Genomic DNA, 63,300 nt, shown 5'->3' on the forward strand with positions numbered 1-63,300 from the left:
AGCTTAGTTTATTTGATCTATAATTATTCAGAATAAGTTTTACGTTTACAAAACAACGTCAACTGTAGGCAAAAATTGAAAAAGAATTTACGTTTTTTTTGCAAAAACCCGTGTCGAAGCCAGTACTGTCATAACGAATTCTTTAAATCTTTAGATTTTCTATTCTCGCCAATAATGGCATTGTTTTATTCTCGCCAATAATGGCATATTTGATCTTCAATTATTGAGAATAGGTACCAAAAAGACATAAAAAAGGAACAAAAAACGAAGTTAGAAAATTTTATTTAAACAATTGTTTTCTAAGTCATGGAAGCCGTCAGCTATCTACCCAAAGCAGCATATAGGCCCATCTAATCCCCCATAAAAAATTTTGAGACCAGTCATTTTCCAGGAAATTACATACGACTAAAAGACAAAGTGAAATCGGCAGGTTAAGACAAAAAACTTCAAATAAATTCTTCGAGAAAGTGGCGTCGAAGCTGTTAAAACCTTAATCTGTACTTTTAAAGGTTTTGAGTTGTTCAATTGTGCCTCATATTGAACTCCAATTATCTGTTATGTGAATTGTCAATATTGTCACAATGTGGGGAAAAAACGAGACAAATGCCTAAAACACAAAAAAAATGAGAAATCTTTTACTCTCAAGACCTGAAAATCATAACTTAATGCGTTTATTCGCAATAATGTTTAGTTTTTAATTCAAAAGGAAAAAAAATATTCTTTTTTGCTTACTAAGCTAACAATTGACCAAATTAAGAGAAAAATAGAGGCAAAGTTCAACAGACACTGTTTGTTAAGAAAAAAACAATTAATCTTTAAAAATCAAAACGACCGCAAGCTTTCGAGTAAAAAACAGATACAATAATTTGGAACAGTTAAAGATACCAATTGAGCCTACTATCTCAGTGAGTTTTGATTTGGATTGTTCTGTTCTTTAACTAACAAAATGTGTATGTAATTTTTGGGAAGAAGACCGACTGATTACAACCCTTTTTATTTTTAGGTTATATCAGTCCAAGATTGGGCTAAAACCAGCCATACTTTCGCTGTTTGTTCACTAAGAACACTTAATCGTTGAGAGTGTCAAAATATAGAACTATATGACACTAACTGTATGATACTAATTTGTTTGTGAAAAAATCAAAAGTAAATGCTACGTTTCTGGTAATTATCGAGATAAACTTGCAAAAAAACGGGGAAAGTTTAAATCCAGCAAACTCTCAATGATAGCGGAAGTAAAACTAGCCCCATTGGACTTTACAAAAATCGAGTTAGTGGTTTCTGGGTGTGCAACTCTTGCGAGTTTAATCAAAGTGGACCAACGAAGCTTATTTCGTGCAATTTTTGATGAAAAAGGCAGAATTTTTGAAATATTTACACAAAATTTTAGCTAAAAAATCAATCGAAATGGTCAACAATATTTGTTTATTTGTGAAAATAAAATCAACAACACTTTTGTTAACAATTTTAACACATTTTAACAAAATTGACTAACAATTTGATAAAACTTCCGGAAAATGTTGATAAAAATAATTTCAATATTCACAACAAATTTTCATGCCTTGATAAATTGCAGCAGAAAAAAAATCTTTTTAGTTCCGTATTCTAAGCTGGATGGGCTTTTTATTGATACTTCTCACAACTCTCTACGATGAGTATATCGATCGACCAAAATTGTCTGAACAAAAAAACCCAGTTGAGTATATAGTTCCTTCCTCCTCAATAGGGGTCGGAATAACAAGAAGGGAAGACTGGTCTAATTCCCATATTTGTATTTTCATACACTCCATGGAAACATGTGATCGGAAACGAAATTTTAATGTTGCCCGCTAGTACGGTAAACGATCGTTTTTCAATAGTTTTATGGATGCCTCACTCTTGTGATATATTGAGAATACTTTGACTTTGATTCCGTGCATGCTGTTCAATGACCCTGTTTGTTTACCGCTTTTCGATTGGATTCGCTTTATCTGTGTTCAATTATCAGAGAAACGCTAATTGCTATTTCTTGGTGGTCAAATAATCCACCATTTAAAATGCGCCCTGACTTCGCATTGCATATAGCGTTGGTGTTTTTCGCTAGTATCTTGTGGTTCATGTTAAATATTTTCTGAAGTCTGGAGGCAAGGAGATTGGTTTGGTTAAGATTTTAGTGGCGTACTAATTTATTTTGGAATTTTGGTTTCATAGAACTAGGCTTTGTGGTGTAAACAGGTAGAAAAAACAGAAGAACGAAAGAAGAGAAAGCAAGAAAGAGAAAGAAGTGTGCAAATTCAGTTCACCTCTCGCAACCAGACCGCTATTCCAGAGGAAAACCAGCCGCTTTTTGCCTGATGGAACAATAATATAATTATATGTTTGTAAACAATCAGTACGCATTCGAGTTGGAGCTTGTTCCTTATGTCGAGTTAGTTAACAAAATTGAAATTCTAACAAAATTGACTAACATTTCGATAAAACTTCCGGAAAATGTTAATTAAAATAATTTCAATTTTCACAACAAATATTCATGCCTTAATAAATTGCACCAGAAAAAGAAATTCAAAAAAATCATTTTAGTTCCGCATTCTACCTCTTGCAATAGCGGTTTGGTTAAGATTTTAGTAGCGTACTAAGTTATCTTCATGTTTTAGTGTCATAGGACTAGGCTTTGTGGTGTAAACAGGTAGAAAAAACAGAAGAACGAAAGAAGAGAAAGCAAGAAAGAGAAAGAAGTGTGCAAATTCAGTTCGCCTCCGGCAACCAGACCACTATTCCTGAGAAAATCCAGCCGGTTTTTGCGCTGATGGAACAATAATAAAATTATACGTTCTTAAACAATTAGTGCGCATTCGAGTTGGAGCTTGTTCCTCTTGTCGAAGGAGTTAACAAAATTGAAATTTTAACAAAATTGACTAATATTTTGATAAAATTTCCGGAAAATGTTAATAAAAATAATTTCAATATTCACAACAAATATTTATGCCTTGATAAATTGCACCAGAAAAAGAAATTCAAAAAAATCTGTTTAGTTCCGTATTCTACGCTGGATAAGCTTTTTAATGATACCACTCACAACTCTCTACGATGAGTATATCAATCGACCAAAATTTTCTTAACAAAAAAAACCCAGTTGAGTATGTAGTTCCTTCCCCCTCAATAGGGGTCGGAATAACAAGAAGGGAAGACTGGTCTAATTCCCATATTTGTATTTTCATACACTCCATTGAACATGAGATTGGAAACGATATATCGGCAAGGTTCTCATTCGTAAATTTTTTTCTTTTCAACATGATCCATAGAAAATTTTGAAAAAGAAAACTGACTGGAACAGACTTGATTTGACCGTTTACGCCAAATTTTAATTTTGCTCGCTGGTACGGTTAACGAGCGATTTTCAATAATTTGTTGGATGCCTCACTCTTGTGATGTATTGAGAATACTTTGACATTGATTTCTTGCATGCGGTTCATTGACCTTGTCTTTTTTACCACGTTTCGATTGGATTCGCTTTATCTGTGTTCAATTAGCAGTAAAATGCTAATTGTGATTTTTTGGTGGTCATATAGTCTACCACTTAAACCGCGCCTTCACTTCGGAATGCATATAGCGTTGGTGTTTTTTGTTACTATCTTGTAGTTCAAGTTAAATACTTTTCTGAAGGATGGAGGCAAGGAGGTTGGTTTGGTTGAGATTTTAGTGGCGTAATAATTTCTTTTCGGAGTTTGGTTTCATAGGACTAGGTTTTGCGGAGTAAGAAGATAGAAAAAACAGGAGAACGAAAGAAGAGCAAGCAAGAAAGAGAAAGAAGTATACACATTCAGTTCACCTCTTGCAACCAGACCGCAATTCCAGAGGAAAACCAGCCGGTTTTTGCGCTGATGGAACAATAATATAATCATATGTTTTTAAACACTCAGTGCGCATTCGAGTTGGAGCTTGTTCCTCTTGTCGAGGGAGTTGTTTTCACCTTTGAGTGTTGAAGTACTGCTCTCAAGCGGTTGTAGAGTGTGGAACAGTAAAAAGGTCCCAGCGTGATTCAAAAGATCGTACTTTCTTCTCAAACTGTTACCCTGGAGTTAGATCAACTTTGTGGTTTTTATATTTTCTTAGCTTGTCGAGTGCTAAAATAAATTTAAAAAAAGAGAGAATTGCTTTTAGAGTGCTTGTCAATCACCATCAAGTCTCTCCAAACAATTCTCTCACACTGATCACTTTGTTTGATATTTTGATTTTTTTAGTGTTTTGGTCTCTATATCATAACAATTCACTAATTAAATCTAAAAAATTTACTCCGGAAATGTATTTATTGATGGTTTTAGCGAACGTCTCCTGTCATACCCCAAGAGACCACATCCACATTCGTTTTGTTTTGTTCTCTCCTTTCTTTTTACTCTTTCCTTTACTTAGTTTGTTATTGTAGGTTTTTTGTGAGTAAACGTATTGACATACCTTAGACTGATTAGTTTTTGTTTTTACAGACTAAGTTTATTGCTGTTTTTAGGCATTTTTGAGCTAGTTTCAGTTTAGGCTGATTTCATTACTGATCTCGGGTAATACCAGATCTGGTCTCAAGTCATAGACAAAGATTCCCGCATTCGTGCATCCGCCATTGAAGGATTTAGTTCACTAGAATTTTTCACATAGTTTGTTCCGGTTTATACCTTTTTTTACTTGTATTCATTATCGGAACTAGTTTGTTAGTATTTTGTGTGGTCTCTTCTAAGGTGTCGAGTAGTACCCCAAGACGTTGCAACCAAAACGTTTTTTTGTTTTTATTTTTGATTTCTTGAAAAAATTTGTTAGAAATTTCAACTGTTTTCGGTTTATTTTGGGTATTTGGGCTTAGCTTCTTACTATTTATTGGTTTCATTCATGGTATGAGATAATTTGCAAAAAATTTTGACACAATCTAATCTGGCCCCGGGTAAAAGATCTATTTCATCAAGGTTTCCTATTTCAATATTTCGTTCCATGGTACTTGCGATGTATTTGGAGCCTATCTTTTGGATTGTGCTGCTTACTGCTTCTCTTTTTTCTGTTTGATTTAGTACATTTACATGTCAATATTCATAGGTTTTATGCAATTCTCATGGCTTCGTTTTGGTATTTTTAGATCTTATTGAGATCCGTTTTGCTACATTTGCCCATGCTGCATTTTCATATACGTATAGTAGTCTTACGATTGATTTATAAAGGTACATAAAAATATTCGATCATATGTCTTCGATTATAGGTGTCTTACATTTCAAAACGTTTTTACTTTCTTGTTACTAATTTTTTGAATTGATATGTCAAGTTCAACTTATAGTTGAGGTACCAAAAATGGATTTTATTCTTTTGTTGACATAATGTCCCCTAAATTTAATCTTAGCTTCAGTTTTTTTCAGTATTGTCTAGTGAAAGCTAATGTAAAGTTTCTCCGCATCAGTAAATGTTTTCCATTTATGTCATCATTTCTCGAAGCGTTTGATATCGATTTACGGATGTGAATATTTTCTTTCGTTTTATAGCAAAAGTTGATAGATATTTATTGAGTGTAGGAGATGGCGAGGTTTTCTGCATAATTTGAAAATGATGTGTCTTCTTTTTCAGTTTGCTTCCATACTTATTAAACGAAACGAGCCTTTTTATTGCTATTTTTTATAGCTTTACTTATCATGTCTAAGAAAGTTGGGCTGGTATGGGTCCTAAGTGCTTTAATTGTTGGATTGCTTGCGCTTGACTTTCTAGGTTCCTTTATTGTAATTGTTTTCTCATTTGATAGCGTATGTCGTCACGTCCTGGTGCAATTTTTTCACCAATTACAAATATGATTTTCGGAATTGCGAGTACTCTTTAATGTGGTTTTCTTTTTTGCCTAGTTTGGTTATTTTGATGTACTTTTTTCTTAGTTCTTAAGTGACAAAACCTCCGTTGTTTGTGTTGCCTTATCTGTTTTGGATTCCCTTCTTTTCATTGTTTTTTCCAATTTTTCTTCGATCGCATCTGTTGCTTCCTGATTATTCACTGATAGTATTTTCAACGCTTTTTTAAATTTCATTAATTAGTATTATTAATGCTTTCCAGAATTTGTTTTGTTTTTGCCTTGTTCAGTTGTCAAATGGCTTCATTTGTTGTCTTATTGTGTCTTATTGTGTTGTTTGTATTTTTTTTGTTTTGCCAGTAAATCAATTTTGGTCCAAATTGGTGGTGGGTAGTGTTTTGTTGTTCCCTCTTGGTTTATCCCAGTTTTTCTCTACCTTATGTTTTTCTGTTGTTACTTTTTTCATCTACTGTTCCCTCATCTATGTGTTTGGGCTTGTGATTTTTTGAGATTATGTAATTTTCCTCGCCAAGCCGGATTTTGTTTATTTAATTTTCCAATCTTTTGGTGCATCAAGCATTGGTTCCAATCCTTGGGTGCTTTACCTCCAGACAATATTTAGGTGTGCTTCTCTGTTTTTTTAAATGATTAGGTTTGTTTTTTTTTCCAGATGTTTATGGGTATATAGATGTATAATACTAACACTTCAACTGTTTTTTTATTGATGCATTCTTGACTGTTTTTGCTTTCTGATTCATGTCGTTTCGTTTTGAAGGGTTGTTAACTTAGTTTTCTATTAAAGTAGATTGCAGATCCTAATTGCTTCTGTTTATTGTTCCCTGCAATGTATGAGCTTCTAATTCTGGATATTTTCTCGTCCCCATCTTAGTTCGACAAGGCAGGTTATTTCGACTTGTAATTTTTCTAGTTTGTTTTTAGTATTTCTTAGTTGTGTTTGTTTAGTCCGCTTAAGTTTGGTTGCTTGACTATTACTGCTTTTTGAACAGCTCCTTCTTGATTTATTCGGTTCCTCATTTTATTTTGTATCTTTATTTTTCCGTCTTTATTTTTTATCCGAAATCTTTCTTCCGTATTGTTCAGTTTTCTTTGCTTTCGCTCTATTTTACCTAGTTTATTGGAGGTTTCCTGCCTAAATTATTGTTTTTTCAAAAACTCTCAATGTATCTAAAAATTATTTTACATAAACAGCAACCTCTGACATTTTTCATAAGATAGCGGTTTGTGATTTTACAATAATAATTGTTGTTTTCTAATTAAACTCACAGTTACATTGAGAACATTAGGCCTTATAAATCATTATATAATTTCAGAATAATTTGCTTCGTTAAAATGACTCATATACAAATTTCAACTGGCTGCAGTTAAGTAAATGAAACTGTCAGCGTCTCGAAAAATGTGAATAAAAATATCCTTTCTTAGAACCAACTTACCGTTATCCTACACATTTTTTTTTCTGAATTTGCACGTTTCACCGCCCTGGATAATATTGATATTTACATCGCGCCTTTACATTCGATTTATGTTTTTTGTCCGCTTTGAAACAATCAAGATTTTTTGTTTTAATATTAGTACACAGGTTGATTTATCTTAGCAATTCCGTAACTTAAAGTAAATGCCGTAAAAATCTTAAGTAAATGCCGTATATTGAACTCTGCTTTCAGATGGAGAAAACTGGGTTCAAACTTTTTGTTGATTCGACTCCAAGAAGATCATTTGGCTGCATGTTAGTCCTGCAATATTACAACAAACTCAAAAGATTGTTTGGTTTCATTTGTTAAGGGTGCGTTGATTTCATGGACTGTTTTGTAACATAGTTGAAATTAAATTTTACAAGCAGATTGTAATCTAAAAATTGTCTTTATTCAATTGATTCCGTGATAAGTGTGCAATATGAAACTTTGGGACAACTAATTCTTTGTTGATACTAAAGTGTGTTTAATTCTACAAATTCAAGTGACCAATCTGAATTTTTTTACGGAAAATATACCTGACTTGCTCCTCTTAATTCCAATGATCCGGAGCTTCGGAGTTTTATAAAATTTCTAGCCGAATGATGCTGAACTAAAAATTAAGAACCAATTCATTGTAAAAAATGTTTTAAATTTATTCTCGTACAGATATGATTCTCGTTCGTCAGCGCCTTTTTTAGATAAGTTTTTTTTTAATAGAAAAGGCGCCATTTGTTTGTCGAACACTAACTTCTAACTTACTCTTGCTCAAATTTCGTTTGAAACTTGTAATATGGAACTTAATATGAAAGTTATTGAAATATTGATAACAACATTGCTTGTTTGGCCTAATTAAGTTCTCATTTTTTGTTATGCAGATGCCCGAACCTAGTAGTCATAGGATTTCAGCGCTGAATAAGTGAAAAAAAAGCATTGTTGTTTTTGGTACATTCACCTTGGGTGTGAACGCGGGGATTGAGGAAGATCTGGATACGTTCCTTTTGTTACCTGTGTGTCAGAGATGCGCTTGAAAACGCACAGAAGTTTGTAAATATGAAAATCTGCCCCCTTTTGTCAAATTGAGTAGGAGTGAGGAGTGAATAAGGCAAAGAATACACAATGAACGCTTTGTGGCCAGGCATGCAGTCTTGAAACAAACAGGTATACAGCCAGGTATACAGGTATACTCCTCATAAACAGTTTTTTTGCCCAACGAGACGCAACTGATACTTTAAAGAGCGCCTTTTGGCAATTTTCTTAATAATGACATGCTCAACTTTTCTCCCATAAGTTCATTTTTCGAATTTTATTTTTTCAATTCTGGCCATCATAAAAAAATAAGTAATACTATACAGAACACCAACAGAGAATTTCACCACGCCATGTAAAGTTCAGAATGAAAAAAATACGTAGGATAGGCTGTAAAGACTTACATCGGAATTTACAATTGATCTGTCTTTTTAGTAGTATGATATATATGCGGAAAGATTGAGGAGAGAGAGAGAGATCCTTCGAGATCCTTTTGGCAGTAGGAGACCTTGGTCGTTGTGTTAATTTTGTGACGCCTTAGCCGATTTCTTCTCTCCACCATCTAAATTGAAATATTGAACATCAGGAACAGTCCCAACTAATAGGAAGTGTAATGATACGCGTGAGTGTGATAAAAATCAACTTACCAATTACAAATACTGCGTAGAATTTCGGTTTGAGAGCTCAAATATCCTGAAAAGGCACGCTGGCAAACTCGTTCTTACACTTCACGACGATAAATTTGATTGCTTTTGATAAAAGCAGTTGCTGTGGCGGATAGATACAAATGTCGAAATGTTGCAAAATAGAAGTTTTTCGGCGTATATCTTCATAAACGACTATTGTAGTGATTCGATATAGCAAGGAATCCGTATCCAAATAGAGAACGTCGCAATCAAAAACTGGATTCATCACTATAGTGGAATTGGAACATGTGTAGCTTGGCTAGATCAAATACACATGCCCCTACCATCGTTAGTTTGTTCCATTTAGTCCGTTTATTGGCAATTTTCATCGCAACAATGCTTTCTTCAATGATTTTGAACAATTTAAAGTGAAAATTGTGCGCTCTTTGTAGCACACTGTGAGCATTTCGAACAAACATGGTTTGATCGCAGTTCCTTTTGGACTCGAATGTCTAAAGCAGTGCTGGCATCAATCCGGAGACTGGTTTTTAGGTCCATATAGGGGGCTTCGAGTTGGCTAGCTCAAATTTCAACGCCCTATGAAGTTTTGAAGTCTTTTTCTTCAAAATTTTGTTCTGATGATATATGCAGGAAAAACAGTAAAAAAATTTTTTGGCAGAGAAGTTGAAAATCGCTATCGAATCAACAATCAGACTTAGAGCGTATGATGTCAAAGCGATTGCCAAGCAGATCAGCTACCAAGATTCGACTGATTGGGGCTTGAAAATGAACTTGTCAATCAATCTTATGTATTCAAAGATGGGTACTGTAAATGGCGCAATTTTTTTTGACCACTCACTTGGTTCGGCTCAAATTTTGTTTGAAAATCGTAAAAAGGAATTTAGTATTTAAATTATTGAAAAATAGATAACTTTATTACTTGTTTGGCATAACTAAATTCTCATGGTTGTCATGCAGATGCTAGGGTCCAGTAGTCCTAGGATTTTAGAACCGAATTATTGAAAAAACATTATGATTCTTGATACAGTCACTTTGGAGTGAGCACAAGAATTGAATAACATCTGGATACGTTCCTCTGTTACCTGTGTGTCGGAGAAGCGCTTGAAAATCAACAGAAATTTGTAAACATGAAAATCTGCCCCTTTTTGTCAAAGTTAGTAGGAGTGAGGAGTGAATTAAGCAAAGATTACACTATGATGGCTATGTGAAGGCATACTGCCTTGAAGCAAACAGGTATACAGCCAGATATACAGGTACACTCCTCATAAACAGTATTGTTGCCCTACGAGACGCAATTGATACATTAAAGTTTTTTTTGGCATTTCTAATAATGAAAAATTCATTTTTTCTGCCATAAGCTCCCGTTTGGATTTTTTATTTTCTCAATTCTGGGCATAACAAAAGATTAATTAATACTATACAGAACAGCAGGAGAGAATTTCATCTAATCTTCAGAACGAAATTATACTTGCGATTGATTGTAAATACGGTATAGCATGTACAGATTGTTACATCGAAATTTACGATTGAGATGTCATGTTATTAGTATAATATGTATGCGGGAAGATTGGGGGAAGAGATCCTTCGAAATCTTTTTGACGGAAGAGAAGATCTTTGTCATTCTGCTAATTTTGTAAAACCTTTAGCCGATATCCTCTCCCCATCATCTAAAATAAAACCTTGAAGATTGAGAATAGTCCCAACTAAGAAGCTGTATATTGATAAGTCAGAGTGTGATGAAAAACTATACGTGTTCCAACTCCCCTATACAGTGATAAAACGAAATTTTGATTGCGAACTTCTCTACTGGGATACAAATTCTTTGCAAAATCGAATCAATACAATAGACGTTTCTGAAGTTTAACGGCGAATAATTCATATTTTTAACTTTTCGACCTTTGTATTTATCCACCGCAGCGACCGATTTTCTCCAAAGTGATCGAATACATCGTCCAGTTGTTTATGGACGAATTTGGTGCGTGTCTATTCAAGAATTTAGTGCTCTCAAGCCCTAGCTCTTTTCACTCATTGCAATTGTGCCAATTTTGTGAAACCTTTAGCTGATTTCATCTACCCGTCACCTATATTAAAATATTTAACATTGAGAGTAGTTCTTAAAATACTCATCATTGAGTGTGAGTGTGATGAAAATCAAATTACCAATTGCAATTAGTGAGTAGAGCTTGAATTTGAGAGCACTAAATTCTTGAAAAGACACACCACCAATTTCGTCCATAAACATCGGGATGATATATTTGATCACTTGATGAAGAAAAATGGGTGCTGCTGTGGATAGTTACAAAGGTCGGAAAGTTAGAAATATGAAATTGTCGCCGAATAAATTCAAAAACGTCTATTGTATTGATTCGATATAGCGAGGAATTCTTATCCGAATAGAGAAGTTTGCAATCAAAATTCAGTTTTGTCACAGTATAGGGGAGTTGGAACACGTGTATTTTGGCTAAATAAAATGCACATGCACCTACAATAGTTGTTTTATTCCAATAAATCCGTTTTTTTGCAATTTTTATTGCAGCTATTCTTTCTCTAAAGATATCGAATGATTTGAAGTGAAAATTCTGCGATCTTAGTATTACACTCCGAGCATTTTGAACAATCACATTTTGATTGCGGTTCGTTTTGGACTCGCTTGTTTTTCCAAATTCCGAATTAATCATGCTTTTACAGAATTTTTTGCCGAAAGAAGTACTTACATCAATCCGGAGACTTGTATTTAGCTTCATGTAGGCTCGCCACCAGTTGGCTAACTCAAATTGCAACGCCCTATGAAGTTTTGTGATTTTTAGCCCTTTTTTTAAATATTGTTGCCAGCCAAGATAATGTGGCGTTTAGCGCTTTTTAAGCAACAGCATTGGAATAAGTTTGGGCCCAAATGACTTTCCAGGTAAGTGCATCTGTACCTTCAAACTTTTCTTGTAACCACTCAGCCAATAATAATTGATTTTCAATTTGGAAGGCGCCAGAGGGAAACGTTGATGAGCTTCATGAATTTTGGGTAGATAAACACTATCAACTTCAACGATGTAGCCAGGCTTTGACGTTGACAACATTTTGAGTATTTCATCGAGCGTTATGCGAGCAGCGAGCGCAAAATTCTGCATTGGCCAATAGTCATTTTGCATTACAATGCCGTAAAAGAAAATTGCGTCTAGCATCAACGCATATGTTGACAGTTTAGAGGTATCATATTTTGGCACATGGCATTTGTCTGCTTGAAAAAGCCGTTACTCATAGACTGAAGCCACTCCTCCTCCCATTATGGTCTCTACAGGTTAAAGTTGTTCTCTCTTGGTTAGCAAATGCATGTTGGTCGGCATAATTTGATGAAGGCATCTCCTGACACATTTGATCATCCATAACAGTTTGCACAGTACTGGCCGTACGTGTCAGAGCAGATGCCTCACGCCAGGAGCTAAATGTTGCTGGTTAGATAAAGGTCGTGAGAGTCGCTGATGTTTTGACAACCAAACCTTGAAAACATTGTTTGATCATGCTGGTATTCGGTTTCGCTGATGGTGATTTCACCGCCATACAATGCGGCTCCATTGCAATGGTGGCGGCTGGACTTTTTCTTACAACACTTTGCGACGTTATGTAGGAATAACAGCAAAAACCTTTTTGCCAGAGAAGTTGAAAATCACTATCGAAGTAACCTTCGTACTTAGAGCGTATAATGTCAAAGCAGTTGTCACAAAGATCAGCTACCAAGGATTTGAGTGATTGGAGCATGAAGTTAAACGAGTCTCATGTATTCAATGACGGGTACTTGTTGTCCGGCCTGCGACCCAAAGATTTTTTGGGACACCCCTACAGAAGGTATAATCTTAGTTTTTGTCAGCAGAAGGTATAATCTTAAACTTCCGGCTACTACTCTGCAAGTGCGAGACAAATATGAGTGTCATACGATTTGATATTGTGACCAATCATTGGGCTAAACTTGGTTTTCTACTGTTTGTAAAATAGAGGGTGAGAGTTGTGCTGTAGCAATTGGAACAAGATAACAATTTGTAACAAAATATAGAAAAATAGGAAGAAACCAGCGTCGTTTTCAGTTATGGAACTTCAAGGAAGTGTTCCCTGCTTTTGGCATAACAGTTTTGGCGGCACGTTTCAACATGATTTTTATAAGTTTCTCTGTTTGTACACTAACAAAAAAAATCGTCAGGTAGAGCTATATATCACAAACTTTGAACGGGGGCAATGGCGGCTATCTTGATTTCCACTCCGTTTAATCTGCTTAGAGTCCATCCAATACCTTGCGATGAAAACTTGAAGAGAATATTCAACATCTTGCTCAAAATCTCTAAAAATTCTTCGTTTGAGAGTCCATCCGAATCCATTGTCGTTATTTCAGAGCTCGCAAAGATTTCTTTAGCTTGTTCCTCATTGTGACCGTCAACTTGTAGAGATCCAGAGATGCAACGAATTGAAACTTTTTGGCTGCATTTGAAACTCTGCTATTTGTAAGAATGTGTAAGTTATGATCCCTTTGTTGTTCAGCATGAAGTCCATAGGGCCTTGGTTGTTGGAAACCGAAATAACCCTTCAGTACAATGTTGTCTCTACTGCTACTTTGACACTGATTATTCCGATCGTTTTGCCTCACACATAAGAGATCAACATGGATTGCCTTCGAAAACTAGTGAAATAAAAGGAAACCTTTTCTCATGGAACCATTCAAGTTTTCACTGTTCCATCAACCTGTTCTCTTAAACCATCAAAAACAAACCTTTCTGACATTGTTTCTAAAATTCATTTTAACATGTCTCGTCAATGATTAATGAGATTGTAGGAGAAATATTTGAGGGCTGAAAATATTCTGAAATCAAGAAAAGTTTGAAAATTGAAAAAAATTCCTTTTTTTCACAATTTTTAATGCAATTATTACTTGACGAATCATCATGCACAACACGCTTATGATCAAAGTTTTACAACGTGAGATCTTAGGGAGACTAGTTTTTACAGAACTTTGAAAAAATCCCTGGGAACCAGATTTTTCAAACATCTGGCGGCCACATATTTCCAATTGAAAACAGATGTTTGCCACAACCGTGTTCCTGTGGTTTATCGGGCTCACCATAACTTTTTATTTCGTTACAAAGCCATAAGAAAAACTCAATCTGAATTTTGGTCAGCCAAGCAATGACATCAATGGTTTTTCAAATTTTCCCCGAAAAACTGAACTTTTTTCCAGAAAAAAAGTGTCTTTTTCTCAAAGATCTTCTATGAGGTCCATCCAAAGTAACATCGTCGAAATGTGAAGATATGATAGGGATGAGCTTGCAACGTTTAAGAGTTAAATGCTTTCAAATTATCTGAAAGAAAAAAAGTCTTTCAAAAGTCAAAGTTTCCACAAAATTTTTACTTTTAAAAAACTTTTTGTGTTACGGTTTTGAAAAAATTTGTGAGGAAAAGAAAATGGCAGCTTAGTAATTTAAGTTAAATGAGATACTTATCAGTTATTTTCTCATCAGTCTTCCACTTGGATGGTGGTAAATTGACGAAAAAAATATATGACTGAAAGAAAAATCTGTTCTCTATGGTCCGGAAATTGTGCTCCAACCACCCTTTTTCTGTTTTTCGGTTTTTCTGTTTTCAAAAAAGTGTTAAAAAATATTTGTTTACAGAAATATCGAATTTTTTAAAGAATTTGTTCACAGTCGTTCAAAAATTTCTTAAGACACCACTCCCCATTAATTTTGTTCAGGGCTTTTTTCTAGACTATATTGTGTTCTATAAAACAACGTTTTCACATGCTTCCTCATTTAGGAATATATTCACTTTTTTCCAGGTTTTCGGAAAAAAATTTTTTCAACTGCTATGGTCCTTCGAAAATTTTTGACGTTTTCAAAAACTAAAACATTTTAAAACTTGCTAAATTTTTGATTTTGTACACAAGGAACATTTAACCACCTTTACAAATTCGAAACAATTTAATAAACGAATTTGACTCAATAGTTGGTTTTTTATGAAATTTTCGATATATCTTTTAAGCTATTTTTTACAAAATCAGAAGAAAAAATTGAGAGTTAAGTTTCTTTTCAAAATTTCTATTCAAAGAGTTTCACACAAGGTCCAATAAAACTTCTTTTTCTTGGCTCGAGAATTACTTCTGGCGGCTCGAAGTTTTCCCGTCTTGTTGTTGTTACCAAGCTTGAACTGATCAATAACTCTGTTCCTCTGCTTTCTTTTCCTGTGTTTCCTGCATTTTGTCGTTTTCAAAAATTCTTGTTGTCGTTGAACCTGAGCCTAACGGTGTTCTCATGTCGATTGCAGACAATTTCTGCCTCAATCGGCCTTGAGCCGAAACTCTAGTCAAGTTTTTTCCCTTTAACGCGGGCAAAAAGAATCGGTGGGGTCTGTGGTACCACTGTTAAACTATAATCAGAAGTTGGCGTTGAAACGCATGGGTTGAAACCACCTGATGTTGATAGTGGTGGTGGCGATTCGGGAGAATGTGGGAGGCCAAATAAATTGGCTAGGTCATTGCAAGCCCGAACTAGGCCGAACTGGTTTTCGAGAAAAGGCACGCAGTCACAGTCGTATTTGTATAGAAAGTTCTTTTCAGGTCAAACAGATTCACAGTGTCCTACGATTGAAGATATGAGAAGCAATTTGATTGCATTTGAACATTTTTTGAATGATTTTTTAATTTCAAAAGAAAAAACGAAAAAGATTTGAAAGTAATTTTCTTTCGAGTAAAATAACATTTTTGATAAAATATTTGTTCACAAAACACTTTATCTCACGTAGTTTGTGTGAGTTAACAATTGTTCCAGTGGCCTGTCTCTCTGCCTGTCTGTCTTAACTGCCCCTGGAACACCCAATGGCCTATTTTGTTACCATGAACTGTAATTGAAAACACATGTGGTATATTTCTCATACTATAACGGATATAAGCACATGCCTCGAAACTGCGCTTGTATTAAAAAAATTTAATTAAATGCCATGTGTTAGTCATTATTTTGCAAAAACGTTCAAGACTGTTAAATAGACCACACACGTGTAACCCACGCATGCCGCGCTCCCATGTTGGGAAAAACGTTGCTAGTAAATGAAACCACAAATTGGTCACGTGTTATGACGCAATTACAACAACAGCAACATCTAACAACATTTTTCCACCTCTTATCAGTCAGTTTCCTTAAAACTCATGCTGTTAGTGGCTGATACCATTGTTTTTGGATGCTTGTATATGAGTTTGATTTGGCAATGCTATGTTGACCCACCAAGGAATTGATGTTTTAATTCTAACTGCGCGACAAACAAATTATAAGGAAATTACACGGACCATTGCAGACACTGATAAATGAAACTCATGTTAAACACCCATACTGGCACCGTTTTGGAGAAAAACTGTACACTTAAATTAAAAAAACCTGTCCCCAATAGTTGACTACGTTCTACATCAGAAACTTCCCAGCCAATTTGATAAAAACAAACAAATGCCTTTCACTGCAACCAAAAACAAAGGGTATGGTGATTGCTATTTTGATATATCTTAAACAGAGAACAGTTTGATAGACTTACTCTCGTAACCTATGAAAATATTGGGATGTATATCTTTTTGAAACTTTTAGAGAAAAGGCGTTGGAAATGAATTTGGACAGAGGTTTTCCCTTAAAACAGACGGAATTGTCAAAGTTATGAAAAAAAGTGGCATGATACGAAATTCGGCGCCAGAGTCAGACAGGAAAACTTCTGATACCAAAAGACTGACCGCTAAAAAGACTTGAAATACTTTGCACGGTCGCGGGGTTACTTCAAATAATTTCAGAAGAAGTTCAAATTTTTTCAGTTTGTGACGAAAAACCGGAGTTAAATAGTGTAGTAAATTATGACGCGCATGTTTAAACTGAAAGCGTTATTGCACTTTGAAAACCAACACTTTCCAATTTTTGATGGTTGCATCAGACGTGAGAAAGTTTTCACAAATCAAAGTTTTGATTTGGCTACACAGTGCCTTGTCCCTAAACGACTTTCGAAATTTTGTTTGACAATTGAAATATCATAGAATTGAATGGAGAAAATTTCCATAAGCTTGTGCTGGTGGTTGAATACAACCAAAATTTGCGCATAAACTCTCATTCAATTCATAAATTGTTGCCAAAACTCAACGACAAATACAGCAATGAAGAAGCTCACAGTTACAACTCCATCAAATTTCGTGAGCAATATTGTATTATGAAGTTCAATAACCAACAATCTCAAACAAGTGGTTTTTCAAGTGAATCATTGAAGAGATTATAATATCGTGTCTGGGCCATACGCAGTTGCTTTCTTCTTTGTTCTTACGTTTAGTGTATCAAGAGAAAATAAAGTATTGAAAAAAATTATTGATCTAAGCAAAGTTTTATTAAATTTAGAGCATCATGTAAAGGGCAAATCAAATTAGATCAACATCAATTAATTTTAAGTTTCTGTTTTGTTATAAACACGATGCCACACATAAATAAAAAAGAAGCCAAACAATAACGAGGTTTGCATTTGTATTGGTTAATTGCTAAGCAATTCATGCACATTTTATAAATCAAGAGCAGCGGAGGTTAATTTGTTGAACAAACATTTGTATGACGTTAGTTTCAGCCCAATCGGATCAGAAAAAAAGTAATTGCCTTCTTTCCGCACAAAAGTGTCCAATGTGTCCCAATGGACTCAGAGTTGGATACATTTATAATAATGAATCTTTTTGTTGATAATTTTAAGGGAAAGATATCAGCTGCAAAGACAACACAAAATTTCTTAATTCAAAATTGTTCATGCTTGAACCAGGCCGTTTCTTCCTGTTCATCTATCAGTTTGTCAGAACATTTTTTTTCGATACTTTTCCAGCCGAATCGATGACAATGGTGCTCGCTTTTTCTCCAAGAATGAAATTTTTCACATTGTTTGCCAAGGCAGCTGAGATTTTCAGTTCAATTGAAATTGATCAATTTTGAGTTCAGAGTGAATAAAATCATGCCGCGCATGCTGAGTGCTAGTGAAATCAAACGCCATACAAAAGACTGCGTACTGAATTAATTGCTAGTCCATTGTCAATATATTGCAAATCTGACATTGTCCTGAAATATAAGCGTTTTTCATCTGTTCTTTTTATTGGACTGTCAGCATCAGAAAGTCCATTTCGGTAAATATAAATCTGCTCTAGAGCAAATTTACAAAAATGGAAAAGATTGAAATGCTTCTTAGGAAGGCGGTATTGCAACACGTCGAAATGGCTCCCTGCTAATAACATCCACTTAGTTCTAGTTTTGCAAGCCAGTAGAAGCAAGAAACGTTGTAGTTGTGGTATTCAAATACGGATAAGACGCTAAACTTGATAGTAAAGTTCATCATTTGCAGAAGCCACGTCATCGTTCAACGTCAATTTCATCACATACAAATTAGCTTCTATACTTTATCCCTTGTAGGAATTTACAGCGTCGTTAGAAATTTTAACAAAATCTCATATTGATTGCTGAAAAAAACTCAAGTAAAAAAAATCAACAGTTAATTTTCCATAAAAGGAAACTTTTGCAGATTGCTTTACCAAAGACTTTGGTCTGTCATCTCAACTGCTTGAATTGCCCCAAATTATAATGGTATGAAAAAATTGGCGAGCCAGTCAAGTGGTTTTTGCATCTTTGTTGTGAGAAAAATCAGTTTCACTGGAACTTTTGTTGGCATAATTACCGATTGCTTTTGAAATTTTTATTCGATTGGCAGATAATGTGCAGACAGAAAAAAGAAATTTTAAAACATAATTGCAGAAGTAATGGGCGTTTTTTTTGTTACGTCTGTTGTAGCGTCATATTTCAAATTGGCCTCCGAAGCATGTACTATTTTGCAATTGATTTCCAGGAGTTTTTTTTATCGGTCAAACAAACTCTTTCTGTTTCTAGGAACTTCAATTTCAAGCATGGGTCCTTTGGGGTTTTAAACTGGCCCTACGAATTGACAAAAACTACCATCAAAAGACGCGCTGGTTTTTCAAAGAAACCCAGGGAACTATGGGCTGCCTCTGTTGCTAACATATAACCACCAATTTTTGGCTGTCTATGTTTTGAAATGAATACATTTCTCATATTAGTGCTTTTACTTGCTTTTGAACCAAAAGGTTATGACCGTCACCAATCCAATTTGTTCGGGCATCTCATTTGCAGTGCTAAGGAACCTCATGATTGCTTTTTGACTGTATTTGCAATCGTGCATTTCAGCGCAGGTTTTGCTAATTTTTTTTGCAGACAACATCCATTAACGCTGGTATGCTCTTTAAGAAAATTTCTTTTCCGACAACATTTGCTGCGGGTTTATTGAGTTTTTGTGCAATCGGTAAAACAATTAGACTTATTTCACTTTCTAAAACTCCAAAGCCGCGTCCTCTTAATCTATGCTGTCCAAATAAAAAAGTCGAACGAAGATGCTTGATTGGTCTAGTGTAATTCCATTGCTACACTCACCAAATTGTTTGAACCGGTTCGTAAATATTGTTTTACCAGTCCTTGAAATAAAGGAACAACTTTCCCGTAGCTCTATATAAATTGATAGAGTTGTTTCTAAAAGCTGTTTTTTTATGGTTCAAATTTGGAAAAATTATTGCCCCAAGATGTTCACACGCTACTTTTTTTCAGACAATGTTTTGAATCGATGACATATAATAACGGTGCCGAAGCCTTACCAAATTACTGAGATTCACTAATGTTTGCGTAGATGAAAATTAGGTGCGTTTGCTCACACAGATTATCAGGGAACTCTCTAAAATAGGCATTTGTCTCATCTCTTCCCATTTTTTACTTGATGTAGCTTTATTTTTTTTGTACCAAAAATGTACACCGTGTCTATCATGAATTCCTTTAAAACCCACAATACTGGGTGTTTCTTCACTAGCGAAAGTGGTTCTCTCACTTTTACACAAAATAATTCGTATATTCCAGTACTATTGATTTTCGGTAACAAAAAACTGCGTAGTCCAGCTGTTTGCTTGATAGTAAACAGAAGTTGAGCAACAGTGTTAAATCTTCCTGTCCTGAAAGAGAGAAGTTTTCTCCTTTGTTAGGTCGAGAAAAGATATTGGTTCCATATGAGATTCTGTGTTTCTCCTCCCATCCCTGAAGACCAAATGCTATCAGATCTTCTTGGCATGCTGAATTTTGGTACAAAAAATTACTTCACTAACAGTTACCCTCCGGCGAAGCACTAGAAGTCATATGTAACGCAAACTCATCTTCGAATCGTTTATTATCCAGTTTTTAGAGGAAACTTGCGTACTATTTAAAATTCGGGTTGATAGAATTTACCTTGGATACCTTCATTATCTGCATCGCTGAGAGAATACGTGGGAGGATGCAATGTTGGGATAGATGCGATATCAAATTATTTGTCAGTAAATGACGGTTTGTAGTTGTTCCCAAACGTCTCCTCTTTTTTGACTATTAGCAAACAATCACCTATAAAAAATTGGGATTTTGAGAAATTTGTTTTTGCAGTCAAGGATACCAAAATTGGAACGTCTTTCCTTGTGACTTTGTTCGAAGCGAGTTTTACTGTTCAACTAACTAGAGAATTGATTGTATTGACAAAAGCGTCCAAGTTTCCTAGATATGAATCAGCCTACTTTTTCTCTAAATATTTGTAACTTATAGTTTTCAAGGAGCGCAAATTTTTTCCGCAAAAGCAGTCTTTTTGCACTAAACGTACTGTATAAATTAGTTCAGCGTTCAAAACATAAGGCTGTGAAGGCTCCGAGGACCTCTGTGCCATCATCAACCCAAAATTTATCACCTGGTTTATGCTTGATCAAATTTTTGGGGGCCTGTGCTGTCTCTGCGGCCTATTTCATTTTCAGTGACTCAACCCTGAGATACCTTGAGAAGGAGTCAAAAGTCATTAGTGGAATTTTTACACCACTGTTTTAATGCAACATATGCTAGACCTACAGATCAGATCTCATTGTTGTCGTTGACAACAACACTGAGCCTTCGAAACGTGCGGCGAAGTAAAGGGTATTAGGTGAAAAACTGTTTCGTTTCCAGATACATTTTATTTTTGCTTCATGGATAATTTACTCAAACTTTCCAATCACTTTGAGCTTCCAAATAACTCAAGACCATTTAATTAGAGCTGGTCTCCGCAGATCGTCAATAGAAATCCGAGTTTTATCTTTACGTCCTTTTTGCTGTCTTTACTTTACATTCATCTGCTCATGGCTTTGCGTTTTTTTCCTTTGCCTAAGATCGTCCTCCTTCTTGCGGTTTCTACAGTTTTTTGATTTCTCTTTGGTTGTTATGATACGGTTCCTTTTTCATCTTTACCATAAAACTGATTCAGAACATTTTTTGCGTAGGTCGTGAGAACCAAATCTGCTGACATATCAATTCCACTCAAGGTTTTCGAATACTTTGACATGTCATTTTTGTCTTGGTTGTCGTAAATTGCATGCAAATCTCGTTACCTTCACCCCATAAGGCTCATTGTCAATGTGAAGAACTATAGTCTCTTCACTAACAAAAACACTTTTTGATTTGAAAATTTTATTTCTGTTAATTGCAGTTTTTTTCGTCTTCAACCACTAATTTCAGTTCCAACTTTATGGAGTCAAATTTTGAATCCTTCCATTTTTTCAGTGTTGACATTTTTTCAGTGCAATCACTAAAAAACGACAAGGATTTTACATAGTCTGGATCACTTGTTGCATCGTCGCTACTCTTTGTTCTCTTGATAGATTTTTCAGTGTTAGTGCCTGCATCTTGTACTTTTTCTCAATGCTTCGTTCAGCATTTGGATTAGATCGTCGTAGGAGTGCTAACTGATTTGCTTTTACTGATACATGGGATTATCAAAAATTTTTTTCCTTGTTTACGTTTTTTGAAGTGAGTATTCTTTTGGGGATCAACAAAAATTCTTCTGCATGCATTACTCGACATTTAGGTAAAAAAAGCACAACGATCCCAACAATCGAACGAGTTCTGGTTTTTTGGCTAAAAAATTCCGCTGTGTCTTCAATCTTGTATCCTTTGATAATAGTAGTTTCAATGAGTTTCAACTTTTTTTAAATAACTGCTTGTTCACTGGAACATTACCAATAATCACATTGAGCAATCACTCACAAGGAAAGTTTACAAAATTACTTGGTGCTTAATTGAGGAACTTTCCGAAATTGCTCTTGGGCCGATCGACACATTCGCTTTAGCATGAAACGCTCTTTGACTCTCATCTGGGAAACTAGTGTTTACTGTTTTGGAGGAAGGTAGATAAGAAATTGTTAGACCTGGTTATGCAATATTTAAACAAAAATGCAATTGTCTGAATTGTTGAATATAAGTCAATGAGTAAGAGTCAAAAAGAGTGTTTTGCTGCAAGTTCACACCTCTTCGAAAAAGTTTTTGTTGTTCAACTGATTTTCAACTTAAATGATTTGCTGTATGTCTCTAGGTGATTTGAAAAAAAAATGATATGGGTTGTGTCGAGATCAATTTTCTGCAACCAATCACTCTATTGAAATATTTTAGGCTTCATATACATCAAATTATTCTTTATATGGCGTCCGGCAGTTGCAAATTTTGAAAATTTTTTATCTTTGAAAATTTCATCTCAAGAATTGTCAAACACATGTAGACAGTTTTCCAGCAGAAAGTGATTTTGTGTCCAGAAAACATGGCAAAAAATTGTTCAATTTACGCACTATTAAGCTGAATTTTGGTTGCTCGTCTCGATAGAAGTACTAAATAGAACTAGTATTTGGAAAGAAAGTGTTACCTAATTACATTTGAATTTTGAATTCTGTTTTTCAACTACAATATGGAACACAGACAGCCCTAAAAAGCCTATCGCTGGTAGATATCATTTTTGCATTTTTGTTCAAAGTTTTGGATTTGGAAGAGCTTAGTCAACTGCGCACGAAAGCAAAGAGAACCAAAGTGCTGATTCTTCACAATGGAGTTTGAGAAACACAAGCTTGGTTAAAGACACTTCAGTGAGGAAAATCATTAATAAAATTTGAGAAAAGAAAACGAACGTGGTGACCGAGAATTACCAAAATTTCAACGAACACCTCTTCTGATTTTCCTCATCAAAAACTAAAATATTCAAACCCCATCCATTTGCAAATTCTATTCGGTCTTTCTTAGCAGTCATTTGAAAAGATGTAGTTAGAAAATTGGTTTAAATTGCTTTTTTGTTACTCTCTACTTTTTGCAATTCAAATTATTCTTGCTTTTTTGCAATTCAAAAAATTTCATTCTTAACATATCTGGAATCTTTGTAGTCTTTTTTTGTGAATCACCTTGTAGTTTGCCTGCATGCAGTAACCTCTCCCATTATAGTCAATCTCCGTTGCCTCTCCCATCTCCGTTGCCTCTCCCATCTCCGTTGCCTTGGCTAACAATTAAACTTCATCAGCGAGACTCTCATCGTCCAGGGGTACTTGAACAAGTGTTAGCCACCTTGGCGTAAGTAAAGGGATTAGTTTCAGTTTTCTCAATTTCTTTTGTAACGGCATGGTACTTTTGGAAATAGAAAAGTAATGAAATATAACTTTTCAGCAATTTTTCTTGAGCTTTGCAGAGAAACTGTTGTTTTTGCAGAAATTTTTTTCCTTGTGATTCTATTTTCTGTTCTTTTAATCAAGTCAATGTCAACTGATTTTCTTTCCTTATGTAACCCTATACTGTCAAACTTGGAGATAAATCGACTTGAAGAATTGAAGGAGCTGCCTTGTCCACTCGACCGCTCATTGGATGGCTAGATTTTCTGGTAGGTCGAAAGATTGCAAAAGGCAAGTAAAATTATCAATTGACAATTTAATATCAAAAATTTTCGATAAGGACAGTTCCCAAATCTGATAACTTTTCTGCTAGAGAGAGTGAAATGATTATGTTTTCTCTTTCCCGTTGGCATAAAATTCCCTAACGGAAAACGAAGTTTAAGGGCGAAGTAAAAATTTGTTAAAGTAAAAATATCCCAGTATTGGTAAGCAATTGCCTGTTCTTACCCCATATAGTCCACCACTGTCTTTTCATACCCGATATCGGTGAATCACGGTCTTTTCAAACTCGAAATGTGTTGGCTACTAATATATGGTTTATAAATGGGTTATGTGCATTACTGTAATTAACCAAGCTTCAGCAGAAACACAAACCACTTGCTCGGCCGTCAAAAAGTCCTTGTGGTACTTGCCATGTGACATTAAAATCGTTTCTCTCAATTTTTCAAGTTTTTTCAAAATAAAATCAGGTTCAAATTTTGGTATGAAATGTCGTAAATTTCTAATTCTAACACCAATTGTTTATAGGGTTAAGAGTTTGTTTGTTAATTTTAGTTGCGCCTTTTTCTTCTTGCTGACCAAATAGCGTCAATTTTTGAGTTAACTGAATGTCAAAAAAACTATCAGGAAAAATTGTTTTCCTAGAATTTGTTTTCGTTTTTTGAATAACTCAAAAACATGTGATGTTCTAAGAGATTAGAACATCTTTTGTTAATTTCTCAGTATTGATAATGACTCCGATTTTTTCATTTGAAAGTATCAAATTATTTTGCTATAATGTTGCATCTACGACCTACGACACTGAAGGTTGTTTACTCTGTATTTGAGAACACCCCAAAATTTTGATAATTTTCATACATAGGACTACAGCATGCTTATTAAGATTAAAATATTTCACCTAATAAAATACCATGATATTTTACAGCTTTTTTTATTTAGATTTTCTGATGGTTTGTACCGAGATATTTTTCCACACAAGCCTTCATGTTGAGGGAAAGTAATGGCAATAAACCGTCACTTTTTTTTATCAACACAGTATTTTGCGATAAACTCCAGGAAAATGTACAGATCTTAAAAATTTGAATCCGATTTCTGTTTCATAACGTTGTCATTGGCGTACCGATGGTGTTGCGATTTTCTTGTGCACAGGCGCTAGCAATATCGTTTACTTAGATCGGAAACAAGTGGGCTGGGCAGTAAAACTGTGGCGCACGATTTTCTACTTATGAAAAAAACTGCAATAGATGTACAAACTTCAAACACTGCTGCCGATCAATAAAAAACAGTTTAAAAATACTTGAATGTGACCACTCGTTCTTACGAAAGCCGTTTTTCTAATTCCAAGCTGAATTCATCAGTGTCTTCAAACTTATGAACGCTGCTATTGTTTTTTGTTGCACTCCCATCTGTGTCTGAGACTTTTCAAAAAGGATACTATTTCTTCAAGAGCACCCTTTCCGAAACATAAACTGGCTGTTGTTAAGCACATCAAACCATTTGTAGATTAACTTTTCTAAAGCTTTAACTTTTGCTATCAAAAGAGATAGTCGCTTCTGTTCTTTGTCATTGTCTTCTTTCAATTGTTTAACGGTGTTAAAGAAGTTCCTTGAGTTGTTTTTTTTTGCATTCTCGGTTACATTTTAAAAATTAACATTAGCATTCTCGGTTGGAATAAAAGTTTTGTTTTACTGTTTCGTACTTGTTTGTGGTAATTATCTCACTATGTTCAACCTGTTTTTTAAATCGAAGTTTTGTTCTTCTGATACTATCATTTGCTTCTATTTCAAAATGGTCAGATGAGTTGACTGGAGAAAAACTGTCTTTTGATGCACAGCATAAGTGGACAACATTTCATAATTTAACCCCCGGTAGTTTTTGCCAATTTAAACTTGCCACAAAATAACAAATATTTAGTTAATTATAAGATAGTTGGGTAGGCAGTTGCAAAATGTTCTGTGCTTTTATGCTAAAATTTTTGCCAATTTAGGAGACAATAAGACCAAATTTGTTGATCAAGTGGCACCATTCAGAAAAAGTGCTTGCCCGTTTTTGTTTCAATTTGCGAAAACTCTTTACAATTTTACCTAAAAATTTCTAAATTTTCTTTTGAGAAATTTTTGTCTCTCCACACTCAACGAAAACAAAACTATGCTTGTGTACGTTATGCACAGTAACTTATATTCAAAAATTATCAATAATTGTCGTTTTTAAATCTTCCCACGGTCTTTTCATAGCTATTACAGCCGACTCAACGTCTATTCATGGGTACTTTTTGCGACCCGTGATGAGAACCTCGTCTGATTCAAAAATAAGAATTGTCGGTTTTCATCGGTTTTACTTCGCCAAAACTGATTAAAGCCCTTACGTTTTTTCGTGATTTTGATGAGTTTTCGTCAAAATTTAAACGAACGAACGTCTTGCTGTTCTAAAAATCTTACAAAAAAGACAGTCTTCCCGGGTCGAAGTTAGCTCAAAAAACAATGTAAGATCAGCGTTGAATAGTGGTGAAAAAAAATTTTTTCACCGCAAAAGCGCTGGCAACTTTTAGCGTTTAATACATTGATAGGCGTTGATTTTTGTAAGATTGGCGTTGAATTTAGCGGTGAATTTTTGTATGATTTGCAATTTTAGCGGTGAAAGTTTTTTTTCACCGCATCCTGTTAGCGCGGATTTTTTTCATCGCATTCTACTGACAGCGGTATTTTTTTTCACCGCTTAAGCGGCGAAAGGAAATTTTTCATCGCTACCAACAGAATGCGGTGAAAAAAATTTTGAGAGCTACCAACAATATGCAACAAAAATTTTTAACGCTGATCATACAAAAATTCACCGCAACATCAATTTTTTTACAATACCTGAACCAGCACCTAAGCTGGTTTTTTGTCAACATCAATCCAGACAGCTGCAAATTTATTTGCTTAATTTTAGTTTTACTTATTTTATGACTCAAACATTTTGCTTTTTACAGAAATTACTTGCAGAAGGACACATGGAAAAATTAAACAATTGTTCAGATCAATTCTTATAATACTTCTAATTAAAAAATAACGAAAGCAAGTATCCTTGGATATGGCTAAAAAACAGAACGTTTTTTTTAATATGCTTATCATCTATCCATAACCTGATTATCTATCCGTAAGGTGATCCTCGATCGACAGCATGTTCGACATACAATATAGTATCATTATATCTTTTTAATATTACGAGGTTGCTGGTTATTCAGCAATATTCTTGCATTTTTATACAACAACTCTAATGGTGAGACATTGTAAAATTACGGTGAATTTAGAAATGAATTTTTATAAGAATTGCAATTCTTAGCGGTGAAATTTTTTTTGACCACATAAGCGCTGAAAAAGAAAATTTCACCGCTTAAAAGTTTTTTTTCACCGCTTTCATCGCATTGAGCGCAAATTTTACACTTTTTATTCAAATTCACCGCAAATCTTACATCATTCGCGATTCTTAGCGGTGACACCTCGACCCGGATTGCCAGGATTTGAACCTTCTACCCATTACTAATACCCACCTTCTGCTCCACTGCACCACCTCTCCTTTCCTGTACGTTTTTATAGCGACAAAAACTACGCTAATCGACAACTCTTGCATCAAATACCAACAATACCGACAAAAGGGACGACAATCGACAGTTCCCACACAAAAAACGGACAAAATCGACAAAAATTGGCGCCTTTTGCGTCAATTTCGTCGCATTTTCTCAGCACGGACAAATAATTTATCAACACATAGGCAACCTCTCCTTTAACAGTCCACGCAGCGTAATGGTTTAACATATTGGTATAACGGAAAAGACGGAAAAATGAAAACTTTTCAAATTCAGTCATTTACATTTTCTGTTTCATTGTCTTGGATCAAAGTAGGGGCTGTGCATCAATATAGTCAACCTCATCCAATGTTTAGAGTGGTCCACTCTGGCGAAGAAGCTGCCTCCGTTACACCTAGGCGAGGGGGCCAGCCTCAGTGACCGGTGATAACTAAAACAAACAAAAAAACCAATACTGTTTTTAAATAGAAGTTCAAGTTAGTTTGCCTCCGCTAAAAATTAGAACTTAGAAATGATAAGGTGACTTATGATGTTTGAAATCATTTCACACATTCATTTTTGGCGTGTTTAGACTTTATTAAACTACAATCATTGTCGTAAACGCACAAATTGCAGTTTTGCATAGTAAATTTCTTGTTTTTTAAATCAATTTAGAAGTTAGAAGAAAGTTTTGGATTTGGAAGAGCTTAGTCAACTGCGCACGAAAGCAAAGAGAACCAAAGTGCTGATTCTTCACAATGGAGTTTGAGAAACACAAGCTTGGTTAAAGACACTTCAGTGAGGAAAATCATTAATAAAATTTGAGAAAAGAAAACGAACGTGGTGACCGAGAATTACCAAAATTTCAACGAACACCTCTTCTGATTTTCCTCATCAAAAACTAAAATATTCAAACCCCATCCATTTGCAAATTCTATTCGGTCTTTCTTAGCAGTCATTTGAAAAGATGTAGTTAGAAAATTGGTTTAAATTGCTTTTTTGTTACTCTCTACTTTTTGCAATTCAAATTATTCTTGCTTTTTTGCAATTCAAAAAATTTCATTCTTAACATATCTGGAATCTTTGTAGTCTTTTTTTTGTGAATCACCTTGTAGTTTGCCTGCATGCAGTAACCTCTCCCATTATAGTCAATCTCCGTTGCCTCTCCCATCTCCGTTGCCTCTCCCATCTCCGTTGCCTTGGCTAACAATTAAACTTCATCAGCGAGACTCTCATCGTCCAGGGGTACTCGAACAAGTGTTAGCCACCTTGGCGTAAGTAAAGGGATTAGTTTCAGTTTTCTCAATTTCTTTTGTAACGGCATGGTACTTTTGGAAATAGAAAAGTAATGAAATATAACTTTTCAGCAATTTTTCTTGAGCTTTGCAGAGAAACTGTTGTTTTTGCAGAAATTTTTTTCCTTGTGATTCTATTTTCTGTTCTTTTAATCAAGTCAATGTCAACTGATTTTCTTTCCTTATGTAACCCTATACTGTCAAACTTGGAGATAAATCGACTTGAAGAATTGAAGGAGCTGCCTTGTCCACTCGACCGCTCATTGGATGGCTAGATTTTCTGGTAGGTCGAAAGATTGCAAAAGGCAAGTAAAATTATCAATTGACAATTTAATATCAAAAATTTTCGATAAGGACAGTTCCCAAATCTGATAACTTTTCTGCTAGAGAGAGTGAAATGATTATGTTTTCTCTTTCCCGTTGGCATAAAATTCCCTAACGGAAAACGAAGTTTAAGGGCGAAGTAAAAATTTGTTAAAGTAAAAATATCCCAGTATTGGTAAGCAATTGCCTGTTCTTACCCCATATAGTCCACCACTGTCTTTTCATACCCGATATCGGTGAATCACGGTCTTTTCAAACTCGAAATGTGTTGGCTACTAATATATGGTTTATAAATGGGTTATGTGCATTACTGTAATTAACCAAGCTTCAGCAGAAACACAAACCACTTGCTCGGCCGTCAAAAAGTCCTTGTGGTACTTGCCATGTGACATTAAAATCGTTTCTCTCAATTTTTCAAGTTTTTTCAAAATAAAATCAGGTTCAAATTTTGGTATGAAATGTCGTAAATTTCTAATTCTAACACCAATTGTTTATAGGGTTAAGAGTTTGTTTGTTAATTTTAGTTGCGCCTTTTTCTTCTTGCTGACCAAATAGCATCAATTTTTGAGTTAACTGAATGTCAAAAAAACTATCAGGAAAAATTGTTTTCCTAGAATTTGTTTTCGTTTTTTGAATAACTCAAAAACATGTGATGTTCTAAGAGATTAGAACATCTTTTGTTAATTTCTCAGTATTGATAATGACTCCGATTTTTTCATTTGAAAGTATCAAGTTATTTTGCTATAATGTTGCATCTACGACACTGAAGGTTGTTTACTCTGTATTTGAGAGCACCCCAAAATTTTGATAATTTTCATACATAGGACTACAGCATGCTTATTAAGATTAAAATATTTCACCTAATAAAATACCATGATATTTTACAGCTTTTTTTTTATTTAGATTTTCTGATGGTTTGTACCGAGATATTTTTCCACACAAGCCTTCATGTTGAGGGAAAATAATGGCAATACACCGTCACTTTTTTTTATCAACACAGTATTTTGCGATAAACTCCAGGAAAATGTACAGATCTTAAAAATTTGAATCTGATTTCTGTTTCATAACGTTGTCATTGGCGTACCGATGGTGTTGCGATTTTCTTGTGCACAGGCGCTAGCAATATCGTTTACTTAGATCGGAAACAAGTGGGCTGGGCAGTAAAACTGTGGCGCACGATTTTCTACTTATGAAAAAAACTGCAATAGATGTACAAACTTCAAACACTGCTGCCGATCAATAAAAAACAGTTTAAAAATACTTGGATGTGACCACTCGTTCTTACGAAAGCCGTTTTTCTAATTCCAAGCTGAATTCATCAGTGTCTTCAAACTTATGAACGCTGCTATTGTTTTTTGTTGCACTCCCATCTGTGTCTGAGACTTTTCAAAAAGGATACTATTTCTTCAAGAGTACCCTTTCCGAAACATAAACTCGCTGTTGTTAAACACATCAAACTTTTTGTGAAAGATGTTATTCAGTTGTAGATTAACTTTTCTAAAGCTTTAACTTTTGCTATCAAAAGAGATAGTCGCTTCTGTTCTTTGTCATTGTCTCGTTTCAATTGTTTAACGGTGTTAAGGAAGTTCCTTGAGTTGTTTTTTTTTGCATTCTCGGTTACATTTTAAAAATTAACATTAGCATTCTCGGTTGGAATAAAAGTTTTGTTTTACTGTTTCTTACTTGTTTGTGGTAAGTATCTCACTATGTTCAACCTGTTTTTTAAATCGAAGTTTTGTTCTTCTGATACTATCATTTGCTTCTATTTCAAAATGGTCAGATGAGTTGACTGGAGAAAAACTGTCTTTTGATGCACAGCATAAGTGGACAACTTTTCATAATTTAACCCCCGGTAGTTTTTGCCAATTTAAACCTGCCACAAAATAACAAATAATTAGTTAATTATAAGATAGTTGGGTAGGCAGTTGCTAAATGTTCTGTGCTTTTCTGCTAAAATTTTTGCCAATTTAGGAGACAATAAGACCAAATTTGTTGATCAAGTGGCACCATTCAGAAAAAGTGCTTGCCCGTTTTTGTTTGCGACAAACTCTTTACAATTTTAGCTAAAAATTTCTAAATTTTCTTTTGAGAAATTTTTGTCTCTCCACACTCAACGAAAACAAAACTATGCTTGTGTACGTTATGCACAGTAACTTATATTAAAAAATGATCAATAATTGTCGTTTTTTAAATCTTCCCACGGTCTTTTCATAGCTATTACAGCCGACTCAACGTCTATTCATGGGTACTTTTTGCGACCCGTGATGAGAACTTCGTCTGATTCAAAAATAAGAATTGTCGGTTTTCATCGGTTTTACTTCGCCAAAACTGATCAAAGCCCTTACGTTTTTTCGTGATTTTGATGAGTTTTCGTCAAAATTTAAACGAACGAACGTCTTGCTGTTCTAAAAATCTTACAAAAAAGACAGTCTTCCCGGGTCGAAGTTAGGTCAAAAAACAATGTAAGATCAGCGTTGAATAGTGGTGAAAAAATTTTTTTCACCGCAAAAGCTCTGGCAACATTTAGCGTTTAATGCATTGATAGCCGTTGATTTTTGTAAGATTGGCGTTGAATTTAGCGGTGAATTTTTGTATGATTTGCAATTTTAGCGGTGAAAGTTTTTTTTCACCGCATCCTGTTAGCGCGGATTTTTTTCATCGCATTCTACTGACAGCGGTATTTTTTTTTCACCGCTTAAGCGGCGAAAGGAAATTTTTCATCGCTACCAACAGAATGCGGTGAAAAAAATTTTGAGAGCTACCAACAATATGCAACAAAAATTTTTAACGCTGATCATACAAAAATTCACCGCAGCATCAATTTTTTTTACAATACCTGAACCAGCACCCAAGCTGGTTTTTTGTCAACGTCAATCCAGACAGCTGCAAATTTATTTGCTCAATTTTAGTTTTACTTATTTTATGACTCAAACATTTTGCTTTTTACAGAAATTACTTGCAGAAGGACACATGGAAAAATTAAACAATTGTTCAGATCAATTTTTATAATACTTCTAATTAAAAAATAACGAAAGCAAGTATCCTTGGATATGGCTAAAAAACAGAACGTTTTTTTTAATATGCTTATCATCTATCCATAACCTGATTATCTATCCGTAAGGTGATCCTCGATCGACAGCATGTTCGACATACAATATAGTATCATTATATCTTTTTAATATTACGAGGTTGCTGGTTATTCAGCAATATTCTTGCATTTTTATACAACAACTCTAATGGTGAGACATTGTAAAATTACGGTGAATTTAGAAATGAATTTTTATAAGAATTGCAATTCTTAGCGGTGAAATTTTTTTTGACCACATAAGCGCTGAAAAAGAAAATTTCACCGCTTAAAAGTTTTTTTTCACCGCTTTCATCGCATTGAGCGCAAATTTTACACTTTTTATTCAAATTCACCGCAAATCTTACATCATTCGCGATTCTTAGCGGTGACACCTCGACCCGGATTGCCAGGATTTGAACCTTCTACCCATTACTAATACCCACCTTCTGCTCCACTGCACCACCTCTCCTTTCCTGTACTCCTTTTAAACCGACAAAAACTACGCTAATCGACACTTCAATCTACATCAAATACCAACAAAAGGACGATAAACGACAGTTCCTACATTAAAAAACGGACGAAATCGACAAAAATCGACTCCTCTCGCGTCGATTTCGTCGCATTTTCTCCGCACGGACAAATAATTTATCAACACATAGGCAACCTCTCCTTTAACTGTCCACGCAGCGTTATGGTTTAACGTATTGGTATCGGAAAAGACGGAAAAATGAAAAAAATTTCAAATTCAGTCATTTACATTTTCTGTTTCATTGTCTTGGATCAAAGTAGGGGCTGTGCATCAATATAGTCAACCTGATCCAATGTTTAGAGTGGTCCACTCTGGCGAAGAAGCTGCCTCCGTTACATCTGGGCGAAGGGGCTGGGCTAAGTGATCGGTGATAACTAAAACAAACAAAAACAAAACAAAAATATTTTTAATACAAGTTCAATTTAGTTTGCTTCCTCTAAAAATTAGAACTTAGAATTAATTTCACACATTCATATTTGGCGTGTTTAGACTTTATTAAACTACAATCATTGTCGTAAACGCACAAATTGCAGCTTTGCATAGTAAATTTCCTGTTTTGAAATGAATTTAGAGAACGCCATCGAAGTCTCATATGAAGAAAAAAAGTGATCACGAAATTGTTTTTTGTAAATATCATGTCTTTTTCTAATGTTCAACTCAAATGCAAACTCAATCATAGTTGAACAAACGTGAAAACATCACAATTTGAGACAACTTTTTTAACAATGAATTTTGAAATAACTTTATTAACATTAACTTAAGGCATCCGATAAGTTTCTGTGACGTAATATCTTAGTTCTTTGAGTAGATAAGATCACTAGCCAGTGGATCATGCGTGCAATTTTTTTCCGTAATCTGATTGAATAATATTGCGCCCAAAAATGAACTTTTACTTCGTAAAACTTGGAGCTCCTAAATAACATTTGCCGGTCAGTATACTTATATTTAAAATCGATATTGTAGCTGAGAAATTCTTTGTGAGCAGCAGTAATTTGCTTATTTTGCGACTGCTTCCATTATATTAAGCAATATTTTACATTATGAGTTGAACTAATTTATGGGCACATTGAACAGATTTTACGTCGGACTCAAGCTACTGTTCTTTACAAAAAACTGCGCAATTTCAAACTGGATTTTTTTCTGGGAAATGAGGGAAGTCGGTTTATGAGAAATTAAATTTATTAGACCTCTGATGATTATGCATCGATTGATATGGAAATCAAAAAATACGGCCAAAGTTCTTTTTGACTAAACATGACTCTAAAATTTGGCAGTTGACCATTTAAAAATGCCATCAGTGCGTTTGTTTTTATAATTGATAGTTTCTACAAATGCTGATTTACATATATTTGCCCACGAATCGAACTGAAATCAATATTCATCTTTAAAATTTGCGCACTACTGCAAGTCTTTTTAAACTTATAAATAGTTTACAAATCCAGAAACTGAGAAAAGTTCTGATAAAATCTATCTAAGAATTAGTTAAAATTGCTCTGCATTGATTCAGTAGAAAAATATTCGGAAAAGCTTGATTTCCCTGTGAACAATTTTTTTCAACACCACGTGTAATCAGACTAATGGAAATTTCTGTGTTGCAAATGGTTTACAAAGCATAAAACAAACGCCACTATTAATGAAGTTAGGTTAAAATGACTACCAAAAAATTCAAAAATTTTTAGTGAAACTGGATTAATTAGTGCGGCTGGAAAATGAAAAATTAGACGCAGTCCACTTAAATAAACTACCCTAAGACTCAATTGCAATTATGTTTGATTTAATTGCAGAAAATAGATAGGAAAAGATTATTATTGTGATGCGGCTGAAAAAAGGTGAGAGCTATGATTTTTTTTTGCATTTTAGCGTTCTAAATTTGAGAAAAACTTTAAAACGGAACTGTTTCCTCGTCAATAGGTCAGTTAGTTTTTGCCTGTTTTTGTTACTTGAAAAAATACTTTAACTAATTTGTCTTTAAAACCAAAGTTTTAGTCTGTGGAATATGGATGTAGTACCTGTTTGTTGCAATCTTTTACGGTTAAACCATTATCAGCACTATCTCATTTATTTAATCCGTTTTTTTTGCAAAAACTGACACAGTATAATTATTGCTCAAAAAATTGTGTCTCTCCAGAAATTCCTTTTCGCTTTTCAATTTAGAGAAGGAATTTGGCCCAACTAACAATTTGGCTTCAAATTTATTCAGAACATCAACTTGTAAGCTAAATGTTTTAAAAATGTTCATAAATCGTGCCGGCATGGAAAGTGCAAAAGGGTTCTCTTTCTTTGAAAAAGATGACAGCAACATAATTTGTTTATATCGAAGAGAAGACAAAAACGACATGATTTTAAATTGAGTTCCTGAAAACTCAATTTTTGAGGAACATGATTAGTGAAACATATTTCAAAATCACAGCCAAAAAATAAAACAAAATTTTACAGTTTTGTTGTTTGGTTCTATTTTAGCATTATGAAATAAATATGAATTAGCTCCAGTTGAAGAATCTTACATATGGAGATATAAAAATAGTTTTTTTTAAGCATATTTAAGAACAGAAAATTATAAAAAAGCACGAAAATTTTAAGTTGAATAAAAATGAAAATGGTCTTTTCTGTGGAACAGTAATGTCAAATGCTCTGCTGTACTGGTGTCCAAGGACTTTCAGGGTAAGACTTAAAAATGCAATCCCATTTAATCGATCCCATTAGTTAGTGAGAATTTATAAACATATTTGCTGACCAGAAAAGCCTTTCTAAAGTTTTATTTTTCCCCTTAGACAAATTTTTTGGTGCGATAAACGTGTTCACCAATTTTTCATTGAAAATACACTTTGTGAGCTAAGAAATAACATCATTTTTTCCGATATTGCTAACCCGTCAAAAAGATTGCATACCTTGATTCGAACTAGACAGACATATTACAATTTTCATTCAAGATGAAGAGATGCAGCATTTTTTATCGTCAATTAGTTCCTGCAAACTCATATTCCCTATACAAAATTAGACAAAAACAACCAACCTGTAGTCATTCATGAATTCAGTCTCAAAAAATTTTAAAAAATACAAATTTTTCTTGGAAGTTTATATTCCAAGAGTCTTTTTGTGGATATTTCAGAATTGATGATATTATGGAACTTTAATAGAATGTCAAAGATTTTACGAAAGAGAGTGTTGAAAGGATTTGAAAACGTAAAAATCACGTGTAGTATTATTCGCGGTGGTTTTGGCCGCCTTATCATTAGCATGGGCGTGACCTAAATCAACTTTGACCTAAAAATTATTTCTGGCAACAGTCTTAAAAGCTCAATATAAACTGATTACTTCAGGTTAGCAGTCGATAACGAACAAAAAGGCTTGCTAATTGATGTTTCCGAATTCTAGAATCCTGAAAAAATTTGGAAGGTGTTGGTGTGCTTTCCTTTTTTAACCGTTCACAGAAATATTGAGGCAAGCAATGGTTTGTTTAAGGCTACAAGAAGAAAATATACGTTAAATGCAAGTTTTAAAAGAGAAAAAGAAGTTTTAATTTTATCCATTTTTAATAGCTGTCACATATCTCGCCACAACTTGAGCTTCTACTTTCTTCTTTTTGAACATGACATCTGTTTTTAAATGCTGAGCTTTAGAGATTAAAAGTTTAACGTGAAGGAAAAATCTTTTTAAGAATTTTTGTTTTCATAACAGTCCCTCCTTCATAAATAACAACTTCAGCCTCCCACATGGCCCAACATTTTTATCCACATCTACACACCCCTACCGAGCACCCCCATCTGCCCAAACTCAACCCCCACCTAATGTAACACATCTAACCCCTTTATATATAACCTTTATATAATAAGCTATGTTGGGCGTTTCAATTCCTGTAAAAAAATGTGCAATCAGTGATAGATGCAGCAGCTACCCAGGCGGCATCAAAAACGGCCCCCTCCACCCCCTCCAAATAACTAAATGAGGAAAATTAGGAGGCCAAATAAAAAATAATTTCGGACATAAACCGGACGAAGATTGAAAACAGATATGAAAATAACTCTAAAGCAATTTCTCAAGTAGAAAAACAACAAATATCATAAAGTGAACAATTAACTTTACAAAAGAAAACAGAGTCAAAAATCAGTCAAGAAATGAAAAAAGTCAGCACTGCACTCACTTTGAATTTATGAACGAGAATTCAAAAACAGATTCAGACAGAGGTTACCCAAGCTACTTAATCACGAGATAAGTCACAATTGAACTCAATCATGTATGCCCTTGAAACTTATTATATGGTTGTTTTATTTAACTTATTAATTGGTTGCTCTAGTTAATTGGTTATCAATTCAGATAATTAAGTATATACTCAAAAGAAAAACAGAAAAAACACTGAAAAAAAATCTATTGCTTATAAAATAATGTTGCAAACCAAACAAAGCACCAAAATAAGCTTAAAAATCAAAAACCGCCGGTGCAGAAGCTGCAAAAGATTGTGTATGAAGCAACTAATTAAGTGAGCTCTTGTCAAAAAATTGAGTTAAGCAGTGAAAAATTAATATTGAAAGAATCTGTTTTTCTAAATTCTTTTTTGTTTTTGAAGCAAATATCAAGATAACAAAAACGAGTAACAAACTTTTAGAAGTTTTCATTATGCCTGGCGAAACGAGGAATTATCTGCACTTCAATTGATATCAGCAAGAGTAAAAAAAAATATAAAAAGCACCTAAAATTGAAACGTTAAATAAAGGCAATAACCGAAAAGTTTTCCGACCTTTCATGAATTTTTTTTAAAAAACTTTTAAACGAAACTGATGCTTATCCAGCAACATAAATGGCAGTATAGATTCCATTAAGTTGATTTTTGACATATGAAACTATAACAAATCATATCGAAAGCCAAGACAAAAAACAACTAAGGCCCTCAGGACTGGACTCATCATACTGTCGGCCATAGAAAACGTTAGCTACAAACCCTAACAACTCAATAGCTTCTCATCTCCCACTATTGCAATTAATGAGATGTTTCGTTTCTCAGACTGTAACAATTCTATAGACGATATCATCTGGTGCCGAAATTCAAAAATACAAATTTTTTTTTTAGTAATACAGTCCATTTCAAAGCCTTCAAAACAATTGACTTCAAAAAAGACTACATAATGTCTTTTTGAATCCATAGAATATCAAAGTGACCTCTCAGGATTAGAATGCAATACGTTGACAAAAAATGGACAAAATTTAAAGGAAAACAAATGGTGTTAAAGTCAACACGAAAATCAAAAACTGTCCACAGACCAATTCACACAACAGCAGTTATGCACGACTGAGAAGCTAGCATTGCTATACTCAGTAGTGCATGTTTTGTACTTAAAACTTTGATAGACTTTTCAAAGGTTACGTAAGTGTTTTAAAAGAGGGAGATAATACCTGTAAGATCTGTTTTCTTATTTTCACCAGAACAAATGGAAAAACAGACATTAAATCAAATCTGATGCAATTTAAGATTTAGTGAAAAGGCGAATTTATCAGATAAACAGCTGGTTTTTCCGCGCAACAACACATGAAATTGAGATCTATTACGTTTTCAAACTTAAATTGAATATTAATCAGATTTGCTTACCTCTCATTAATTTCTGTTCGACTTCCCCTTGGACTTCAATTTAGATGTATATGGGAAAGCAGAAATTAAGCAGAAGAGGAGCTTTACTTATATATAATTCTTTCAAAAATGACGTTCATATCTTCACTATTTGAGCTCCGACTCCCCCTTTTTTTGAAAATTAACTTGTTTTGAATGCTCAGCTTTAAAATCAAGATCACAATGTGTGTTTCCAATCTTCCACAGGTAAAAAGTTCTGATAATTTTAAGGGTTTAACGTGAAAGAAAAATACTTAGAAAAATAGCAGTCGCTTCTTCCTACATACCAAACACACCCTACCACATGACCCAATATATTTATCGCATCTACACACCACCACCTAGCACCCCCCATCTGTCCACACATAGCACAGGCATCACAGTAGGTTAAAAAAACTAAAACTGCGGTGCAAATGTCGATAAGATTGTGTGCAAAGCAATTAAATATGTGAGTTCTTGTCAATGAAATGAATTAATGGGTAAAAAAAATTATTGAAGGAACCTTTGTCTCCAAAATCTGTTTTTCATTTTGAAACAAAATATCAAGATAACAAATACGAATAACTCGGATTCAGAAGGTTTTATTATGCCTCGAGAAACGAGGAATTGTCTGCACTTGAGTTGATATAAGCAATAGTAAATATAAAACTTATTAAAAACAACAAATACTGAAAACTAAATGTAAGCAATAACCAAAAATTGAAAAAATTACCCCACTTTTTATGCAATTTTTTATGAAAATTCAATCGATTTTTATCCAGCAACACAAAAGGGAGTATAGATTCAAAAAGGTTGGTTTTTGACGTATGAAACTTTAAAAATATCGTATCGAAAGGCAAGACTAAAATAACAAGGAAGACCCTCAGGACTCATCATAGTGTCATCATAATGAAAATGTTAGCTAAAAACTTTAACCACTCATAAGCTTCTCATCTTCCACTACTGCAATTAATGAGATGTTCCATTACTCAGACCCTAACAATTCTACGGACAATGTTATCTGATAACGAAACGCAATAATTTACAATTTTTTTAATGAAACTGTTTTGTTTCAAAGTATTCAATACTATTGACTACAAAAAGACTATATAATATCTTTTTGGAACTTGAAAAACATCAAAAAACCTCTGAGCATTGGAATACAATATGTTAACAAAAAATGGACGAAATTTAAAAGAAAAAACATAGTGTTAAAGTCAAAACAAAAATCATTTGTTGACCACAGACCAACTGATACAACACAACAGCAGTTATGCACTATTGAGAAGCAAGCGTTGCTATACTTTGGACTCTGATAGATTTTTAAGAGACTGTTAAAATCAGTAAGATCCTTTTTCTTCACAGGAAACAAATGGAAAAACAGACATTAAATCAAATCTGATGCAATTTAAGATTTAGTGAAAAGACGAATTTATCAAATAAAGAGCTGGTTTTACAGAGCAACAAAACATCAAATTGAGATCTATTACGTTCTCAAATTTAAGTTAAAAATTATTCAGCTTTGGTGACCTCTGTTTAATTTCACCTATACTCCCCCTTAGCCTTCAAATTAGAATCATAAGGGAATGCAAAATTAAAAAAGGAAATTGACTTATGCACTCACATAAAAGTCTAAAACGAAAAGGCACAATCAATTAGAAATCAGGCAGGCTAAATAATCCGAAACTAATTCGTGAGTGTGCTATTTCAGGTTTGGCCTTGACAAATACCAAACAATTTTTCTAGCAAATAATTTATCAAATCACATGAAACCACATACCGGAAAATAGGAAATAACAGAAAATTTCTGGGTAAAATTTGCTAGAAATTATGGTTTAAGAATTCGGAATTCAAAAACAACCTAAACGCAAAATCCGCAAACAAAAATTACAGAAAAACAATTTTTTTCACTACAGAAGTCAATGAGACCTTAGTACTCATTTTGTTTCAGAGATACAGAAGAAAACATACATCGTTAACCACTCAAATTTTTCTTTTAAAAATTTTTCTTACAACAAAGAACAGAAAAAAAACAGTTAATAAAAATTCATTCACTAAAATTCGTTTTTAATGATGTGAACGTCAACAAAATTATTAGTTGCCGCCGGCTAATTTACACAACAGCATCTGTTCACCAATTAGACAAAACAATTTCATTCCAAAAATATTTTGCCAAAAATTTGCGAAAAAAATAGACGTCATCTGCAACTAAAAGTAAAAGCACAAAAAATGGCTCTAATAACCAAAAAATCTAGATCCAAATCCAAACGTCTCGTTTTCAAAAGAACCAAGATCAGACAAAGATCAGCCTCAACATAGCTTCAGGGTTGCTAAAACGAGTAGATGTTGAGGCTAATCACATAATTGTGCAAAAAAATAGCAAACATTTAAGAAAGCACAAAGATTCGAACAAAATCAGTGTGAAAAGTGAATTGTTCACAGAAAATTTAAGCCTCGTTGATTTCTCTAAAAAAGTGAAAAATTGAAATTTCACACTCTACACATGTACACTCTAAGCTTTCTTGTGATACCATTCACAATTCTCCACGATAAATATATCGATCGACCAAGAAGAGCCAGTTGATCATATAGTTCACTCCTCGTACAAGTGGGGGACAGCCTTGTGGCCCGATAAAGCCTTGTGGCCCGATACTTTTTTATGCAGAATAGTCATTCGTGTAAGAAATAACTTTATTTATTGGATCTTCAGGCATATAGGTATGTTACTAATTATTTCGTCAATAAATTGAAACCCCACAATTGACCAATTGTGCACAAAAATTTCTGTTTTTTAAGATTCTCACGATCGCTGGTGCAACAATGACGGATCTTTTCCTTTTGTGTCCCCCCCAGCTTAGTGGGTGGATATTATTTGCATCCCCAGCAGCACGTTCGACATTTTACTATGTAATGGCACCTGTTCCCTAACTGGGGAGTGCATAACGTACTGGGGCACAAACGGAGAAAATCTACAAAAATAAAAGTTAATAAGTCATCCAGAAAAGAAATCCATTTGGAAAAAAAAACTCAATAACGGTTCAAATATTTGGGACAGGATACCGCTCTGAATATTTCAAAATAGAAATTGACGATGTATGAATGTTTTTATTTCAAAAGGAAATGGCCATTTTGACCAGTTTTGAAGAACTATTTAGCTTACAAAATGGAACAGTTTTTGAGGTTAAGTCTGCAAACCTTTTCCACCAGCTTATTGGGATCAAAACATTTACGCCCCCAAGCCCTGCAGGCCCTCGTGCTATATTGCTTCTACATAGTAACATCATACATCACAAGACAAATAGATAAGACACTGACGGGTTGTATAATCGCTATGTAAATCAATTAAAATACGACCTGGCTATTCCATAAAGACACTTGGGAGTTCTAGTTCCACATTTGAGGGAGTAAAGAGGTCCCCCATCGTCCATGTAGCAAATATTAGACTCAATTCCATTCACGTTCTCTGTACAAATCACGTCATCACTGCATATCAAAGGGAGTTGATCTACGCTGAAAACATTGAGTTACAGAAATCGATCCATCTATATCCCTATAATCGTTATATATATATATATATATATATATATATATATATATATATATATATATAATAAGTTTATAAAGTTATAATATATAAATTAATAATTTATACTACAAATACTTTATTGTAGATAGAACCGCCAAGAGTTCCACAATGACTTTGGCAGCATCCAGTCGAGGTTTCTAGACCAAAGCGACCTCGAATCAAGCTATCTTCGGGGGCATACTTGCGCATCGTTCGCTTGAATTACGTGGTCTGGAAAATTCTTTTAGTGCATATTATTGTGGACAATGGTCTGGAACTTGACTGGCCTAGCAGAGAGGCCGGCTTATAAAAAGACTGTCAGCAAATAAGAAGTTCATGTACAACCATTAACAATCAAGTTTATTACAACAGCAGTTTCAAGAGTTTGTGAGTTACTGGGGTACGAAGCCATTTTAAACACCGTGGAGGTTCTTTACTGGCTATTTTTGATTTCTATTACTTGTCGTTCAGGACTTCTGGTTGGCCGCGTTTGCAGTTGTTATTGGACATTGTTGGGTAGGAAAGTTTTGTATGAGAGGGGGAAGAAAGAAAGAATAAGTAAGTAAGAGAGAGAGAGAGAGAAAGAAATTTAATTAAGTTAGAACAGGACGAAGAAGGACTGAGCATCAATCAGCTAGTCTAAACAATCAGCAATTCCAATGTGCTTTTGCAGTTGTACTTTGGACATTGCCTTTTTTTCTATGAGGCGTAAAATTGCTTCAATTTTGTTCTTTTGTGCGCGCTTGATGAAGTCTTTTGCCAGTCGTATCTGTATGTTTCTTATAGTAGGTGAGTTAGATTCTTCATGTAACTTTTGCACGCTCTACCATCGAGGTTTCCTTAAACAAATTCTTAGTGCTCGGTTCCGCTCTTCTTGCATGATAGAGATAACCGCTTGCGATTGGTTAAGCCAGCAAGCGCTTGCATATAGAAATAAAGGCCGGATCCAGGACTTGTACAGCAGAAGTAAACTTTCTTGCTCAACATTGAGGTTGCTTAGAGGCCAGAGCTGGAAGATTCGCTTGTTTGCTCTGGTTGTGATGTCTTTACAATGTTCATTCCATTTCAGGTCTGCCGTCTTGGTTATTACTAGGAACATGTTGGTTCTCGCTTCTTCAATTTGGTTTCCATTGATGCTTAGGCTGAGACTTGTTTGTCTTTTCGAAGGATTTGTGAATAGCATGTAATTTGTTTTGGCGGGATTTATATTGATTTTCAGCCTATCACACCAATTTATGAGTATATTGAGTGAACCTTGGAGTTTGCTTTGTATTAACTGACTGAACTTTGACCTGTAAAATAATGCAAAGTCATCAGCGAACAGGGAATTTTCTACTGGAGCTTCTGGAATGCTAGAGACATAAATCTAGAACAATAAGGGCACCACAACGCTACCCTGGGGGACTCCGGCTGTTGGTGAGAATTTTTCGCTTCTTGTATTCTTGATTTCTACGTAAAAGTTTTTTGTGAGAGGAAAGATGATAATTTTCTTCTGTATTCTGATTCTTTTAAGTTTGTCAATCAACCTTAATCTCCAGACTGCAACAAAAGCTTTTTTTTTCATCGACAAGTCCTCACAGACAAGTCCCACCATTTCGGACCAATGATATGCTTCAATTATATGCTGATTCAAATCAAGGAGATTATCAGTTGTGCATCTGTTTGCTCTGTATGCAATTTGTTGTGATTCAAAGACTCTGTTTGCTTCACAGTGGTCTAAAATGAGATTTTTAACAACAGTTTCACAGACCTTTGCAATGCAATTAGTAAGGCTAAATGGTCTGTAATTTTTTGCTTTCTTCCTGTCTTTTTGATGTTTTGGAAGCAATGTTACTTGTGAGGTGGTACGTATGGTACCTAAGAATTGTTAATTGAGCAGGAAATAAATATGCATATGAAAGCTTTAATGTTTTTTGGTAGCGGCTTCAGTAATTGATAGCTTATTTTGTCTGGCCCGGGACATGATTTCATTGTTTGTTTCAAAATTTCATTGAACTCTTCAACGTTTAAGAAATGGTCTTCAGTTATTTCACTTGGATCGGCTTCTAATAGATGTTTTGTTTTTTGCTCTATCTCAAGAAAATGCATCTGTAAGTCTTCATTTTTGTATTGGTGTTCCTTACTTGTCTCACTCAGTAGGCTTTTAAACATTTCACATTTTTCATGTTCAGTTACAGCGAATTTGTCTGTCAAAGTTATTCGTAAATGTGATCCGCTTGACAGTCGTTTATCGCTGGTGATGGTTTTTATTGTTTTCCAGAACCCTTTATTTCCCGAGTGTTTCGCTGTTTCAATTATTTTTCTATTTTGTCTTTCAACCGAACGTTTGAATGTTCTTCAGATTTCTCTTAGCAACAATCTGATTTCCTTTCGCAGTCGATAGAAAGTGTCATTCTTTGCACTTTTTAGTTGCCTCCTTATCTTTTTCTTTTTCTTGATTAGGTTGATTATCTCTGGACTAGTTTGGTGACTCGTATTATTTACGTATGATTGTTCGATTGATTTATGATTTAGATCAATTAGGCTATGGTTTATTTCGTTTAGATTGTATTTGTTTGGATACTTTGGTGGGTACAAGCAGAAATTTTTGTAATTGTTTTTCGCATGTTTACTGAACTTCTGGGAATTGACTCTGGCTTTTAACTCGAATTCTGTTTGAATTTTAAGCTTCAATGAGGTAAGTGTCGCTGAGTGATCGCTACCGAAATCTTCTAATACTTGAAAATTGTCAAAGTTATTAAAGACTGAAAGACTGCAGAAATGTAAATCAAGCTTGCTTTGGCTCTTATGCTGATTAGACTGAAAGGTTGGATAACCGTTGTTCAGTAGTTTGAAGTTTCCGTCATCAATTATTTCCGGCAATTTTTCACTGCTTTCGTTGTTGTATGTACAGTTGAGCTCTTGGTGAGGGGAATTGAAATCTCTACACATGAAATGTTCTGGAGGTTGCTGTCCAAAGTTTCATTAATATTTAGTTCTTAATTGGGTGAATTCTAAACATTGATTATCCATAGGTTTCCAATGATTGGTGTTTCCAAGTTCACACCGATTATCTCTAATGCCTGTTGGTTACTGTTTTTTGTTGTTGTTATTGGTTTGATCTCTTTGACCGTTATGTCCTTCTTTGCCATGATAACAGAACCATGAAAACTGCTCGCTTTTGCTTCTGTTACAATGAAGTAATTTTCGTGAGCGAAGGTTTTTGCCATTTCTTGACTTCATTTAAGCAAACAATGTCAATTTTTTCTTTCGACAGTAACAAGAAGAATTCATGAATTTTGTTTTCTAAGCCAGGACAGTTCCATTGTAAAATTTAAATGTTGTCAATTTGAAAAGTTTTGTTGGCTGCTTGACTGAATCATGTTTGTGTTAACAGTTTGCATCAGGTTTGTTTTCCTAATATTATCGTGAATTTCTTCACCATCTATTCTTTCGTTAAACACTCTGGAGACACTGTTGCTGACGACGCTGATAATATCGCTATACGACATTGTTTTGAAACTGTTTCTAATTTTGCTGAGAACTGCAGCAACTAGAACAGTAATTTTTGTAGTGGTCAATGACTGTTTTGAGTGTCTTTCCTTGGAATGGCACTTGAGTGTTTTGTTTCTTGTTTCTGTTTATTTGCTTCTGTCAAGGCCTTATGATATGCGGGACAGCCTCTATACACTGCTGCGTTTGAGCCACACAGTTTGCACATTTAGCCTGTTCTTTTGATTCATTGCAACTTTTTACCGTGTGTTTGCCTGCACGTCGTAGGCATTTCAATTCGCCTTCGCAATCGCTTGCCGAATGACCAGACTTTTGACATTTGAAGCATTGTTTAAAGTGAGGTAGTTCTTTACTTGGTTTGCAGCGGTGAAGCACCCAGCCTATTTTAACGCCATGTTTGATTGCGGCTGTTACATGGTTTCAGCAATCAGTTGTCAAGCGAATCAGTTTCCTTGGTTTTCCGGTGGGGCTGCTTGTTATCCGAAGCACCCTGAAAACATTCATAGCATTGTTGTTGAGAAGTTCTTACTTCACTTCATTTTCTTGTATGTTGTGATGAACATTTACAATTACAAAACTGGGTTTAGTTTTGGCTTTTGAAAGAGTGTTTCTAGCGTTAACAGAAGTGTTAGGAAAGACAAGTTGTAGATTTGAGGCGTTCATCAGACATTCTCTTGAACTTTGGTCTTCGGGTTGGATAAAGAAGGCATTGTGGTTTGGAAGTTCTTTGATTCATTTAATTTTGATTTGAGGGAAACTAGTTCTCGTGGAACGGGCAAAGTGAACTTGTGTTGGTCTCGGATTTTTCCTTATTATAACTGGTTTGATTGTTTCAGAGTTGGTTTCTGGAAAATTTCGGTTTCGCGTGCGTTTGTTTCTTGCTTGAACGAAGTCTTGTTCATCATGTGATGCTTCGTCTGCAATGTTTCGTGCTTCAGAGAGAATTGTACTTAACTGGCTCATTTCGGCCAGCGCTGTTTTGGAAACTTGTTCATCATGTGATGCTTCGTCTGCAATGTTTCGTGCTTCAGAGAGAAGTGTACTTAACTGGCTCATTTCGGCCAGCGCTGTTTTGGAAACTTGGATCAAATCGTGTCAGGAAGGCTTAAAGTGGGCTTAAGACTTTTGAAGATGAGGAATAAAACTGGGCAAAAAGTAAAGACTTTTGAGCTTAAGACTTAACTAAGTAAAAGAAAAGTCGGGATTAAGAAGAAAAGTCGGTATTTAAAATCTTAAGCAAGTTTTAGTGAAAAAATGTTTTTTTTTAAAAAAGTCTCAATCCCAAAAGACGTTCCTACACAAAGTGGAGTACTTGCTTGTGGCTTTCCTATCACACTTTGAGGTACTGATCCGAAAGTGACAATAACGGAGTATTAATCATCATAGGCAGTATTAGGCTATGAAAAGACTGTGATTGACCAATATCGGGCATGAAAAGTTTTAGTCAACTTTAATATTCGGGGTCGATCCTGGATGGGTTGACTGATATTGGTTGGAGTTGGTAAAAAGTCGACAGATGTGTCAGATTTGACCACGCGCTGACCAATAAAGCTCACGATTGTCTGACCAGAACTAACTCTTGTCTGGGACGGTTTGATCAGGGGAGATTTTGGCCTGAACTTCAACCTGCGACATCTTGCTTAATCTTCTATACATCCATGTAAAATTCGGTGTTGTTAATGTAAAAAATTGTACAACTTACTAATGAGTAGTTGTCTCAAAAAAGTAGCCTTCTTGCAAAACTGTGGGTAATGTGAACTCAGACCCAGTTCCACTTGTATCACCCATACCGCAGGTAGCCAGCATGTCCAGATTTTGGGGTCCATCACACAATGCGATCATGTTCCTGCCCTCTCTAATAGGTCTGACCAGTTTTAGTAAGGCTAGATTGTTCTGGGGCTCATGTGAAAAGACGAATCTGTTAAAGTAAGAGAAATCATAGCTAACCTAAGCATTCATTTTCTGCTTTTGAAAAAAAACATTGTCCAAAAGTGGCATGGAAACACCATGGTTGACCCAAATTGCCCATGAAAAAAAATTTTCAGCTCAATCCAAATAAACAACTGGATCGAGTTTTACTCGCCACATTATTTTGCTGGACTTGAGATAGACCCAATATAGCCATGCTAGACTTTTACTGGACCCAAATTGTATATGCTTCTAATCCATCTTAACGGTTATGCTCGACTTAAAACTGTTCGACTAAAAACTGAATTATAAAAAAAATGTGGCTTGATCCATTGTTTTGAATATGTAATGATGGAAATTAATTTCCTAACTCCGTTCTCTTGCAGTACAGGCAGATCCGAGATTCACTAAAACTTATACAGCAGAAAGTAAACACCCTCATTGGCTAGATTTTTGAAGAGATCCAGGTCACACAAAATGTGTTTTATTATTAACAAAATTTTAATTTTGGAAATTAAAAACTACATAACAATTACTTGGTTGATTGGATGAAGGTGTTGAAGAGGGACATTTATATCAATTCAAGCAGCTGATTTATTTGTAGACGCTAACATTTTTGAAGATTTTGGCATTCTCCCAACTATTTTGCGTTTATGATTACCTTGATGCAGTAAAAAAGAACGTCAATATCAAATGCATTGCTATAACAGATGTTATCCCGTACGGAACTTCAAGTCTATGTCAGTATTAACTATGCCAGGCAAATCTAACTGCAAGCTCTATTTCGTTTTTCAGTGCTAGAAAAGCCTTAGTATTAGAACAAGCATTACAAGTCTAGCAGGTCTTGCACAAGCCTTCGAAAACACTTGCAAGTCGATTCCGAAATTTTGTAACGTGCCACCATTTGGGGTCAATTTTAAGCCTAATTCCCGTGGTGCTTGTAAATCACTCCACAGCTGTCGAAAACGTTAAATAAACAACCCAAGGGTTTAGAGAGAGAGAGAGAGAGAGAGAGAGAGAGAGAGAGAGAGAGAGAGAGAGAGAGAGAGAGAGAGAGAGAGAGAGAGAGAGAGAGAGAGAGAGAGAGAGAGAGAGAACTTTTAAGATTGATGAGATTTACCAAATATCAAAATTGTTCAACCGAGAGAAATATTAAAACAACAGTTAGGGTTCTCTGGCTTGCTCATGTCCGTGCCATCTGGGGCCTCCGACAATCAATTTTCTGGGCCTAATTTTTGTCAATTGTTCAGCTAATAAAATTGCGTATTAGCCGAAAAATTGCAAATCTACACTTGGATGTAGAGTTATCAAGTATGATGTCAGCAAAAATTGCAATTATGATATAGGCGTGGAAATAGAATTTTTGAAGACTTTGAAGATTTCTGATTGCAGTCTCAATATTGCATCATTTATCACCCCAAACCAAGAGACCACCTCCCTGTGATAAAAAAGGGTCATAAGGGAAGAGTATTTTTGCTTATCAAAGCTGTAAATGTTTGCCTGTTAAAGGCCATAGAAGTGCCTTGTGTTTTAATAATATGAAATAATAAAGTTTTTTCACGAGTTTTTTTATATGGAGTTGCTTCACACGTGAAAAACATCTTGCATATAAAGTGTAATTTTATAAAGTAGCGTAAAATTAAATGCACAAAGACCGAAGCAATTTGCATTTTGCAAGCATTTGGCATTTTACAAGTGAAGCCTTAATAATTCGGCTGCTTTGGTATTTTGCCTAAAATTATAGATTGACGAAATCAACGATCAAAAATTTCTTAACCTCAAATAAGTTTTAAGATTTTGGGGGATTAGTTTCGAAAGTAACCTTAAAATCTGGGAGCAATCTTCATAGTGTTCATCAGAAAACAAATTATCCGGAAGTATTGCCTGTCGACCCAATGGCAACAGTATTTTTAAAGTTTAAGTAAGCTGAAGCGACTATTGCGCAGAAATAATAAAAAGATTTGAACGTTTTTCAGTCATTCGCAATGGAGTAAATGTTTTAAGAAGCAATCAACAGTGGTTAAAATTGATTAAAAAATCACTTCTCAGGTAGACACAAATGTTGTGGTGGTTCTTACAAGCAGCATTTGAAAACAGCTTCTTTAATGTGGATAATAGTTCATATAACCATCGTTTTTGTACTTTTTTTGGCGAATACAGATATTTCCCAAGTAGTTTATGATTTTAAAACTCGTCTTGTAATTTTGGAACAGACCCGAGTTATCGCATAATTTGTGGTATTTTTGTTTCCAAAATTCTTGAAAAGTCAACCAGTTTTGAAAGATCTCAGAAGATTTTCTCCTTCTTGTCTTTGAATATTTCGAAAAACGCAAAGCCAACAGGAAATGGGTTAAGTAAGATTCATGGTATGTGGTATAAAATGGATTGCAAATTTATTTCATTTTTAAAAAACCAAAGTGCTTTTTTCTGAATTCTGGATAGTTATCTGAAATGATTAAAATAAAACCAATTTTATAAAAAACTAAATAAAATTGGGGCTAAATTGAGGCATTGAGTCTGAATTGGACAAGAATTGCCAAAAAATTTTCTAACGAAATTTTGGTTGTATTCTAGTTCAGAAACACCACTTTAGAAAGGTAACGTAATGACTGATCTGGGATGCAATCAAAAACTCCATAATTTGCCTTGTCATCGAAAAAAATCCGGAGTTGATTTAGCAAACTTTGCCAAAACTTAGGCCAAATATAGTATGAAATGCTGCCAAAAAAATGTCTACTTACTTTTTCAAAAAAGCCAAATTCTTGAAATTCTTGTTTTATAGTGAAACCACAGACTCAGAGAGTTTAACTGAAACTTTGAGACAAACTTTGATACCGTTTGATTCGTTGAAAAAGTCGAGAATTCTCTGAACCCAAAAATTGAGGCTGGCGTATAGTTCTCAAATTTATTCCTAAAAATTTGGAACAAGAACACACACCGAAAGAGTCTTACAGCCTTGGTTGAGGTCCAGTTTAATTTCTGCGTATGTTTCCAACCCAGCCTAATTAGCCTCTCTTTCCGCCAAGACGTTCAACTTGGGTAGAAACAAATGAAAGTTATTTGACGAATCATACCCTGGAGCGTATTGGATCAGCTCTACTGCGTGAAGAGTCCTTTTGCCCAGCTTCTGAGTGAAGTCACCTCTCTCTACCACTAATTGCCGAGCTGAAACAATTCAAGTTGAGCCCCCCCCCCCCACTGAAATTACTTTTGATCATTCACTTTGCGCCTTTATGAGATTTCAAGACCAACATTAGAGTCAAACCCGTTTTGAGAAATAGCGACGAAATCGACGAAGCAAGAAGTGTGGTTTTTTGTCGGATTTGGGCAATTTTTGTCGGTTTTTTATGTAAGAAGTGTCAATTATCATCGTTTCTGTGGTTCCTTTGTCGTTGTTGTTTAAGTCTCCATAATCGTCGTTTATTGTGTCGTTATCGTCGTTCTAGTTCCCAGATCGAGATGTTATCGGTAAAAGCCATTAACCACAAGAATGATCGAACGTCAAGAACGAATAGCTAAAGACTGATCAGAGCGCATTTCCGCTGTGAGTTGGTCTGATCATAGTTCTGTACAACCTTGGGCCTCAATATCATAAATGCAAAATAAAAAACCACTGAATTTCCCAAAAAAGTTTTGTTAATATAAAAACTTATAAAAAAAATATATATATAACTTATAAAAAACTATAAAAAAATAGAAAAGCTGAGTATACTCTCTTGATTCGACACAGAAATTCAGAAATTATATATCTTTTTTTGGAAGTATGTGATAGTCGTTGAAAATAAATATTATACAATGGTCATATAAGCAGGCCAACTCATTGTCCTGCAGTATGGCGTAGTACAATTTTCCTGTGTCTACCGAGAACTTCTTCATTGAAAATGTTTTATATTTGACGTCGGCAGCTTTATGTTTGTAGTCCATCAGAGCAAGGGAGAGCAAAATTTAGTATTTAGATTCAAAATGGTGGTAAAAATCATCAATCAAAATGGGTTTTGATCACATTGATTGCGAATCAGGGCTCATTTTGACCCAAATTTTAGCGTTTAGAAGTCCAGAAAAGCATGAGTCTGAACATTACTCTGGCAAAGTGTGACCAGAGTTCATTAAGTGGCTAATAACCGAAAAATTGAGTAAACGTACTCAATTCTGTCGATTATCTCAAGACCCCTGTTTTAATATTAGAGTTGTACGCATGTTGTGGAAACGAGTTAGACTTGGTTAACTTAGTTCAGATTTAACTAAAACAAACGTTCGCACGGGTACAGTATCTAATAAATAACCCTCTCGATACTAATTGTAGATTAAAAAGACAATTACTGAATGTGAAATAAACCATAGAGCTCTTCACAAGAACAATTGAATCTTTGAATTTGGTCTCAAATAATTATTAACAAAAGTTTGGTCAAAAAATTTACGCTAATTACATTCTCAAAATGGTTTTGTTTCCACAAAACGCATGAAATTTGTCGGTTCCTTGTCGTTTCACAAAAACGCGTTACATTGGTCATTTATTGTCAATTCAGGCCAGGATGGTATCGTTGAAATCACTCACGAGAAAACTAACGAAAAGCAGTTGCTGTCTGTAATGCTTTTTTCAAAGAAGGTTCTGAGCTCACAACAAATATACAAAAAATTGCAAGACTGAAGTTGGCAGTCCGATCAATGCTCACTTCAAACGTGGGAGATCTGACAATAAATTGCTTTTTAAAAAAGAGATTTTTTGAAGCCACAAAACAAATTTTGCTTAATAATTGAAACTTAAGAAAAAGTAATATATAATTTAAAAGTGAAAAAGTGAAAATCTCCTGGGTACGTCACGCACTACTTCATTGAAACGTTTTTTTTAAATCTGATTTTGATTGTTTTATCTTTGTTGTCAATCCGAGTCTGGGAGTGCATAATTTAGCATTTAGATTCAAATTGGCGTTCAAAATTACCAATTGAAATGACTTCGATCAGTCTGATTGTGAACCAGGGCTCATTATAGATCAAATTTAGTATTTAAAAGTGCATGCGAGACTGGGAATCTGGACAAAGTGCAACCAGAGTTAATTCAGAACTGCATCGTCTTGTTAGAAACACTCGATAAACTAATAAGAAGCGTTTTTGTCTGCTGTAGATTTATCAGAGATTGCCGTGAGCTCATGATGAATGGACGAAAATTTTCGAGCCAACTAAATTCTCAAAAAACTCAATTCAAACGGAAATTTGACAAGAAGTTTTTTTTTCAAAAATAATTTCCATGCCACAATCCAATATTGCGCGATTTTCTAACAACTTTGTGTTGCTGCTGAATGAAATGTAAAATATCAAATGAAAATCAAATGTAAGCTAAAGTTATAATTTTATCTGTGATTTGCTATCGGTTCGGTCAATTGTACAAATAGAGTAGCAATTTGTTCTAATCAATTCAATTCTGGCATACCACTCGACTGTCTCAAAGGTAAGCAAGGAAACTATATCATGGCAGAAACCATACTGGCTTACTTTGAGATGCATCCATTAGCAGAGTTCACATGTTGCCTGATGTATAACGGCAAATTGAGGACCCTAGTCAAAGTCAACTTATTTTACTTTTGCAGTTGAGCCTCATTTCACCCCTTTCACATTTTTTTGTTTTAACTATAGCTATCTGAATTCTTGTAATTATATGATGTCGATACTTTTGCGCATATTCAACTCTTTGTTGTTTTCAAAGATTGATTTTTTGTAATTTTAAGATCAGTTCTTTCAAATACAATTTCTACTGCGTATAATTGAGATAAAACAACATACAAATATTGAGGTGAGAAAAATTGCTCCTATCGAAATTGACAACAAAAAATTGGTTTCATGAGCTGAAAACTTGATTGATCAAGTATTAAAAGAAATCAAAATTATCAACTCAATATCTATGTCCCATAATGTTCTGAGTTTCATTTTTGAATGTTATAATAAACAATTACAAAACTGACTCATTGGGCATTTAGTGTGAAAATAAAGGAGCAAGAAATGCTTGAGATTTTTTGAGTTAGACATTTTTCAACTGCCGTAAAATTAAATTTGTTTCAAACGCAAACTATTTCAACATAAAAACCTTCTAAGATTCAAAACAATTAGTTTTTTTAAAGCTGGGCATATTGAAAGAGGAAAGCTACCATCGACCCTTAATACCCACAACTCCGACTATTTTTTTAATTGAGCATAAAAAATGACATAGTTTGGACTTTTTAAACAAAGATTTTGAAAATATCTTGATTGGTTTTGATGCCTATGCTTTTTCCTACCTTTTGGTTAGGAAATTAGTGTTAGCGAGAGAGGTAAAAAAATTCTCGAAAAAATAATTTTTTTTGTAAACATCGATAAATAAGTACAGAGCAGAGAATCTGAACGAGCACAAAAAGGCTATGAAACCTGTGATCTTATCGTAAAGAGAAATTTTCTTTCTAACATCTGATTTACTTTTAATAAAAAGGTGATATCCCTAAAAACACCAGTTAATACTTCATCTCGGAGAAAAGAACTTTGAGAAAACATCAGAGTCTTTGAAAAAAAAACTTTTCACTCAAAATTGAGATGTAATGTTTTCTATCAAAACTTCAGACATTCTTTTATCTAGTTTTACAAAACTATGTTGCAGCATCTGGTATATGCATTTGTGGAAATCAGTCTCCCTTGGCTATTAATTGTTTTTTTTTAAAAAAGATTTGTAAAGGTGTTGCTCAAAAATTGATTTGTTCTGTCTTCATAAGCTTCTAATTTTATCTATTTCCACTTCAGGAAAAATAATTAAAAAGAAAGTTTTGATTTCAACGTACGGGTTATATTAATGTTTTATTTCTGACTCCGTGTATGAGAACGCATTTTCGATAGACCAAGGTTAAGTACTATTTACAAAATGGTTTTTTTGTTACGAGTTTTTTTCGTACTTTATTCAAAGCTTAACGAGAGTTTTTTCTTCATCAATTTTGATGCCTTACACCGACCTGATTTTAATTCAGATTTATTTTTTGCCTTACACCATATTAATTTTGGAGCTGTTTTCGGAAAACTGCCGTCGAAGACAACAACTTAGGTTGAGTTTTAAGCGTTTACGTAATGGCACATGATTTATTGGAATTTGCTCCCGTTGTGAAACCCCCAGCTTGTGAAGAAAATTCCGCAGTTTTAATTCAAAAATTTTCATCGTTACCAAAAATCGAAAACGCAACTATTTTTCGGTTTAATTTTATCTCCTGGTTTTTTGCGAAATCGACATTCCTGTTTTCAAAGTTTTTCAAAGAAATCGACGCCGTATTGTTTGATGTCAGTTAAACAATACGGTGTGGGGGGATTTACAACAAATGAAGTATCAGACGGTGCTGATCATTTTTCTCTGATGTCTAAATTTTAGCGAGCAACCGATTCTCGCTGTCTATTCAACTAACCCAATAGCTTTGGATAATTTTTTGATCTCTGAGAAAGAAAAAATTTATTTGTTTTTCTTTTTGATATATAAGAAACACAGCAAATTCTCAAAAGATATCAGCTTTCGCTCTCTATTGATTCTGCCGACTTTCAGTGGACAGCCGTTTTCAGTCATTGAAGTAATTGCTTTTGTCAGAAAAAGTTGATCTGAATTTAAGTGGATAATGGATCCCAGGCGTAATGTTTACTTTATTTCATTTGCCAGAAATGTTACACTGACGGTTTTCCTTTTTAGAAGAACAGTTTTCCTTTTGTTAGCAAGAACAGAGGACGCAAGGAAAAATTTTAAAAAGGGACGCAGAATAGGTTTTCAAGGGAATTTTTTGAAAAAAAGAATGAAAAAAAAATTTAAATAAATTGTTGACTTAACATAAACCATTGTGGAATATGAAAAGTACAAGCCGACTGTTCAATCTTTATTTTGAAGTTCTTAAAATCTACTCTATACAGTGAATTTTCTCTTAGATATGAAAGCACGAATTTAGGCTTGTCTAAAGGCTTGATTGAGCGTCTAAATCTGGGCTTTGTGTTTATCACGTTTGTTATTCGATTTCGTTTCTTCTGTAGGGCGTGCTCGTGATAGTCCTTTTTGCCTATCAAAAAAACCCAGTTACAACAAATTGCGTAGTTTAAGTAACAAAAATAGCCTAGAAATGAGTTATATTGCACAAAATTTCAAGAAAAGGATTGAAAAGTTCCATTTCAAGAATTAAAAACGAAAAATTTAGTTTAACAAAGTAAAAAAACAACTTATCAACATAATCGCCGAATTTCAATTAAAGAATTTTCAATGACAAAAACAGAACCCTGATTTGAATCGAGTGAGGTTGGAGTTTTGAATGTCTGAAAAGGAACCTCGATAAAAAATTCTCGGAAAAGCAATGAAATCAGGAATAGTTAAATTGCAGCTTGAGAACAAAAACAACTCCGTTTTCTCAGACTACTCAGATTATCGTCAAAATATTACGCCGAAAAGCGCTCGTTTTCTCTTTTCACGACACTTTTGTTTTTTCATGATAAAAATCACGCCCCTTTGATTTCAGGAGCTTATATAAAAGTCAAAGTTGAGGTTTCGAGCATTCTGTATGAGCATTCTTAACAAATAAAAGAGCTGCGCAAACAGTATTGATTGATTTTTTTTACAATTCAAAGACTTTGAATTGTATTGGGGCGCTGTCTTTTTACGACTCGAAGAGGAGTATTGGAGAAGTCCTTTTTTCAAATCACTTTAGTTGGAGTAAATTTTGAAGCAGGAAATGAAACGCGTGAAAATATTTAGAGTGGTTTGGGTGCTGAACAAAAGTGAAGAAGGGAACGAAAAGAGTGGTTTATTGTTCATTCCGCTGTTTTCGAGAGAGCGAGAAATTGAGGTGTGAAAAATTTTTTGTAAGCGGGCGAAATTTTGTGTTCACGTGCGGCTTTTTAAAATTGTTTTTTTTTTGTTAATTTTTTTTGGGTTTAGAAGTCTTATTATGATATTGTGTTATTTTTAAGGTTGCTTTAATAGTGGTTTGTAGGTTTTTGGTCATTAATAAGAATTATATGCCGTTTTAATGGTTTTTCAGCTATTTTACTGAATTTTAGGCGAATTTTAGCAATTTTTTGCGTTTTGTCTTGTTATATTGCTTTGTACAGGCTTTGAATAGACGCATGTCAGTTACTGAGTCTTTAGATATCTAGTTATTACATTTTCTTAGGTTTTAAACGATTTTTTGTTAAGAAAAATGACAATAAACTGAAACATTTTTAATTATTCTTCTTAATTTTCTGCTGTTTTTCGCTTTTTTCTAAACTTAGAGTTTTTAGATTTTTTAGAATTTTGAGTTTCATTATTGGAGCAATGTATTTGTTAGCAAGAACAGAGGACGCAAGGAAAATTTTTAAAAAGGAACGCAGAATAGGTTTTCAATGATATTGTGTGATTTTTAAGGTTGCTTTAATAGTGGTTTGTAGGTTTTTGGTCAATAATAAGAATTATATGCCGTTTTAATGGTTTTTCTGCTATTTTACTGAATCTTAGGCGAATTTTAGCAATTTTTTGCGTTTTGTCTTGTTATATTGCTTTGTATAGGCTTTGAATAGACGCATGTTAGTTACTGAGTCTTAAGATAACAAGTTATTACATTTTCTTAGGTTTTAAACGATTTTTTTGTTAAGAAAAATGACAATAAACTGAAACATTTTTAATTATTCTTCTTAATTTTTTGCTGTTTTTCGCTTTTTTTCTAAACTTAGAGAAGTTTCTTAGCCTATTTGGTTTTCCTATTGTTTTGGAAGTTTTTCAGTTTTCTTTTTGCTCCATTTAACGTTTTTTGGCTCTTTGTGCTCTTGTGAAATCAAAAAAGCTTATTTTTTTCTAAGATTTCTTTCGAGTTGTTTTTATATGCTCTTTGTGTTCTTCAAGTTTTTAAAGCATTTGGGATGCCTATTGTCCACTTTAGTTGTTTTGGATGCATTCTTAAACTGTCAATCATAGTTTGATAAGAACTATTAAGATAATGAGCAGTCATAATACAAGTGTTTTTACAATTCAAAGAATTTGAATTGTATTGGGGCGCTGTCTTTTTATGACTCGAAGAAATGAAACGCGGGAAATAAAACGCGAGAAAAAATTTGGAGTGATTTTGGTGCTGAACAAAAATGAAGAGCGGAGCGAACAGACAGTGGTTTTTGTTCATACCGCTGTTTTTGAGTGAGCGAGAAATTGATTTGTGAAAAAAATTTCTCTAAGCGAGCAAAATTTTTTGTTCACGTGCGGCTTTTAAAAGCAGTTTTTTTGCTACTTTTGATGGTTATGAGGTTTGATTATGATATTGTTTAGTTTTAGGCTTGTTTTGATAGGAATTGAAGTGTTCAAGTAGTTAAATTGAGTTTACTGCTAATTTGGAGGATTTTAATCAGTTTTGCTGATTTTTAGACAAAATTTAACGGTTTTTTGCCTTTTTTTTGTTTTAATGCTTTAAGTGGGAATAGAATAGAAGCTTGTTGTTTAAGATACTTTCGGTTACCAATTGACTAAAGTCCTCTTGGTATCAATTATTTTTTCTTGGGAAATTTGGTAGAAAAATTGAGAAATTTTAAACCAGTTTTCTTATTTTTTGGAGTTTTTCTCTTTTTTTTAAATCTGAGAAGTTTCCTAGCCTATCATGACTTACCCATTGTTTTGTGAACTCTTCATTGCTCTAAGTGCAAAGGAACTTTACTCGGTTTTTTGCTTCCTTGAACTATTAAAAAAAATTCATTAAGTTTTTCTAGTTTTTTTTCTTCAATTTGTGTTCGAATGCCGTTTCTATTCTTCCTTATTTTTTATGGCATTTGTGGAGGTTCAGGGTTCACAATAGTTGTTCTATTTTTATAAGTCATAAGTATGGGCAATTTTATCCTTCGAGTCGTTTCCGGAATTCTTCCGGCTGTTTTTTTTAAAGATCTGTTCACACATTTTCATGATTTTTGAAGTCAAATTGGAGTGGTGATTTTGGTCACACCGAAACAGAAAGTGGAGCGAAAAAGCGAGTTGTTTTGCGGCGTAAAATTTCTTCGCTCTAAATTTAAAGTAGAGTGAGAAAACGGTGTTTTAACAAAAATTCGCTTTCTCGCTAGTGGTTTTTTGTTCACATGCGGCAATTTCACTTTGATGTTTGCTGGTTTTTCGATTTTTTGGATCGGTTTTTTTTCTGAATGGTTTTTCCAATCCATTCATAGTCCGTTTTAGGTCTAGTTTTCTGTTTAGTCGATGAAAATTCTTTGAATTGTACGTCAGGACTTGTCCTGCTATGTTCTAGAATTTAAAAGCACTTACGCGTATAAGCCACAACACAATGCCCAGCCGTTAGAACCCAATAGAAATCAATAAGAGCTCCACCGCAGAAGTCTTTGCTCGATCTGCTGGCTAATTTGATACGCACGTAAAATGGCCGATCATGACTAGGCAAGCCATTCGTAATTTTCATAATAGTTTTGTTCACAACTAATTCATTCACATTTTTGGGCTTTGATATTTTTGAGGAGGTTAATATTGACTGGTAAAACTGAAGAAAAGTTAGCAAGTTTAATAGAAATAAAAACATCATTTTAACGTAAAAAATGAATAAAGTAATTAATTAGTTCAAAAACAAGCAGTGAAATAGATGGAAACAACCTGCAGACAGCCAATGAGAAGAAGGAAAAATTATAACTTTTCAAATATTATAAACTCTGAATATGATCTTTTGGTTATACTTTCTTTCGAAAAGAACTGGTTAAACGACAGTTCAAACGTAAATAACAATTTATAGCGGGCAGTTTAGGTCACATTTTGAAGTTAATAGTTCATATTGAAGAGCAAAATGGCAAGATATTTAAGTCGTCATCGTAATCCGAAAACCAATTGAGCAAAACAAAAAAAAATTGTCCAGTTGAGAGCAGCCGGTTAGCTTTTTTCCTACGTCAATTTACATTTTCCCATAATTAGTTAGTGGTGCCCGTTTTTCTCGGATCGCGCTTTTACTGGGAAGTAAAGTAACATTTTTTGTGGTGGAAAAAAGTATATCATTCAAAAGTATACCAAAAGTATGTTTTGAGTGTCCAAAAAATTTCCAAAAAAACAATATTGATTGTTGTGAAGACAAACATGAATACACTTACTCAACGACTGTATTAAATTCGGGTCTGACGACAAACAAACTGAAACTACTCAGGAACAAAAATAAATTATTTATAGTTTAAATAATCTCCATGGACAATATTATAGATTTTATAGTCAATATTTTTATAAAGTCGATGATTCATGATTCTAAGTTCATTAAGAACGATATACTTTCCAAAAAACATTATTATCTAAAATATAAAACTAACAATATTATGCTTTTAAAGTAATCATTATTTCATTATGATTTGTCTTACATTCCTTGATTTAAATTTCATAATATAAGCTCAAAAAGCTCAATTTTTAATAAATGTTCTTTGATTCAAGTTTATTTTAATCGATTCAAAACTCCATCATTTATATCCTAGATCAAAATACGACCGTGTTTTTGATTTTTGTATATTTAATTTAGAATATTAAAATTAGAACTCTTAATAGAACTCAATTGTACTGGGAACTTGGTATACTTCCCAATCATAGGGCCACCTATTTTGTAGCTAATTAGGTTCTCCACACAATTAGATTGTAGACGAGGGGCTCAAAATTGAATGAAATCCTTGAAACCCCTGCCTCTAAAATTGAACCTTAATAGTAGTAGGAGGGCCTGGTATAACCCTCTCCTTCAATTAAGAGAATAGGTTTGTGAAGTTACCACTTCTCTAATTTTTTTTGTATAGTCATCTATAAGTATTCAAAATTGTTGGGATTTGCTTAGGGAACTCCCCCATGCCGGGTTTTCATATTCTACATTTAATTTAAATTTTTGCATGAATATTATCTAGACTCTGATCTACATTCTTGTTTATTTTTCTTATTATTTTTGCAATTAAATTATCACTTAAATTTTTATCTATATTCTCAAAGTTATATATATATATATATATATATATATATATATATGTATATGTATATATATATATATATATATATATATATATATATATATATATATATATGCTCACGTTGATTAATTTTTCAGCATCGGCAGAACTTTTGATGATTTCAGTAACAGGAGAAGGTTTACTGAAAATTTTTTTTTGTGCCCAAACTAATATGCATCGTACAAAGCGTACAAAAAGGCGCATTTTTCAGAAGTATTTTATAATAAAAACTTATTACATAATTTACAGTAATCGTTTTTCAGCTAAGCATCTCTAACAATCTGCTCTACTTCTAAAAAATTATTTTGCGACTAAAAACGTTTTAGATGGATGATAAAACTAACGATCCCCTTTGAATGCTACCTCATAGTTTCAGTATCTTGCTTAAACATGAACAAAAGAGAGTTTACCAGATCTTATTTGATAGTATTTTGCTCACCAGTATCTTGCCAAAACAGTTTTTTGCATCTACTTTGAGTTTATCTGGCAACTTTTTGTAAAGCATCGTTGATTATCTTGGATGTCCAACCTCCAGGATAGTGATTTTTTAACCAATTTTTCTTGATTTCCCTTCAGAGCTTAGTCAAAACTTTACCATTTGCTGAGGCTTCTAAAATCGCGGTGAACACTCCCTTCTTCGTTATTTTCTTTATGTTGGATTGGTGCAAACCTACGGAAACTCAAGACAACTCCCGTATCAGTCTCTTTTTTTCAGCACTTGCATATGATTTTTTTGACTTTCAAGTTTTGCTTCCACTTCTTGAATTGGATGTCATAAATTACACTTAATGATCTACAAAAAATTTCATGGAAATTTTCATGATTTTGTTTCAAGTTTTGCTTCCACTTCTTGAATTGGATGTCATAAAGTACACTTAATGATCTACAAAAAATTTCATGGTTTGCGTATTCAATTGTTTCGCGTATTCAATTGTGACTTGCGTCTACTAAAGTGTAGAGCTTCTATGGTCATAAGTTTTTCGGTATCCTGGAATTGATCTATTATCTTATAATTAAAAGCTGTTAAAGCCCCACAGCATTCCACAACATATTAGCCCAATGGAGGATCAAAATTCTCGGGGCTCAGATATTGACAAATTTGACTAACATAGGTGGAACTGCATCCACAGTTCGTAGATAACAAGGGATTTCAGGTTGCTATTAAAACTAGACTTCGGGGACCGTAAACCTGTTTTTAGTTTTCGAGTGGTGAAGATGGTTGTATCTTTGCACGTTTTTTCCCGTTTTTCGATTCAATTGCTGTCTGACGTTACCTCGGTACTGCAAGAAAAATAATTTTTCAACATCTTTTGCTTGTCCCTTCTGCTGTATTTACTCGCCACCACTCATCAATTGAGTTTATCTGACAACTTTTTGTAAAGCATCGTTGATTATCCTGGAAATCCAACCTCCAGGGTGGTGATTTTTTAACCAATTTTTCTTGATTTCCCCTCAGAGCTTAGTCAAAACTTTACCATTTGCTGAGGCTTCTAAAATCGCGGTGAACACTCCCTTCTTTGTTATTTTCTTTATGTTGGATTGGTGCAAACCTGCGGAAACTCAAGACAACTCCCGTATCAGTCTGTTTTTCTCAGCACTTGCATATGATTTTTTTGACTTTCAAGTTGTGCTTCCACTTCTTGAATTGGATGTCATAAATGACACTTAATGATCTACAAAAAATTTCATGGAAATTATCATGATTTTGTTTCAAGTTTTGATTCCACTTCTTGAATTGGATGTCATAAATAACACTTAATGATCTACAAAAAGTTTCGTGGTTTGCGTATTCAATTGTTTCGCTTATTCAATTGTGACTTGCGTCTACTAAAGTGTAGAGCTTCTATGGTCATAAGTTTTTCGGTATCCTGGAATTGATCTATTATCTTATAATTAAAAGCTGTTAAAGCCCCACAGCATTCCACAACATATTAGCCCACTGGAGGATCAACATTCTCGAGCTCAGATATTGTCAAATTTGACTAACATAGGTGGAACTGCATCCACAGTTCGTAGATAACAAGAGATTTCAGGTTGCTATTAAAACTAGACTTCGGGGACCGTAAACCTGTTTGTAGTTTTCGAGTGGTGAAGATGGTTGTATCTTTGCACGTTTTTTCCCGTTTTTCGCTTCAATTGCTGTCTGACGTTACCTCGGTACTGCAAGAAAAATAATTTTTCAACATCTTTTGCTTGTCCCTTCTGCTCTATTTACTCGCCACCACTCATCAATTGAGTTTTTCTGACAACTTTTTGTAAAGTATCCTTGATTTTCCTGGATATCCAACCTCCAGGGTAGTGATTTTTCAACCAATTTTTCTTGATTTCTCTTCAGGGCTTATTCAAAACTTTACCATTTGCTGAGGCTTCTAAAATCGCGGTGAACACTCTCTTCTTCGTTACTTTCTTTATGTTGGATTGGTGCAAACCTACGGAAACTCAAGACATCTCCCGTATCAGTTTGTTTTTCTCAGCACTTGCATATGATTTTTTTGACAAATTACAAGGAATTTCATTTCTAAAAATAACTAAATTACCGTTTTTGTTTGTCCTCTCTGTTGTGATATCCAATTTTCGATGAAAAGTGTTGTTTCTTTCAGAGCAAATAATTTTTTTCTCTGAAAAAGGGTAAGTTTTTAACATCTTTCGCTTGTCCCCTTCGCCACCGCTCTTCAGTGGAAGTTTACTGATAACTTTTTGTAAAGGACGGTTGATTATTCTGGATATCCAACCTCCAGGGTAATGATTTTTTTAAACAAAAACTTTTGTTTCCCTTCAGAGCTTTGTCAAAATTTTAACATTTGCTGATGCTTCTAAAATCACGGTAAACACTCCCATATACGTCATTTTCCTTATGTTGGATTCGTGCCTTTCTTCGGAAACTCAAGAAAACTCCCAGATCAATTTGTTTCTCTCACCACTCGCATATAATTTTTTCACAAATTACAATGATTTTCACGTCAAAAAAAGCAAAATTAACGTTTTTGTTTGTCCTCTTCGCTGTCCGGTTCAGTACTTACTGTTCAAATTGTATCGTCTACATAATGATCGAATAAATGAATCTCAGTTTCCGCTTCACAATCTGGTTTGTCATTTTTTTCGGAAATTGGAGCAATTTCACACCATTTTTTTTAACGTTATGTTGATCATCAGTTTTTAGGCTTTATGCTAGGATCCAATTCTCACATTGATCACAATTGACTCCTTTTCCTCTATAAATGACTCTAGGGTTTCAATTAGGGCAGGCCTCAAGATAATTTTTAGAGAGCCTATTGACAGTCTCTTTCTGATCTGATGTTCAAACGATTTTCTGCAAAACTTAATGCAAGTGGTGCTCACATTGCTTATACATT

The 63,300-nt window shown here is 34.3% G+C and overlaps 1 protein-coding gene across 2 annotated transcripts; it reads right to left on the minus strand.

The window, feature by feature from the left end:
• Positions 1-27,507: 27,507 nt before the first annotated feature.
• On the minus strand, positions 27,508-58,679 carry LOC142346033 (chymotrypsinogen B-like). 2 transcript variants are annotated; one of them, XM_075398516.1, is made up of 5 exons: positions 58,242-58,679; positions 50,068-50,158; positions 46,788-47,003; positions 41,383-41,538; positions 27,508-27,686 (listed from the first exon to the last, which is right to left on the minus strand). In XM_075398516.1, exons 1-5 carry the CDS (start codon positions 58,510-58,512, stop codon positions 27,551-27,553), a joined length of 870 nt encoding a protein of 289 aa, XP_075254631.1. In that variant the 5' UTR covers positions 58,513-58,679; the 3' UTR covers positions 27,508-27,550. The 2 variants fall into 2 exon arrangements, with proteins under 2 accessions (XP_075254631.1, XP_075254630.1); XM_075398515.1 differs by lacking the exon at positions 27,508-27,686 and adding an exon at positions 32,650-32,824.
• Positions 58,680-63,300: the final 4,621 nt, after the last annotated feature.

The sequence above is a fragment of the Convolutriloba macropyga genome, chromosome 9, assembly GCF_964194025.1.
Source record: "Convolutriloba macropyga chromosome 9, txConMacr16.3, whole genome shotgun sequence".
Taxonomy (NCBI): domain Eukaryota; kingdom Metazoa; phylum Xenacoelomorpha; order Acoela; family Convolutidae; genus Convolutriloba; species Convolutriloba macropyga.

Bases quoted from the DNA above. Each gene is read 5' to 3' on its own strand.
- LOC142346033 (XM_075398516.1), bottom strand. From the start codon at position 58,512: ATGATGTTTTTATTTCTATTAAACTTGCTAACTTTTCTTCAGTTTTAC. The intron at 47,004-50,067 runs GTATGATTCGTC...TTACTTTAACAG, and splicing joins CTGATCCAATACGCTCCAGG to ATTCGTCTTTTCACATGAGC. The intron at 41,539-46,787 runs GTAAGTTGTACA...CAATGTTTTCAG, and splicing joins TTTGAGACAACTACTCATTA to CGTAGATCAACTCCCTTTGA.